Below are 72,089 nucleotides of genomic sequence, written 5' to 3'. Positions count from 1 at the left end.
CTGCTCTCACATTCCCTAGAAAGTTCGAACAATTGGTCAGCTTGTTCATTCATTTAATCTTGCATAACATATTAACTAGAGATGTGCAAACAGGAAATTTCAAACTGTGCATAAAATACAAATAGCAAAAACTGACTGGATTGAATGAATCAAATATATTCGGATACAGATATCTTTTTCATTGTTTATAGAGTTTTTAAAACAAAGTGAGAAAAAAGATAACTTACGCAGTCGTCAGGACCTGAGGCATTAGATTGTTTATGTATCAATAGGAAAATGGTACAAAAATGGCAAGTAAACGGCAACCACATGCAGCGACGGCAAAACGTAACTCAATGGGTACAGCAAACTAGTAGTGTGGATGACGGTGACAAACGAAAATGTTTATAAGCATGTTGCTAAGGGAGTCGACAGCAGAAGGCGACGGGCTGACGCCGCCGCTTGCTTTTTGCTGGACAGAAGCAGCCCACAAGTGAGCAGCAGCGACGAACGACGACAACGCAGGGCATTGGCGGCAGTTTGATCATTTTTTTCACTTGTTGCTGTCACTCGTGCTATCTGTTTGGTGTACCCATTGAGTTAGTTTTCACGTCGCTTCTCGCTGTCGCTGCGTGTGGTTGCCCCTTAAAAGATTAAGACAGTATGGCAAGGCAGCCGAATGAAATTTGGCACACCCTGCCGTGGAAAATGCGGTTTCCTCGGTTTCCTCAACATGTTGTGACCACAGAAATTATACAGTTGGCTACCATTAGTACAAAGTCCGCAACAAAAAAAAAAACAGAAGGCACAATAGCGCATTACTATTGGTTCGCAACAGTCTTATCTTCTTGGTTTTGTTTTGTTGCCTATTCGAATGTGACACAGCTTGCCGTGATAGTTCAGACTTGTGGTGAAAATCGAAGCCTGAAGCTTTCACCCCGGAAACTGTTGCACGGAGCTGTGCGCAACAAAGAAGGTCGAGGGCCTCAAAAGAGAGATGCTTACACTGGCACAAGGCTCAAGTGACCAGCTGCTTTTTCAGCTATGCGCTGCCACGGTTGTGATTGTGCCAACATTGCAGGACATGGCGGTGTTTTGACGCTTTAAAATTTCCAATTTTATCAAGATGTGAAGTTCACCTTGATGCTTTTTATTCGAAATAACTTTCAATTAATAAAAAAATTGGGTTTCAGCTTTAAATTACCAAGCAATTTCTTCTACTGAATTGAATGTAACATTGGTGGGACCAGAGCATTGCTTCCAATTACCCGAAAATTCCAATTAGGTGATGATCAAGAGTCGACTGCATTTGAATGGCTTGCTCCAGGCATTGAAAAGACGTTAGGTACGTTAGTGGTTGGTATGACCTTTACTTTAATGCAAGCATTTCCAGCAAGTAATAAACCTTGATTTCTCACTCATACCACCATATTGATGGGAAACTTCTTTCCAGTTTATAAATTTTGCCCAGGTAGCATTGCACCGCAGCCAACATTGGCTGCCAGAGTTCCACTCTTGTGCAAGGCTTTTGTGTAGGCTTTCTTGCATGGCTTCGGCGTCGTGCCAAAAAAGCTAACACTAAAGAAAATGTCATGCAGTGAAGCTTGGAAGTTCGCATGTCATGTGGCAGAGCCAACTTTTATTTCTCTATTAATGAGCTGCAAACTTTATCTGCTCCATGAGGATAAATATTTGGTGTTATAAGCAGTGAAGAGCCACTATAATCCCTGGGTACACATGGAGCATGGCTTACAAGGAGAAATAACATACAAAACGAAAGCAAGTCCTTGGTGGCTCCAGAACACTGCAGGGCTCCATAGCCTCCCAGCTGAAGCCAGTAGATTGCGTGGTATTAATCGGAGCTGTCTGGGGCCCTCATGACTAGTGTCTCGACAGTGCACCAGGCGAACCTATCAGTTTACGTGGTGTTTGTCGAAGGTATTATAGTTACTAGCACCGTGTCTCGGTATGTAATGTGGTTCAACATCGGGTGTACTGCTGGATTCTGCGCCAGCTAATACAACATATAAATAGACATCTCATTTTTTTAAATGTTTATACCCGTGGTGGACTTACATCTTTTACCCATTTTTTAACTGTAAAACTGATACTTCACTTAATTATTCTACTACTTCGAGTAAAGTGGATCAGGAAATTTGTAATGCAAGTGAAAGGTGTCGTGACCATACCACTTTTTACATTCTGTCTTGCATGCTCATGCTCCCAGCGCTGCTGCAGCAGCAAAAAAGAAATGTAAGGAAAAACAGGGAAAAACACTTCTTAAAAATTAAAAAGGGCTGGAGTTATACAGCTGTATATCATACTCTTCCTGACTGGGATAGATTGAACAAACTTCAGAAGCAACCAAATTTCAGAACTGTTCAGCTACAGAAATAATTTCTTTGCAACGCAGCTTGCTAAGGCAATCTGCTTGCCATTTCTTTTTTAGAGCGCACCTCTTAAGTGGCCAACGGCACTCAAATTTCACCTCAACCGAATTTATTTTAATGTCTAGTAAGTACCCCCACATCAGCTGGGACACGAGTGGTAGCCCCGTGAACTGCCTCGTTAATCAGTCAGAAGCGTTTAAAAAAGCTCCGCCGTAGACCACGCTGCACCTGCCGGCAGATTGCGTAAACAGCCATGACACGCCTGTGACGCTCCAGCTGACGGTGGCTTCTTCCTCTGGCCAGCCATGCAGCTAGAGAACCGGTCAAGCTCTGCTGCGAACACTTCACCCGTTTGCTGCCCCGTACACCGTCCGGCCGCTGGCTGGATGGCATCAATGTCATTTTAATGGCCGCGCTCTCCTCGATTTCGGTTTCAAAATCGCCGGTTTTTGCTGACTGCTTGCGGCGTCCACACGCGTATTTCAGCCGTTGTATTTTGCATCTTGCTTTCTTTTTCAGCAGACTATACGGAAATGGTGTTTTCAAGAGGTCGAAAGAGGTGGAAATTAAGTGCCCGCTTGACTCCTGTGGTTTCGTGTGGCCGTCGACTTTGTTGTAACCGAATGAAGAAGAGGGCACTGGAGATAAATGAGATAGAGCAAGCAGGAAGGCGGAGGAGGAAAGTAAAATGAAAGTGTGAAAGAGAGGGCAGTACGCAGAGGCCACGCAAGACATGCTCAGTGGCACCGAGGCGCTGTGAGAAAACGCCAGAGTAGCGTCTGCGTCGTGTGTTCACTGATGACACGATCACTTCCTGAGACACAGCAGCTACACGCTGTCACCGAGAAGACTGCAGTTCGCACTGCGCTCCAATTTTGCATCAGGGAGTATCGTATTCTTGAGCCGTCTTTTTTTCTTTGATGATTATTCGTAGCGCAGTGTTCAGAAAAGTTTGCAGTATCTTAGTTTTGTATCATGTTTACTTTTAGCGCACCCAATGCAGATACGGTGCTGCCAATAATCTCAAAATCCCACACCGTAAACAGCTCACTGCAATTGAAGAACAAAACACACTTGGTCTGCCGACAGTATTCAGCACATTTATTTTGCATTCCGAGTTTTCGAATGATACTTCAGCTTTATATGCACAGAGGGCAAAGGTATCATCAGGCTGGACTCCAGTGTGCCAGTGTATTTTTCCAACAATGCTCCAACCATACACAAGAAATCGCTGTTTCTGAACCAAAAGAAAAAAAACAAGCTATTCTTGGTTGCCTGCCGCTTTTCTTGTTTTTTTTGTCAGATTCATAGATTGTTCTATTTCACCCGTTTGGAGAATGCAGAAATTTGTGGAAGCTTACCTCAGGTGTCACATACACCTGATGGAACATAGCTTGCACCACATGAAAAAGACAGTGAAAACGTGTCTGTTACCAATGGCTGGTCACACAGAAAGGAACGTATAAATGCGGGGCTTTCTTGAAAGAAAACTAGCAGCAAGCCACACAGTCAGCAGCAGCGGCATGACGGAAAAAAGCGCGCTTACCCAGCGAAAGACAGCGTACCTAATTAACAATATGTTGTCACCAATACTTAACAAGAATTTAGGTCGAACACTGTATACAAATCTGCTTGTATGCATTTAAAATTTGCCGCCAATCTACCATGCTGTTGCTTCTGCTACAAGCACATTCATGCACCATGATTTGCTACAGCGGATTTCGCGTTTTTGTGGATTAATACCGTGCTATTTTGGCTTTCTCTATTACCATTTCATATTTGCTTTCTTTTGAAGCTTAACAAGTACACTCAGATCGCAATAATTGTAAGTGGCCGCTAAATTTCGCAAAATGTAGATGCTGGTCTGGTAACATTGATGTAAACAAACATTCAAGATGGCGGCGCCCATGTATGCTTACGGCAATTGAGTTATCGAACTCAAATACCACTTATTCATTAGTTACGGTCTATATTACGCTGTTTTTGAGCTTACGTGACGCACCCGAAGCCGGAAAAGCTTCGGAGCCTAGCGGTTCTGTACAGTTAACCTGTGTAAAGTACTAATATTAGCCAGTGTAGGGTCCCTAGAAATTGTGCTAGTCTGCCGTCCGCGCGCTTTCTCTATGGGAAGGCGTGTCCGCGCCGCTGATGCACGCACAGCGCTGCGCAGAGGGCGCTGCGAGCAATCGGAGCGCCCGAGCGGCCGGAGCAAGAGCGGCCGCAGGCCTGCCTGTGCCGCGCGCTATACTGCCGCTCTGCCGCGGAACGCGAGCGCGCATCGGGGTTTGTCGGCCACTTAGAGCGGTGAAATGGAATGGTACGAGGTACATCAGCTCACAATTGAAGGTACGATAGTACTATAAGACCATTCAGTTTCACGCCCCGAGTTTTTCGCGAATTGGGCTACGGAGCCTCTTTGTGGCCGTTGAATTTCGCGAGTGAGACCGAAGGATGAAACCGCAGCAACCAGCGTAGCCGTTTCACTACCACCGCTTGGACCATTATTAAAGTAAAGCTTTCTATGTCTCACTGATGGCCTATGTCGCCTCGAAAAAGCACTGCGGGAAAGCCAACTGTCTCTGACGACGGTGATGTTTGTGAGTAAAGTGAGAGGGGAAAAAAACGCTTCCCATGATCAGAATCGAAGCTGGCTCCATCGCGTTTTGAAGCCGACGTCTATCTCAATGCGCAATTCTAACATGTTTTGATGAGCGAAAAACAGCGCGGAGAACGGGACAAGGAAGGACAAACGGACGAAGCGCTGCGTGAAATCAAACGGCAAAGGGTCGATTTCAAATCCGGCGCGATCATAAGTCCAAAATGCGTGCGAGTCAAAGTGAAAGCTCAATGAGTCAAAGTCAAAACTCAGACGACAAGGAAGCGCTCACAAGAAAGCTTCGCGTTCAACCACCAAAGTTCAGACAGTGAGATCCCGTTCAAAAAGAACTCCCTGCGGCACCAGAAGCTGTGTTGTTAGTCAGCGCTTCGTCCGTTTGTCCTTCCTTGTACCAACCAAAAAATGTACCAACCAGCCCAAATTTCCACCTTGTTGAAATTCTAACATGGTCAAAGCAATTTGGATTTGAAGAGGAGTGCATGGACGTGCACATGTAATTAGTCAGAAAAATTATCCACTCCTCCCCTCCGCAACGATGGTTGAACACGAAGCTTTCTTCGCGTGAAATCAAACGGCAAAGGGTCGATTTCAAATCCGGCGCGATCATAAGTCCAAAATGCGTGCGAGTCAAAGTGAAAGCTCAATGAGTCAAAGTCAAAACTCAGACGACAAGGAAGCGCTCACAAGAAAGCTTCGCGTTCAACCACCAAAGTTCAGACAGTGAGATCCCGTTCAAAAAGAACTCCCTGCGGCACCAGAAGCTGTGTTTGTTCCACATCAAAACTACCGGGTCATTCCCGAACGTCATTGACGGTGACAAGCACGCAGCCGGCTGGTAGGCTGACAAGAAGAAAAGCGAAAGCTTGAGTAAAATGTTGTGCCAGCAAAAACTTGTTCCTATATACTTTGGGCAGAGTGCGGGGGGAGGGGGGATAAAGCAAGGTATATATGGTCATGACAGTATAAATAAACCTCAATATTTTTACTCCTTGGTTTCAAACAGCCACGATTATATGATTGGCCATAACACAAATATTCTCCCGTTTTGCTTTCCCCGCGTGCGTCTCGCAATTCTCTCCGAGTGTGTGGGTGATCAAAAAGAACCTGTGTAATGACTTGCAAGCGAAGTTACTGATTTGCAGCCGGGTTTTATTAAAAATCAGTTTCACGTACCCAATGCTGGCGGATGTTTCAAATCGTGGTATTCACGAAAATTACAGGCACGCAGAAGAGGTTTGATAGTACCCAAATTTTTGAAAATTTCGAGGTTAGCGGAGTGTTGGGTTAAGCGAAATGCAAAAAATGTATGGCCAGATCACTGGAATAAGAGCTAGTGCTGCTAACAAACGCTCCAATGCACAGGGACGCTTCCGGAACACAGGCAAAAATAATTTGCAGAAAAAACAATTTTTTTTAGGTATTGCGGAAAAAGAACTGCGTGATGCTCGCCTGTTTCGCGTTCGCATCTGGTCCCAAAAAAGTTTTCTCGAGCTTCTCAATGCCGCATCAACTGTTGGTCGCCAACGCTATATTCTATCTTTGCTGTGAAGCAGGCAAAGCATATGTTTTCCTTGTTCCTGCCGTTTTTGGGACTTTTTGAGACACGTCGTCGTCCACATGATCAGAAGCGTCTTCCCCAGCTATATCAACGATGTAGGCGCCGGACAGCACTCCGCTAACGGGACATCGGCCGCGCACAGTGCGTACCCCGTGCAAATTTGCCGTTCGCGACGGTGTTCGGCGCGTAATGGGAGCTAAGCTTTAACCGAGAGCGTATCAGCTGCCTGCAGCGGATGTTGAGTTGCGTCCTATTGTAAACATTTCGAGATATCCGTGATCCCCGAAAAGACGTTTCGAGACAAAGGGTGGAAAATGTCGCCTATGGCAGGTATGTGCACGGCAAAAAAAGGTTTCGGCTTAACCGATATTTCGAGATATCCGAGTTCGAGTCATGGAGAAATCACTGTATCTGATGACTAAAGGTGATAAAACTTCGTATGCATGTGCACACGTCTTGTTTTTTTATTCGGCATTTACATTTAACAGATTCCCAGCTGACTGGACGTAACTGAGGGGGCCGCGAAGACGTGCTCTTAAGGGCCTCCAGATCAACGATGCGAAAGGTCAGGAGGCACCGGTTCGAGCTGCTTTATTTACATACACGTACAGGGGACAACATCTTGGGAAACTTGCAAAGAAAGACGGTTCCAAAGAGCCATAGAAAAAAGCGGAGCGCCGCCACACACCACACACATTTTCACGCGCTGACTAATCCATCAGTTAACAACGGCGGGGGTATTCACAAAGAACGGTTGTTTGCTAGATGAAGTCCCGCATGATATTTCCAAGCTGGAAAACGATGCCTTGCCGGCAGTGTTCCCGAAGCCCCCGAGTATGTGTCGAAATCGGTTCGACACATACTCGGGGGCTAGCATAGCGACACGATTCCGCGGTTTTTACAAGGCTCGATCCTTCATAATACGCGAAAACGTACTCCTGTCACTTCACGCTCCGGTTAAAACACTTCGTACTGGTAAGAACCAACTTATTTGGCTAATCTGGTTTGTTGACAGAAACGGATAGGGTTCGAAAAGGGGCAGTTAAAATGGGCCGAACCCGCCCAGAAATAGGGCAGAACTACCAAGACAGCAGCGGCACGGCAGAGCGCCGTCCGCCGCTTCCCATCGCGCCGGCCGACCACCGCGCTCCGATTGACTGCAGCGCCGCCGCTGCATGCATCACGGAGGAGCCCCCTTCGCGGCCGGCGGACGGCAGACTAGCACAATTTCTAGGGACCCTAGCCAGTGGAAGAGGCCGAACTGCTTACCGGCGTTGTCGCACGTTCCGTGGCTGTAACTTGGTTGCTTCATTGGGGCTCTTCGATTCAAAGTCTCGGACTCACCGTGGGTAGTCCGCGGGTAGTCCGAGGATTCCATGAAGTCATAGGGATACAAGGGAAAATCGAATGCCGGACTGCTTCTCGGGGAGTCCGCGGCGATTCCGAGACTGGAAATTAAAGAGCCCTACTGTTTGCGGTTGCGCCGTTGTTTTTATAGTACTCCTTGGATGTTCAGGCATGATTTGCAGTCAGTGCAACTTGCCTTGTGGCATCGATTTTGTTAAAAACTACGTAGAATGACCGTTACGATGTGCCGATATTCGGATCAAGAACTTGCAGTGACGATGCGATGACGATTGGATGTCTTGCGAGTAACGATTGTGCGAATCAGTCAGTGATCGAATATTATTGTCTAAACATTTAAATTTGATTAAATCTGATTTTTATGGGGTTAAAATTTGTGAGTAAATTAGTGTTAACGTATGATCCTATTGGACCGCGGTAAGGCGAGGGCGACACTCGCAAAAATTGCTCACTGCATCGGTGGCGCAGCTGGTTGTGGTGCGCACGTTCAATGGGCGTGTGTAGCGAAAATACGAAGTTCATTAAACACTGAAAGCGTGCATAATAGCCGAACATAATAGACAGGACGAGATTGCAATAGACGTTTGCATGTTTTGGAACATGCAGTGAGCACCTTGCTTACACATTGGTTGACTTCCACGACCAAACGAATATGGTGCTTTTTGCTTAAGCTATCACGTATTACTTCACATGGAGTAACCTGGAATGCTATACTCATACACTGCAGGGTTTCGTTACGTTCCAATGTCCGTGCAATTCATCCAGTACCAGCACTCCACTGTCGCTCAGCTGAATGCTGGGGAGTGCCACATTTTATCAGAAAATGTGATGTGTACCTGACTATATCAAAATTTTCCTGTATCCACAGTACAAACGTCAGGAGTTCCTCCACCACAATTTCATCTGGCTAGCCTTACCTTCAGGTGGTGTTGTAGTTGCCAAGGCCAAAATGCATTGGCTCAAGCTATACACAAGTTTATGTATCTTGCCTATGCCACTAGTGCATATGTATACAACATATGCTGGCACACATATATACATGCACCAGCATATATGCTTACAGAATGCAATGCATGCCGGATGAGAAAAATTTGTTTACCTTATGTGAATCGATGTGGTAGCGCTCGAACATTCACTATGCACTGCTTAGTGGCTGTTACTTATCTTGTTTTGTGCAAGTAGTTGAGCCATTATTCTGGGTTCAACACTTCATGATGACCTTGGCATTGTTTACTCTGCGAAGTTCTAAAAGCGTGATAATGAGCACTAATATCAGCTGAATTACATGGCCTCTCTCCCTGAAACTATTGGAAGGTGATAAAGGCGATACGCTGCCCTACCACCAGACGATAAGGCCATGTAGGCTGGATCCTGACTATATATACCCTAGCCTCCTCCTCTTACTGCCGTCTCTGTGCAGTTACTGCACTCTCCATTGGTTCTTGCAGCAACTGCTGTACCTAGCATACCCGACGCCCCTGGGCATTGCCTAGAAAAGCTCGTTTGCTCACTTAACATTCTTTCGCTCTGTGAACTTTTGTTATGCCCTGGATGCGGTCTAACAGAAGGGAAAATGTTTGGGCGTGTTGGTTCATACTCTCACGAGAAACATAGCGCAGTAAAAACAGAATAAGTCAAGGACGGGACAAGTGCAATGTTTCAACAAATGCTTTATTGCAGGGCCAGCACATATAAAGACATCTGGCTCGGAAGAGGAGGAAATAAAAAATAAATAAACAACAAAAGATGAGACGAAACCCGCCACATGCCGCCTACACCAAGAAATCAAGCTCTGGTTTTGATAAAGCCACAGACAGTCTACGGACACACTGATCACCAGAACATGCTATCTCACTTGCTTGCACAAGTTTCTCGTCAGCGCAGAGCAGTGGTAATGAAAAACAATTGTCCGGTCGTACATGGGATAACAAAGGTTTCCCGATACACACATTTTACAATGGGCAACCAGGTGGCTGTTGGTGGGATCAATCCCTTGTTCACAGCCCCGAACACGCTTTTGGGCTTGTGCAGGTTAACCTGCCTAACGCGTGTGCAAAAACCGGTCTGCGCTAAGCTGGTACGCTGTGGGCATCATGCTGTCTACAAAATTTCACTCTCATGTGGCAGCGACTATACTGGCCAAACAAGCAGATATTTGAATGTCCATTTAAGAGTACAAGAATAAAGTAAGCAGCGTTGCCACTGACGGCCAGCTGGCTGCCCATTGTAAAAAGTGCGTATTGTAAAAGTGCGTAAAAAGTGCGTACCCGTGTTATCCCCTGCACGACGAGATGATTGCTTTGCATTACCACCAGTCTGGACTGACGAAAGAACTTCTGGAAGCAGCTGAGATGGCGAGTTCCGGTGATCAACGCATCAATAGACCATCTATGGCTTTATGAAAGCTAGAGATTTATTTCTTGGCGTAGGCGGCAAGTGGTGGTTTTTGTCTCATCTTTCGTAGTTCGTTTTGATGTTTTCCTTTCTTTCTCTCCTATTATGAGCCAGATGTTTTTATAAGCGCAGGTCCTGCAATAAAGCATTTGTCGAAAGTTAGCTCTTGCCCCAGCCTCACCTTGTCCTTTGTTTCTACTGCACTGTGTTTTCTGTGTGGTCTAACATTGTTACTCTCTTTTTTTCTGTCTTGCACGTTGTCATGTGTCAGGGCACCCCCCTGAGAGGGGGACGCATCAAAACCCCCGAAAAAACGAGGAAAAAGAACAAAGGAACGGTCATTTGAAGTGCGCGCCAGGAGCGCGCCAATCAGCAAGCGCCAGCGCCGACGCTCCGAGGAATTATGGGCAAAGGTGGCAGAGCACGGGTCGGCCAATCAGGGAAGGCCGCGGAGGGGACAGGTGGCGAGATGGCCATATAAGGGCATAGAAGAGGCAAGAAGCCAATGGGAGTGCGCCACGAGGGAGCCCAAAGGGTATAAAAGCGGGGCGCACAAAGAGAAGGGGGAGGCAAGACAAAGAGAGGCAAGAAACCGAAGAAACCAGGAGGCGGCCGGAGCACGTGCGCTTCAACGAACGAGCCTGGGGGACGTGGCCGGGCCATCGACCACGCCATCCGAGCCTGGGCGGGAGGGGGCCGACTTCGCATCGGCACCGTCATCCTAGGTGCACCACGAACCTGTGTCTTCGTGGCCCCAGCGGCATCGGTCTTGCACCAGCGGCCAGCGTCCACGCTCCGTCGACGTTCGTCTCGACGGCCCCGAAAGGCGACGTTCGTGCCAAGCCTACCTGGAACCTCCAGCGGCAGCGGCTACCAGGGGGTAGCCACCGAGGAAGCACGCCGCCGAAGGAATGATCGCGCGCGTCGAACGCCGGCATCAAGGACCTCCAGAGGGAGTGGCTACCAGGGGGTAGCCACAGAGGAAAGAAGTGAGGACGCGCGGAGCCCACGCCGTCCAACGAGTGACCGCGCGCATCGAACGCCGGCACCGACGAAGCGAGACGACGGCTACCACCGAGTCCCGGCCACGCAAGGGTGCGACACGTCAGCGCCGACGACCGGGGTAGGCCAGTCCAGTAGGGACGCAGTTGTCAAGGACACAACTAGGGAGTTGTGGTTCGAGAGAGAGTAACTAGAACTGTATGAGTGTATTTAGAGGGTACTTAGTGTAGGACTTTATTGTAGAGCCGTTTGGGTTTTGAGTTGAATTGTATATTAAGCTGCTAAGTTAGGGTTTTGTATTTGAGTTGTGTTTTGGAGTTGTTAGAGGCTTGAGTGTGTATCATTTGTGTGCAGTTTAGATATTGAGTGCTTTGCCTGAGGGTTTTTTTTGTGTGTGCATTAAATGTGTGTTATGTCAAACTCGCCAACGGCTTCCCTGTGTCCATTGCTCCAAGCTGGTTAAGACCACGCCACCATCCGTTCACGTGACACACGTCACTTTTTTGTTCCATGCCCATTGACTCCACAGTTTGACAAAATAACAGATGCGATTCGATAAGGTAGGGCACCTACCAAGCTTGGGCTAAAATTTATCCGTACTACTTGCATCACTACACACCGTCAAAGCCGCCACTGACTCGGGGGGAGGAGCCGCACCCCGCTAAGGAGAGGGTGGGGAACAATGGGCGGGATCACGACTGTGCTTACAAGAAGATGTGGACCTCACTAATGTAAGAAAGTCATGAAGTGGTGCAGCTTCTTATGTGCGACAGTTACGAATAAGTAGAATGCTGCTGTTTCTGTTCCACATCATCATTCCTTCCCTCGGGTCTTGCCATCCTTGTCATGCTGGCCATGCCATCCAGCAAGATGAAGAGAACACACCTCCCTTCCAAAGGGGCAATGTTATGTCACCCATGCCTCATCGACATGAAGCCTCCATTAAGGAGTGCATGTGTGTTTGCTAATGCATACGTGAAATCGCAGTGTGTCCTGCAATCATTTAAAAGGAGAAATTGATTTTTTTCCCTGCAATTCCTTGTCTAACTCTCACTGCACATTTTTTTTCTTTTGCCAGCAGGGATCCACAAGCCAGGTAGCAACAAACTTGGTGCAGATTGGTACCACTGGTGTTTTGTCCCTGGAGCGAGCCAAGAACTTCTGTTTGTGGTCAGCGGGGTAGAGTGTCTCATCTGTTTGAGCGGTGGACTGGAGCCATGGCACTTGCAGAGCAACAAGAAGAAAGCGATTGTTGTGGAGCAATTCAGTGACATTTTGTTGCTCATGCCCTGCCAAAGGGCACAAAGAAAAGTTTTACGAAGAGTTACTGACACTGCTAAACTTTTTTCTTTGCGTGTACATATGACAGTACTTCGTGGTGCCTTGCATCATTCAGCACTGCATTTTAGCATTTTAGCTCTGAAAGAATTTCGAGCTCTGTTATAAAGAATTTTAAGTTTACATTGCTGTCAGCACATATATTTAATGAAGCTTGCTTTCTTTTCCGTACAGTAGTTAAAATTTGTAGGTTAATGCACGGAAGCCATACTTGAGCTGTAATGCATACCGTAGTTGCAGACTATCGGCTAATTAAACCAGTTGGTGCATTAATGTTGTCTAAGACTTTGCGCACGAAGGCAGTTTTGTTTGCCTTCATAAGAAAAACGGCTGCTCTAGAAATGCAAACCTCGTGCAACTGTTTTAATGACAGCGGCGGAGTGAGGAATGAGTTTAAAAAAAATTTACAGGGGGTTTATGAAAAACAGTTTTGCTCCGACCGACTTTATATACAGTGACCTCCCATGCTCGCTGATGCCAAATGTTTTTTTCTCCTTGTTTGGCCTTTTTTAGTTCTTTCCTATGCCAGTGCACCAGCTTGTGCTGCTTGTGATCCCCATTGAAGCATTGTGAGCTATTTGTCCGGCCTGTTGTCAATGGTATTTCGCCTCCTCCTCAGTTTGTTGCACTTATTATAGGCTCATTGACACTGCGCCAAGTACACCTGTGGGCTCGACATAGTGCTTCAGTGAATCGCTTTCTAAATGCGAAAATATTACTTGCTATGTTGCGAAACGCTTGCACCCGGTCGGTGTCCACAGAATGCACATTCGGATATTGTCTGCAAAAAGCGTCCACAACAGCTGACAATTTCCTAATGCATTCCTAACATTCCACGTCACAGAATGCTGCGCACATCCATGGAATTCCATGGATGGTTGTTCCATGGCGTGGACCAGAAAGAAATAAACAAGAAGCACTTGGTGTGCACTGTTGCATATACTGCTGCAGAAAAAGAAACATTTGGCGCTTGCTCAATTCCGATTTCCTTGCAACACGCTCCGTAAAACATGCAACACAAAAATAAATGTGCATTCAAATAAATTGCTACCGCAGTCTTTGTTGGCCCTCTGCTTCAGTCGAGGCAGTGCCGCAGCAGCATGGATAGTGATTCTGTAATGAGTGGCTGCACCGAGTGCACTGTCAGGATTGTAGGCTATAGGCGGCATCGGCGGAACGCTCGACAACAAACCGAGCCATAAAAGAAGCTGTCGCGCTCTCATCCTGTTAGAATATGGTGAGATCCTGTGCAATTTTCTTGCGTTGCACTTTGAGTCAACCCGATGGTTTACTGGTGCATACAGCTGAGCAAGGCCAGCAGTGGCATGGCAAAAGCGTTTTCTTTTTCTTTGGTTCTTATCGCTTTGGTATACGGGCGTGGCTCAAAAAGATATCACAAAGATGTGTACGGTTCTCATCGCCGGCCCTGACCAGGGCCAACTCTCGTATACCCAACTTTGCCATTTGTAGGGCTGGCGAGCCACCTTGAGGACGGTGCTACACGAGTGGCACAGTTTATGTGAAAGAGCCGCAGCCCCTGAAGAAGTTTGGATCAACTAGTGCTCCTGCAGCTGGAAAATTGTTATGCTCCCGCGCAAGAATGACGGCATTTCCCTGCCTTAAATTGCCAATTTGGAAATGCTTTGCACAAACTCAAGCGTTTCCTGTCAAATTTCGCGTGTGCTCAAATGAGCGTCACGCCAAAAGAAAGCTTCTCCATGTAGAGCCAAGGTTAGTAAAGGTTATGAATGTTTGAATGAATGGGAATGCTCAAAAATTAATAATGGTAGTCGAGCCAGAAAGTGTGGTACCCGTGTGGTTTAGTTGTATACGTTGACTTTTCCATTGGTGAGAGTCAGGTCTGGACGAGCCATTGTATTCTAGGTGCTGACTGGTGATATACATACTAACTAGAACGGTCGGTTGTTATTGGTACAGCCACTGCATTTCGTGCCAACAGTCACTCTGTGAGCAAAGTGAAGCTGGTGAGGTTGGAGATTATTTAGCACCACCTGACGGAGTGCGCCGTCCCTACCCAGCAATTTTCAGCACGCTGGCCCTCATTGTCGCCGGCTGCCATGGGAAGGTCGCTATCTATGAAGCCAGCCTGGTTTTAGTCGCAGCGGAGTAAAAAAAACAGCGCAGAAGGAAAGATCCTTTCATTCATCCTCTTCACCTGACCATACACATAATCCACATGGATTATATGTGTATTGTTGTTGAAGTGCAGTTGCAGCATGCCAGGATATAATTTTGAATGGGCACGTGTTTACCTCTCATGGCCATTGCTATTCTTTCTGGTGCCTATAGTTTTGTTTTGTACACCTCATTGTAACCACACAAATGGCGTGTACAGTGCATTTGTGTAAATAAAATTTATTTACAAGAGCGATTTCTTTTCTTGTGTTGCACCTTTTCAATATAGTTTGTATCTACTTGTCCAAGTGTCAGTCCTACGAGTAACCTTCATCGCCAGGTGCTGCCTAACAGATTAAAATGAAAATATGGCAGCAAAGCAAGTCATGAAACCTACTTTATTTTTCACTAAGTGCATACAGAAAATTTTCACTGAAGAACTGTCTGTTGGTCTGTGTACACTAGCTGGCCGGAAAGGCCTCCATGGAAGTATTACAAATTGAAGGAGCTCCCATTCTTAACAGGACTGGGACAACAACTCGACCGAAATGTTTACAGAGGTGGCACAACTTTGCACTGCTACAAAGAGCGTTGCCTACCTGTCTGCTATTTTTGTCTGAAAGGCAATATCTGGTGTACACCATGGTTTGCTCACTGTTGAAAACAATACCCCAAATTCTGAAAGGCTGCAATAAAATAACACTGGCCTGTCAAAGCAGCACTAAATTTTTGAGTCGTAATATTATAAAATCTGAAAGAAAAGGTCCTATATTGGTCTATGTAATTGAGCAACCCCAACAGCTGAAACTTATACCCTTTTTGTGTGTGTGGGAGGGGGGGGGGAGAGGCTTTGTTCAACTTATGTGCCGAAGCTGCACATGCACCTCGAAGCACACCATATTGGGGGCTATGGATCAATTTTGACTACTTGGGGACCTTTAAATGTGCAGCAAAATCTCTACACACAGGTTTTCTTTTCGCCTCTACCAGAAAAATGGCTGCCATGGCTGGGATTGAACCCACATCTTCGATCCTGTCAGTGAAACATCCTAGCCGCTGGGCCGTTACAGTGGGTAGTACATAATGGTTTTAATTTAAACTGGATCTATTTCTTGTTAGCAGAAACGTAATTTAAAACAGAACAAAAAGTGCTTTTGGTAATTTTTGCTTGCATCAATAACCTTCTAAGGTTCCCTACAGAACGCACAGCTCCTTAAGTTGTATCAAGCTATAGAACACATGGCAGATCCTGAAGACGTTTTTCAGAAGATCGCAAAATAGAGACCCACGATTAAGGCAAATGTGTTATCCAAACTTATACGGACCGAGCTTTCAAAATGTAAGTAGTGAGAAAATGCGATGGAAGACATGAACGCAATAGCCTAGAAACTTCTAACAGCACCTCTAAAGTGAGTGACCTAGCGTAAATTATGCTGTTTTTTTCCTATTTTGATTATGCCTCAGGCAGGGCCACATTTAGTCAGGAAAGCCAGCTTGCAAATGTGACGTCCGGCTGGATATCACAGGTGCCACGCATGTATACCTCAGTTGACGCTATTTTGCTACTATAGAGAGCAAATGGCAGATTTATGCTGTATGCTTCTTCTATCCGAAGTGCAATTTTACCGTTCTAGGTATTCAAAATTTACGAACAGAGCTATAAAAGTTTGTTTTGCCATACAACATGCAATCCTTCAAGCTTCACCACAATGAATGCCTGTTTGGGTCGGCTTTTCTGCACGACGACTAAGCCTTGCAAGAAAGCCTAATGCAAGCAACACCTTGAGCAAAGCCAGAGTGGTAACTCTGCTGTACACCCCGCACGGGGCACCTTGAGCAATCTTGGTGACGGTACTGGCGATACCGCGGACCCCGAGCCCCCAAACATACGCTGGATCCAACCGTGGCAATGTGTTTATAGGTGGAGGGTTAGAAACCACGAACGGTGGCCGTCGGAGCCCAGGTCAAGCTCCGGCGGATGGGCTCCCTGTCTGTCTACCAGGCAGGGAGCTCCGGGACCTCTTTGGCTACCAGGGTAAGGTCAAAGAAGAAAGTACCCCAGTCTCCCTGCTTTTCAATGTATCATATGGCATTTTCGAAACCCCCCCCAGACGTGATCGGCCCCCGAAAAGGGGCCGCACCGAAGTTTTCTTTCCACCCCTACCAACTATCAACGTTCCAAAACATGACAACTATCCCCGTTTTTTGGTCCTCGAATCAATAGACAAATCCAAACCCGTCGCCTCCCAATCTGTATTCCTCGTCTCCAAGTTCCTTGAAGGAATCATTGGCAAATCTTTCGAAGCGAAAAAACTACGAACAGGCGAAGTGTTGGTTGAAGTCAAGACGCAGCAGCAAGCCACAAATCTCCTGACCCAAACCCGCATGGCAGATCTGGACATCACTGTCACACCCCACCGCAGCCTCAACAGCTCGCAGGGGGTGATATCTCAGCCAGATCTGCTAAGTGAAACAGAGGCCGACCTTCTGGAAGGCCTGAAGGATCAGGGCGTAACAGCTGTCAGGAGAATCACCATCCGTCGCGACAATGTAGAAATACCAACAAAGCACGTCGTCTTAACATTCAGCAGTTCAAAACTTCCTGAGCACATCAATGCTGGTTTCATTAGGTGTGGTGTACGTCCGTACATACCTAACCCGCGCCGCTGCTACAAGTGCCAGCGGTTCGGGCACGCTACGACTTCTTGCCGCGGCAAACAGACCTGCGCAAAATGCGCCGCACACGACCACCCCACTGAAAATTGTGACTCCACCACCTTCACCTGCGCAAACTGTCAGGGGCCGCACGCGGCATGGTCCCGCAGCTGTGAGAAGTTTCACCAGGAGAAGAAGATAATTCACGTAAAAGTAACCGAGAACATCTCCTTCCCCGAGGCGCGAAAGAGGTTCGCCTCTTTCCCCCTGGGGAGGTACGCCGACGCAGCTCGCCGGGGGGCGGAGCGGCGTCTTGTTTCGGCGGGGACCCAGTACCGCGAGTCGGACTTGGTCCCGCCCCCGCCCCCCTCTGGGTTGCCTCAGGCAGCCCAACCCGCCTCCGCACCGCTCGCTGAGCCAGCAGCGGCTGTGGTGGCAACCACGTCTCGTGGGGATGCTGCTGCACCCACTGTTTCCTCCTCTCCACCGGCCCGAAGCGCCTGCGAGGGCCCGGAGGAGATGGAGCTGGAGGAAACCGCAGCAGTTCCCACCTCCGCCGCACCGCCTGTGCCACCCGGGGCGCTCCTGACGCCCTCGGCGGTCGCGGCCAAAACGAAGGGCACCGCAAAGGGTGCCCAGTCCAAGTCTAGGGGGCCCAGTCCGCTGGGCACCCCCTTGCCCCCAGATGACGACCTAGACGTCGAGCCGTTCCGGCATGCACCACAGCGGAAGGAACGGGCTCCGGCGTCCAGGTCAGTAGACAAAATGAAAAAGCCCCTTCCAAGAGTACAAGCCCCGAAAGCCGACACGTAAACACACACATACTCCAGTAGATCTAAACTTCAATAATGGGAAGAGAAAATATCATACAATGGAACTGCAGAGGCCTTCTTAAAAATCTTGATGATGTTTATGAGTTACTGCATTCCAATCAGCCAAGTGTCATGTGTGTACAAGAAACACACTTAAATTCCAGACATACAAACTTTTTGAATAGTTACCAGGTATTTAGGAAGGACAGGGTTGGTGGTGGTACATCTTCCGGGGGTGTGGCCATCATTGCCCGAAAGTCCTTGGCGTGTCATTCTATCCTGTTACAGACCGTTCTTGAGGCTGTTGCCATTCGTACCATAATTTTCAATAGGCTAATAACTCTATGCTCAGTTTACATCCCTCCTGATTTCCAGCTCTTGAGCTCGGATTTCGAGGGCCTTATGGATCAGCTACCCACACCTTTCATTCTTTTAGGCGACCTCAACGCACATAACTCTCTTTGGGGCTCTGCTCGCACAGATGCCCGAGGTCGCCTTATCGAAAAATATCTAACATCTTCGGGAGCATGTCTATTCAATACAAACAAGCCTACATACCATAATATAGGACACAATAGTTATTCACACCTCGATTTGGCGATTGGCTCTGCAGTACTTTTTCCATCTCTAGAATGGGACGTTGGCACTAACCCATATGGCAGTGACCACTTCCCAACCACATTAACATACTTAGGTAAAGGCCCGAGCAGTCCATCTTCCCATAACAGGTTCAATGAAGATAGAGCGAACTGGAGTACATTTACAGAAACATCTAAACTACACCACACATCCATTGAACACCTACACGTTGAAGAAGCTACCCAACTCCTCACGGCGCACATCCTCGACGCCGCTGAGAAGTCCATTCCCCACGCCTCTGGTGCTCCGCGCAATCAGAGGAGGCCGTGGTGGAATGAGGACTGTAGGCGGGCGCGAGAGGCCCAGAACAAGGCGTGGGGTATCCTTCGACGGTACCCCACGTCGGGCAACCTTATTTTGTTCAAACGGGCCAAGGCGTTAGGAAAACGTGTACGCCGTGAGGCAAAACGAGAGAGTTGGCGCACCTTCCTTACATCTATTAACTCGTACACAGACACACACAAAGTCTGGACACGAATACGAAAACTAAAAGGACAACAGACACACAGCCTGCCCCTGGTTAGTACAACAGGGGACACACTGGAAGACCAGGCTAACACACTTGCACAACACTTTCAACACGTTTCCAGCTCTGCACACTACACAAACACTTTCCTGAGACATAAAACCACTTGTGAAAAGAAGTCCTTACATGATAATAACAGGTCAAAATCTGGTTACAACTCTGAATTTACTCTTTATGAGCTGAAGGCTGCCCTGAGCACATGTAAACCTTCAGCTCCAGGCGCAGATCAGATTACATACACAATGATACAACACCTACACCCAGATACTCTTGAAACACTCCTACACTTATACAACAACATATGGCTTTCGGGGCACATTCCGAAATCTTGGAGGGAGGCTATTGTAGTGGCGTTCTTGAAGGAGGGTAAGGACCCGTCTTCTCCCGCCAGTTACCGACCCATCGCCCTCACAAGCTGCCTGTGCAAGCTTCTCGAGAAGATGATTAACAGGAGACTCGTGTACTTCTTAGAATATAATGGTCTTCTCGAGAGCTGCCAGGCCGGCTTCAGGGTGGGGCGATCCACAAACGACCAACTCGTCGCCCTTGAGTCGTATATAAAGGATGCCTTTGTCCACAAACAGTTTTGTGCTACGGTCTTTTTTGATCTCGAGAAAGCCTACGATACCGCTTGGCGATACGGGATACTTTGCGACCTAAAAGCCTTCGGTGTCTCGGGAAATATGTTTAATACACTTCGTAGCTACCTGGCGGAGCGAACCTTTCGTGTGAGAGTTGGCACTGCCCTTTCAAATGTTTTCCTGCAGGAAAACGGCGTGCCTCAAGGCGGCGTTTTGAGCTGCACATTGTTCATTGTCAAGATGAACTCACTTCGAAAGGCGTTGCCACGAACCATTTCCTGTACAATATATGTAGATGATGTGCAAATTTCTTTTAAATCATGCAATATGTCAATCTGCGAACGCCAAGTCCAGCTTGGTGTCAACAAACTAGCAGGCTGGGCAGATCAGAACGGTTTTAAGCTGAACCCAGTCAAGAGCACTTGTGTTGTGTTTTCCAAAAGGCGTGGGATCAGGCCAGATCCAGACATCAAACTGAATGGTGTCTCGATTCCGGTCAAAAAAGAACACAAGTTCCTCGGTATAATTCTTGATGAAAAACTTTCCTTTATTTCTCATCTGAAACAACTAAAACAAAAATGTCTTAAAACAATGAATATCCTTAAGGTTCTCTCACACCAATCCTATGGTTCCGATAAAGAACTCCTGCTGCGCTTGTATACTGCTTTGGTTGGGTCTCGTTTGGACTATGGCAGTGTGGTATATGGGTCGGCGAGTAAAACAGCATTGCGAATGCTTGACCCAGTACTACACTTGGGGCTACGGCTTGCGTCGGGTGCTTTTCGCACTAGCCCTGTCGAGAGTCTATATGTTGAATGTAATAAGTGGAGCCTTGAGAACCAGCGAACGTACATGGACTTGCTTTATGCTTTTAAAATTTCATCTCAGAATAACCACCCTTTTTATCCTGTCCTTAATGATACATCCACATCTGTGCTGTTTGTAAATCGCCCGTCCATTACTCCGCCTTTTTCACTTCGAGCGAGAGAGCGAGCCTCGGATCTGAGTGCTTCGTTTTTAGACGTGTACAGGTCATCCTCTTTAAACATTTTACCGCCTTGGCAAGTTCGCCCTGTGTCCTGTGACCTTTCTTTTATAAAGCTTGACAAAAATCGGGTACCGCGAGCGGCAATACTTCAGCACTTTCTATCTTTGCAGTTCAAATACCCACGTGCTGAATTCTACAGTGACGCTTCTAAAACCTCCACTATGGTGTCGTGCGCTGCTCATGGTCCAAATTTCAATGCAGCCCGAACCATGAGCGTGCACACAACAATTTTTTCAGCAGAGGCGTACGGAATTTTACTGATTGTACGACATATCCTTGAAAATCAAATTCCCAATTCTATCATCTACACAGATTCTTTGAGTGTTGTTCGCGCATTATCATCGCATAAACCCCCCAAAAACCACATAATTAATCTTGTATTCAACACTATCATGTCGGTGTATGCGGAGAAGCATCGGCTGCTCCTCTGCTGGGTCCCAGGACACGCTGGGATCGCTGGGAACGAGTTGGCGGACGAGAGGGCCGGTGCTGCTGCACTCAGGAACACTGTCGACATAACAAGCGTACCATATACAGATCTCAAGCCTCACATAAAACAGCACCTGCGCAGAACATGGCAAACACACTTGGACGAACAGACAGACAACAAACTACACGTAATAAAGCCACACTTGGGACGGTACACAACTGACTCACACAACAGACACACAGAAGTCGCCTTGGCAAGGCTACGGATAGGGCACACCCATGCGACGCACTCGTATCTGCTGACGGGATCTCCTAGACCCCAGTGCGGCAGGTGCGGAGAGGCCCTATCCGTAGTGCACATACTAATCACATGCAAGGCACTTCACACAACACGACACAAACACTTCAGAGAACTCTACAGACAACATCTCCCCCTACATCCATCGTTTTTCCTAGGTGATGACGCCATTGTTTCCGTGAAACGTGTGTTTGAGTATTTGTCCGACGTCAAGTTTTTAAACCTCATTTCCTATCACGCATCATGAAATCTGGCCCTTTACACCAGCCATCCTCACTGTCTTTTATTGATTTTACTTTTGTTCTTGCGTATTGATTTCAGTGTCTAAGTTCTCACCTCTCATATTTAACCACTGTTTTGGCGCTCTTTGCCCTAGTTGGCCTTGCGCCATTAACATCCAACCATCATCATGTTTTCTGTTCAACGCACCTTTCAGTTCCTATCAGAAGTTCACTTTTTACAACTCATCTCATACCACCCATAGTTTTACCCCTGGTCCTATACACCAGCCACCTTATTTATTTTTTAACCACTCTTGTTCTTCACCCTGGCCCTTTATACCAGCCGTGCTCATAGCTTTTAACCGATTTTATTTCTTGTTCTCACCTCATCAAATCACTTTGTGTTTGGCGCTCTTTGCCCATGTCGGCCTTGCGCCAATAAAATCAAACCATCATCATCATCAACTCTGCTGTACAGTAACTGAAGTGGAATGTTACCTGTGCAAAGTTAATAAGCCGAGAAGTGTCCGGCCAATGGGATGGCATGAACGAGAAATTGAGTTATTACTTGTTGGCTATGCCTCGGCAGCATACTGGTCCTAGTAGGCATGCATAGCAAGGGCCTTATTTCAATGACTGGAGGGGCTGCAGCCCGTCGAATATACTTCAATTTAGAGCACGTTAAAGAACCCACATGTCTCCAAGAAAATGTGTGCCAAACTTTTTTCACTGCTCCAGTCTCTTATTCACCTTTTTTTTGTACCATTTCTAAATCAGTGCACAAACTCTACATGTCAGGTTGTGATTAACCAATTTATCTTTTCTCTCTCTTTGAGCTCTGCTTTCAAAGCTGTAAACACGCTAAATCAATGATATTCAGTCGAACATATTTTATTCCATCTGCAGTCACTTTTTCTATTTGTGTGTGATTCGCGGTACAAAATTTGATATTTGTACACCCCTGCCAAAAGGTGTATCGCAGGAGTAGTAAATCTAATTTTTTTGGAGGAAGTGGAAGTTTTTTTTCCCCAATCTGATGCAACGCGCACAGCATGCTTTTTCTGTAAATTACATACCCTCCATTATAGAAAAAAAGAATTTGGCAGTCGTTTGATTTCAGTGTGTGAGTAGTAGCGCTTGAGCGGGGGAAGCACAGTTTGATTATCGTTCCGATTTTTTTTCTTCAGACTGGCGAGTGTGACACTGAGCATTGATATCAGTTGAAATACTTTGCCTGTCCACCCGTGAGACCATTTAGCTTGCAGAGCCAATGCACTGCACGAATACGAGGCAATAAAGCCGCAAAGGCCGGAACCCGGATATATATATATTGTAGGAAAACTAAGCTTGAGCTCCCCCGCTTCTCACAGTCGGCGGCTGTCCTCTTTGCTGTTTTAGTAAATTAACCACTGGTTGTGCTCAGTTCTCTTTTCCCAAACCTTCACGCCTCTACTCCAGTTAAGACGAACTCCATGAATAGGATGAACAACTTTTGCTTGCTTGTAACATCCACAACGCAAAAACCTCAGCTTAAAAGAAATTTCTGGTAATACATATTTTTACGGTTTCCTCGAGTTTGTCTTAATGAGCGTCTACTGTATATATGCTCTACCCTGCTCTCCATACTGTCGTTCTGTGTATCCTGTGCAGCTACAGCCCTTACTAAGTGGGCCCAGATGGAACCCGCTTGTCGTTAGCGTGTGTGAATGAGACGCAGCATAAGTTGCTCTTCCTTTGGTTTTTTTTTCTTTAAATGGCTAATTTGGAAATGCTTTGCACAAACTCAAGCGTTTCCGTCGGAGGGGTTCGGCTTTTGAGGCACCAGACGCGTGCATGAATATCTCGTGGTCAGCCTCCCTAGTGCGTGTGCACTAATTATACCCTGCCCTTGCCAATCCTCGAGTGGGCATGCGCCATTCTTCAGCACACTTGCACACAGTTTGTCGTAAGAAGCATGCTAAGCTTCTTGTTAAGTGTGTGATAAGACACCCTTGACTTGACAAGTTTACATCAGCCAAATGACCTAAATTATTTGGGACCATTTGAAAACACGCACTTTCGGTAGAAAATTACCCAGGCTGTTTTATTGCAAAGGTTGTAATTGTTTACCCAAATTGATAAACAAAAATAGCGGAAGGAAGCTGGGGTGTAATGGCACATTAAGTTTGTATCGAATGAAGGAGAACAATATGTGAGTGACCCCGCACGGGGCACCTTGAGCAATCTTGGTGACGGTACTGGCGATACCGCGGACCCCGAGCCCCCAAACATAAGCTGGATCCAACCGTGGCGATGTGTTTATAGGTGGAGGGTTAGAAACCACGAACGGTGGCCGTCGGAGCCCAGGTCAAGCTCCGGCGGATGGGCTCCCTGTCTGTTCACCAGGCAGGGAGCTCCGGGACCTCTTTGGCTAACAGGGTAAGGTCAAAGAAGAAAGTACCCCCGTCTCCCTGCTTTTATACTATGCTATATGGCATTATCAAACCCCCCCCCCCAAACGTGATCGGTCCCTGAAAAGGGGCCGCACCGAAGTATCTTTTCCTTCATTGCCATCTTTGACATTTCCTGAACCAGATCATTACTCTCGATTTCTTGTCATGGAGTCCCTCAATCCAACCCACCCTCTTGCATCTCAGTCAGTCTTCTTGATCGCAAAATATCTTGAAGCCATAATAGGAAAATCATATAAGTGCAAAAAACAAAGGTCTGGTGAACTACTAATCGAGGTAAATGACAAGCAGCAGTCCACGAAGCTTCTAGCTCAGACTAGACTGGCTGATCTAGACATCAGGGTCACACCCCATCGAAGCCTCAACAGCTCGCAAGGTGTGATATCCGAGACGGATCTCTTGAACGAAACGGATGCGGATCTCCTTGCCGGCTTGAAGGATCAGGGCGTCACTGCCGTGAGACGCATCACTATCCGCAGAGACGACAAGGAGATTCCCACCAAACACATTATCTTGACTTTCGACCGCGCAGTTCTTCCACAATACATAAATGCAGGTTTTATCCGTTGCCCCATCCGTCCCTACATCCCGAACCCGCGGCGCTGTTTTAAGTGCCAGCGGTTCGGGCACGGTACAAACTCTTGCCGTGGCCGAACGACGTGTGCACCATGCGCGTCGCATGACCATCCGAGCGACAACTGTCCATCTGACACCCTCTCTTGTGTAAACTGCGGGGGGGGGGGGGGCGCATGCAGCCTACTCCCGCAAGTGCGAAAAATTTCAAACTGAAAAAAAGATAATCAACATCAAGGTAACTGAGAACATCACCTTCCCAGAGGCGCGAAAGAGGTTCGCCTCTTTCCCCCTGGGGAGGGACGCCGACGCAGCTCGCCGGGGGGCGGAGCGGCGTCTGGTTTCCACAGGGACCCAGTTTAGCGAGTCTGACCTGGTGCCTCCCCCCCCCCCCCCCCCCCTGGGTTGCCTCAGGCAGCCCAACCCGCCACCACGCCGCTTGCTGAGGCAGCAGCGGTTGTGGTGCCAACCTCTTCCGTCGGGACCGGTGCCGCTCCCGCCTCTGTCTCCCCGTCCTCCAGTGCGTTGGAGGGTAGCGAGGTGATGGACACCACGGGCCCCGCACTGGCTCCCACCGCCACCGCACCGCCCGTACCACTTTTGGCGTTCCCGACGCCCGCGGCGGTGGCGGCTCAAGCGAAGGGCTCCCGAAGTGGGGCCAAGTCCGGGGGGCCCGGTCCGTCGGGCACCCCTCGGACATCCGACGACGAGATGGACGTCGGGCCGTTCCTGCCTGCAACGCAGCGCAAGGAGCGGCCTCCGACGGCCAAGCCAGTAGAAAGGCCTAAAAAGCCTAATCCAAGAGTAACGGCCCCGAAAGACGACACATAAACACACACACGAACACACACACTCCAGTCATTCTTAAATTTAAATAATGGGAACAAAAAACATCATCCAATGAACTACAGAGGCCTCCTTAAAAATCTTGACGATGTGTATGAGATTCTGCATGCCAGTCAGCCAAGTATCATGTGTCTCCAGGAAACCCGCCTCAATTCTAAACAGACAAATTTCTTAAATAGTTACATGGTATTCACAAAGGACAAGGTTGGCTGCACACACTCTTCAGGAGGTGTGGCAATTGTCGCCCGGAAATCCTTAGCCTGCCACCCTGTCACTCTGAACACTGTCCTCGAGGTTGTAGCAATCCGTACGATAATATTTAATAGGTTGATAACGGTATGCTCCATTTACATCTCTCCTGATTTAGCACTTCTGAGCTCTGATTTCGAGGCGCTGGTTGACCAGCTGCCCTAACCATACATACTAACAGGCGACCTTAACGAGCACAACTCCCTTTGTGGCTCCTCCAGAACGGATGCCCGAGGTCGCCTGTTAGAGAAGTTTCTTACATCCTCCGGAGCATGCCTTTTCAACAAAAAACAGCCTACATACCATAACTTAGGACACAATACATACTCTCATCTTGACTTGGCTATTGGTTCCGCAGTTCTCTTTCCATGTCTTGAGTGGGGGGTGGGCACGGACCCATATGGTAGTGACCATTTCCCCACTTCATTAACGTATATAGGTATAGGCCCGTGCAGTCCATCGTCCCATAAAAGGTTTAATGAATCAAAAGCAAACTGGAGCACATTCCCACAAACATCTCAACTACACCACACATCCATAAAACACCTACACGTGGAGGAAACCGCCCAACTCGTCACGGCGCACATCCTGGACGCCGCCGAAAAGTCCATTCCCCAGGCCTCCAGTGGGTACCGCACCCCAAGGACGCCCTGGTGGAACGAGGACTGCAGGCGGGCGCGAGAGGCCCAGAACAAGGCGTGGGGTGTCCTTCGCCGGTACCCCACGTCAGATAACCTCATTTCTTTTAAACGGGCAAAGGCTTTTGGAAAGCGAGTGCGTCGTGAGGCGAAAAGGGAGAGTTGGCGCACCTTCCTCACTTCCATCAACTCATACACTGACACACACAAAGTCTGGACACGAATACGAAAACTAAAAGGACAACAGACACGCAGCCTGCCCCTGGTTAGTACAACAGGGGACACACTGGAAGACCAGGCTAACACACTTGCACAACACTTCGAACACGTGTCCAGTTCAGCACACTACACAAACACATTCATGAAACACAAAACATCTGTAGAAAAGAAGTCCCTGCGTGATAACAACAAGTCGCACACTTCTTACAATTCTCCTTTTTCAATTCATGAGCTGAAGGTTGCTCTGAGCACATATGAGCCTTCAGCTCCAGGTGCAGACAAAATCACATACACCATGATACAACACCTACACCCAGACACTCTAGAAACACTCCTACATCTATACAACAACATATGGCTTTCGGGGCACATTCCTCGCTCTTGGAGGGAGGCCATAGTAGTGGCTTTCCTGAAGGAAGGAAAGTACCCTTCCCCTCCCGCTAGCTACCGCCCCATCGCCCTCACAAGCTACCTGTGCAAGCTCCTCGAGAAGATGATAAACAGGAGACTCGTGTACTTCTTAGAGTACAACGGTCTTCTCGAGAGCTGCCAGGCGGGCTTTATTGCGGGGCGATCTACGAACGATCAACTCGTTGCGTTAGAGTCATATATTAAAGATGCTTTCCTGCATAAGCAGTACTGTATGACACTATTCTTTGATCTTGAAAAGGCGTACGACACTGCTTGGCGGTACGGCATCCTCAGCGATTTGAAGTCCTTTGGCATGTCGGGTAACATGATGAATACGCTTGTTAGTTACCTGTCTGAAAGAACGTTTCGCGTGCGAGTTGGAGCTGCACTCTCTAGGGTTCATGTGCAGGAAAACGGCGTGCCGCAGGGTGGTGTTTTGAGTTGCACTTTGTTTATTGTAAAAATGAATTCTCTTCGGAAGGCACTGCCACCATCGATCTCCTGTTCAATCTATGTAGACGATATTCAACTGTCCTTCAAATCGTGTAACTTGTCTATCTGCGAGCGCCAAGTGCAGCTTGGTGTGAACAAGCTAGCCGTCTGTGCAGATCGCAACGGTTTTAAATTTAATCCAGGAAAGTGCACTTGTGTTCTGTTTTCTAAGAGGCGTGGCATTAGGCCGGATCCAGACATTCGACTCCACGGTGCCTCTATTCCTGTCAAAAAGGAACACAAGTTTTTAGGTATAATCTTTGACGAAAAGCTCACATTCATCCCACACATAAAACAACTAAAACATAAATACTTAAAAACAATGAATATCCTGAAGGTTCTGTCGCACATCTCTTTTAGTGCTGACAAACAACTTCTTTTACGTGTTTTTACCAGCCTAATAGGTTCACGACTGGACTATGGTAGCGTTGTCTATGGGTCAGCCACTAAAACATCCCTCAGATTGCTGGACCCTGTGCTTCATCTAGGGCTCCGCTTGTCGTGTGGTGCCTTCCGAAGTAGTCCAGTAGAAAGCTTGTATGTAGAGTGCAACAAATGGAACCTACAACGTCAGCGAGCATACACAGACCTCCTTTATGCTTTTAAAATCTCATCCATGCCACACCATCCTTTTAAATCAGTTTTTCATGATACATCCATGACTGTACTCCTTTTAAATCGACCATCGTTCTCTGCGCCCTTCTCTTACAGAGTTAGAGAGGAAGCGTCAGAGCTTGCTGTCTCCTTTTTAGACACCATCCAAATTTCCGTAACAGATTTCATAGCACCATGGCATCTCCGCCCTGTGTCATGCGACACATCTTTCACACATGTTGATAAAAACCGAGCTCCCACATGTGCAATTCAGCAGCACTTCTTGTATCTGCAGGAGAAGTATCATTATTCTGAATTTTATACGGATGCCTCTAAGACTTCCACCTCTGTGTCTTGCGCGGCACATGGGCCCGGCCTTAGTGTCACTAGAACTCTGAATAGTCATACTAGTATCTTTACGGCAGAGGCTTACGGTGTACTTCTTGTTGTCAATCATATAGTTCAAAGCCACATCCCACAATCCATTATCTATACAGATTCTCTCAGTGTTGTGCGGGCACTGTCGTCAACAATGCCTTCGAAAAACCACGTTGTCAATCTGATCATCAAGGATATTATGTCGGTGTATGTACGCAAATTTGAACTGGTTCTTTGCTGGGTCCCCGGCCACAGTGGTATAGCCGGGAACGAAGCAGCGGACCGAATGGCTGCTGCTGCTACACTTTTGAATGCAGTAGACATAACCACATTACACTACACCGACGTGAAACCACACATCAGACAACAACTTCGCAAAACATGGCAAACACACTGGAGTGAACAAACAGACAACAAGTTACACGTAATAAAACCTCACTTGGGACCATACACCACCGACACACGCAATAGATACTCTGAAGTCGCCTTGGCCAGATTACGGATAGGGGACACACATGCAACGCACTCGCACCTGCTCACTGGATCTCCAAGACCTCTGTGCAGCAGGTGCGGAGAGGCCCTATCCGTGGTGCACATACTAATCACATGCAAGGCACTTCACACAACACGACACAAACACTTCCGAGAACTCTACAGACAACATATCCCACTACATCCATCGCTGTTTCTAGGTGACGATGCCATTGTTTCTGTGAAACGTGTGTTTGAATATTTGTCAGACGTTAAGTTTTTAAACCTCATTTCATATCACGCATAATCAAATATGGCCCTATACACCAGCCATTACTATTATCTTTAACTGATTTTACTCTGTTCGGTTGACATTTTTTTTACCTACCTTTTTGTGATAACCACTTCACTTCATTAAATAAACTTTTCTCTGGCGCTCTTTGCCCTTAGTCGGCCTTGCGCCATAAAAACGCCACCATCATCATCATCAATATGTGAGTGAGACCCCTCTTTATCAATCTACTCTAAGGAATGTGCCTTCTTAGATAAGTTCTTATCAATCTACTCTAAGAAATGTGCCTTCTTAGATAAGTTCTTTTTGTGTGTGCTCTGGTCGAATGCTTGTGGCCTTTTGTTATTGCTTTTTTCATACATGATGGACATACCCTAAATAAATCAGTTGCAAGTAGCGTCCGTCCTGTTAGTTCAATCCTGGGTGATTTGGTATAAAACAGCGCCTCATCCTAACGCCAAATACAAGCATAAAACAGCGCGGCACTTTTCTGCTGTGTATGTCTTTGTACCTACCTTGCTGAAATTAATAAGCGATGCAGGCATCATAGTGGGTAGCACAAGCCACATGCAGTAACTAGAGCTTCTATGTGCAGTTAAAATGCATTGTCCGTTTCCTTGTTCACCCTTCGCACTAACTTAAGATTACATGCTTTTTTAGATTCTTCTAAACTGAACACAAATGCTGGCACACGTCAAATTATGCAACGACTAAAGATCCAACAGGCTAGAATACACTACAAATTCAAACAGACTTGACAAGCTGATACACTACATACATACCGAAGCGGAGCTTGCAGGCTCTAGTAGAGTGAGGTTATTCATAGAAGTCCTGGGTAACTAGTCACTATTGCTAGGCATATTTCATCACAACTACGAGATAAAAGTGACGGCCGGAAGCACGCCGGCTAATACACGAAGAAGCACAGGCACCAATGTCGAAAGATTGCATGGAGCGTAAAGCTAGCCTTCCACTCTCCGATTCCTTGGCACAAACGGGTGGCGGCGCTGCACCAAATGCACCAAGGTGAGCCAACTTCACACAAGGATCGCACGGAGAACACTCAGCAGCAGTTTGATGAAAGCAACCAGCAAGATGGGCACATTTCCGGCGCTGCACAGTGGAGATCGGCTTCTTCTGTAGATCGTTTGATGCGCGATACCCGCTTCTAGGTTCTGTAGTGCTGGGCCGTGCTGGGCAGCATCACAGCAGACCGCAGCGACTAAAACCCACGACCGGAGCCGGTCGTGCTAAAACCCGCCCGCAACACGGTCGTTGTTCCGGGCGCGTTGCAAGTGTTGCCAGCATAGCCATGAGGGGCAGCGTCCAGCGTCGGTCGCGATCGGAACAAATCAGTGTTGCCAGCACGCGTTTCTCGAGTATGCTGGCAACAACGTCCGGTCGGCGGGCCGGTTTTAGTCGCTCCGGGCCGTGCCCGTAGTAGCCGTGTCATATATCCTTAATCTAAAAGAGAAGACGGACCGGTAAAAAGCGCAAAGGTTAGCGCTGGCCATTTGTTGGGACTTCCTGCAACCCCGCGCCTCCCGCAGGGAGCCCCTGTTACTTATAATAAAACTGTACCGATGGTCATCGTTCATACCTGCTGAGGTAGCACTTCTTATGAAGAAGAATACCCCTCACCCAGTCGGCCTCCATCGTGTGATCCCAGCGCAATCTCCTGCCGAATTCAAGTTGTGTTTAGAACCTGGCGCTCTTCCTCATATCATATTAAGAGTGCAAGCAAAACAACCTCCCCCTTCTTCCATCCACTCTTCCCACCATACAGCTGTGGGAGAACCTGGTGACTAACAGCGATCTGGATATTCAGACAATTCTTCCTCCAGAGCGAAGGCTGCCCGCTCATGGCATGGATTTTTGAAATTGGGACCACTCCCACTTCACAGGCTCAATAAAACGTTTTTCACTCGCTGACTCACTCGCTCAAGCGCACCATCTTGGTTCAATTTTTTTAGCGAGAGTTGCAGTAAAATACGAGCGGCAGTCGTTTCACATTACCACGACGCGCCTGCGGTTGGAGCCCATGTATTGACAGCAGGCAGGAGCTTCTGAGTGTGTACCGCTTCACGATGAACTAGCCAAATATGACAACTAACAAATAAATGAACAGGTGTTACAGCCATAAGTGTCATTAAAATAATGGCCCACCCAGGCACCGGCGGGTACTACAGCTAGTTGAAAGAATAAAATTAAGATCGAATTAGGCCAAACCTCCGCCTGAATCCGTACCACAAGCGAATAGTTTCATTTGTCTCTGTTATTTTGATTCTGCTGTAACCATGTTAACATACATTAATCTCTCACAAACATTGCGCAAGTGAGAAGGAGCAAACTACCATCAGTAGGGTGGTAGTATTATCATAACTAAATTGTAGTGGCCTCAGAGGTTGAAATTATGTTGTGCCATTGATTTTATATGCGATGAGGCGCGCCGTAGAGGAGGGCTCCGGATTAATTTTGACTACCTGGGGATCTTTAACGTGCGCCGAAATCTCGTACACATTGGCATTTTTGCTTTTCGCCTCCATCAGAAAAGCAGCCACCGCGGCCGGGAATGGAACCCGCGTCCTCGTGCTCAGCAGCACGAGCACGGAGCACGAGCCACTGAGCCACTGCGGGTGGTTATGTTGCGCCATGAATCAGTTGAGGCGGACCAAATCAGCCATAAACAGTATGACCCGTACCAGGCTTGCCAGTACTGTCGGTAGCTTTTCCTTACGTATTCTTCGTGTTCGCACCTTGTTTCAGTTGCGGCACAAATGGTTTTTCCACCGAATATAATGTGCCAGGTGTCAAAGACAGCTTTGAAAAAAATGTCACGCCGACAATTAAACTCCCAAACTACCTTCGGGGTAGGGCAAAATAGCCTTCGGATGTTTATATCCGACAGCTTTATAACCACAAGTTCAGACTGCTTAAAGCGACGCGCTGAATAATCAGTGAAATATTCTCTGGCTTTTCTATTCGTTGCACCAGGGGAGTCAATTCAATACAGGAATGTGTAGTTCTCGTCCCCTTGACGTGCAGTTTTAGTCCTGTAGAGGATACTGTGCAAACTGCATGAAAACCCCATTTCCCCTAACCCTGAATGTCGTGCAGGGCAGCTGCCCAGAGCCGGGAGGGGCACTGCCTGCCAAGTGACCAACAACGAGCCGGACAAAGGCGCCGCGGGACCAACCATTTCCGGCATGGCGCACCGAAATGCTCCACAAGAGGGCTTCGCACAACTGGATTCCTCCATCTCGGCCAACCGCCTCCTCCTATGCGGGTCTCCGCAACACGCCCCAGGGTGTTGCCGGTCGGCTGTCACCAGGCTCACCGCAGTGACCTCGGTCAGTACGGAAAGACGCTGTACGAGGGGATAATCGAAACACAAGCAGGTAATACGAACCAATTTTAGTACGCTCTGCAGGCTTTGAAGTAAACAATTCCACTGGTTGCTAGAAGGGGGAAACAACAACATTAAGCATGAAGTAATTATGCGGGGCAACAGAAGGCAAAGCCAATGGGCAAACACGGCAACTTGCATTTGAGAACACCATTCGGTAGACAGATGTCACTAGCATAGGACAAGCAAGCACTTATCCAAGAAAACACGTATTTTTGGTTAAATGTTTCAAAGAGGCGCACGCGCTGTCCACGGTTAAACAACGCATAATGGCAGAAAACAGTCTCGGGGAAGAAGTCGGCAAGAACAGCACGTGAAGCTCTGAATGTGCTTCAGGAGGTTCAGAGCCTCATTATTGCCTATGTTTTCGGTTTTTTACGTCCACGAAGTATTGATTCCTTATTGACACTAAGCAGCTCCGACTGACGGCGCAGAGAAATGCAATAACTTGCCTCCTTTCAAGTCATTGCTGCTTTCATGGATGCAATCATCAGTACAGTTTCCGGTTTGTCCAACATAAACCCGACCGCCCAGTATTGTTATCAAACACACAGCACAAAAAAAGCAAGGTGGAAAGTCAGGCAGCCACCTCTTTGTTCTTTATCGCGTTTCCTATCGGCAGCTGTTTGCACGACAGGAGGCAGCTGTTTGATCGACTCTGCCGGCCCCTTGGCCGAGCCCATCACGCAGAACTAGACGGCAGCCGGCAGCAGGCCGACCCGCCTGCAAACCAGCCCTGCAGAGAGCCCAACAGAGCGGCCCTACTGCGCAGCCGGGGCCACGTTTGGATCGCGAACCGCGCGGCAAGCTTCGGTATGGCCCACCGCAATCGAAGGAATGCCACAATGGGAACGCTCTTCAGTGAGTCTCTTCAAACCTGCGGCCAGTATGCGCGGTATTTTTGCCTCGCAGGCCCACAACCTGGCCACCTCGTTCTGGCTCGCCAACCGGCCACACATGACCGCGGACGTGGACTCGGCCGGCCCCCTGGCCGAGCCCATCACGCAGAACAGGACGGCAGCCGGTAGCAGGCCGACCCGCCTGCAAACCAGCCCTGCAGCGAGCCCAACGGAGCGGCCCTACTGCGCACCCGGGGCCACGTTTGGATCGCGAACCGCACGGCAACCTTCGGTATGGCCCACCGCAATCGAAGGAGTGCCACAATGGGAACGCTCTTCAGTGGGCTTTTTGAACGCAACGGCCAGTATATCCGCTTACCTGCACGGTATTTTTGCCTTGCAGGTTCACAACTTGGCCACGTCATCCCAGCTCCACAAACGGCCACACATGACCCCGGACGCGGAGGACTCTGCCATCAACAGTATGGCCGAGCCCCTCACGCAGAGAAACTGGACTGCATCCGGCAGCAGCCTGACCCGCCTGCACACCATCCCTGCAGCGATCCCCACGAAGCAGCCCGTCTGCGCACCCGATGCCACGTTTGGATCGGGAACGGCCTATCAAAATTCGGTATGGCCCACCGCAATAGAAGGAGTTCCCCAATGGGAACACTATTCAGTGAGCTTGTAACCGCAACGGCCAATGTATTCGCTCACCTACACTGTCTTATTGACACCACCGTTATTAAAGGGACACTGAAGGCATATAGGAAGTTTGATTTGATTGATTGATTGATTGATTGTGGGGTTTAACGCGCCGACGCAACGCAGGCGATGAGGCGCGCCGTAGTGGAGGGCTCCGGATTAATTTTGACCACCTGGGGATCTTTATCGTGCGCCGAAATCTCGTACACACGGGCGTTTTTGCTTTTCGCCTCCATCAGAAAAGCGGCCGCCGCGGCCGGGAATCGAACCCGCGACCTCGTGCTCAGCAGCGCAACGCCTTAGCCACTGAGCCACCGCGGCGGGTTTATATAGGAAGTTGGGCCCAAGCGAAAGCTCATGTGCTCCAAAGCTCCTTCGCCTTTATTCGGCGGCGAAAGATGCTTTAATTTCCGAGGAATTACCAACTGAAAAAAGCATTTCCTTTCTCCCGCCATTTTATCACGTTTCGCGAGGGCCTCCGGAGGGCGGAAGCGAGGGAGTTAGCGGTGTGGTCTAGCAGGAAAACTTAAACCTACCAAGCCAAACATTGTGGCCGCAGGAGCCAGTGGTCGCGCACTCGGCGCACACGACAAAAGAACTTGCCCGCCCCAAGCTTCCATTACCTGCATGCTAGTTTCTGTGAGTCAATCTTGGTGTCGCAAGAGACGTGATATTTTGGCTAAACAATGCGAATGTGCAGCGCACCCTTTTACTTTACCCACAAAACCTCTAGCCGACAGCGCAACCGCAGCGAGGACGACGGCAGGGGCGCTCTTTTTATTTGCATTCTCGTTATGGATAGTCGGGTTTTAGTGGCTTCGATGCACTCAGCTTAACAACGTGGCGCCGTCTGTTAGTTTAACTTGTAACAGTGTGCAGCCCTAAATTTTTTCCGCTGTTGATTGTTGATTGTTGACTATTTGGCGAAGCGAGTTGCCTATTATCCCATCTGCAGAAGCGTGCCTAGAGCTTTCCCGAGCGCCCAAACCACTACTAACAAACGCCGTGGCGCCAGTATGGAATGAAAAACGTGCATAACGTGATACAAATATCATTTTACCCAAGTACGCACCGTAGTGGAAACTACGCAACACACAACACCCTTAATCAGAGACCCTGTGTCACGCACACATTTTATTCAACTTCAAGACAATCAACAAATGCTTTCGAACAAACACATCGTCACGGCATGCGCTTTGAGGCTGAAGCACGAAATTAATAGGCGATGATGCATCGCCTCCTGTTCGTCGTGCCGGGTAGCACTCGCTTCTTGCGATTTGGGGGGGGGGCGGACAAGTCACTTCACTCCTGCGGAAGCCGAGAAGTTTTTTAAAAAAAATCGCGCACACTCTACATAGCCGGTTTGGGGTTGTGAAAATTCCAAAATAGTGAAAATTCCCACATTGGGATAGTGAAAATTCCAAAGTAGTAAGCGCAGTTCCACCCGTAGGAGCACGCCGGCGAATTTCAACGCAAAGCGAGCGCGACTACAACACACGCACAGCTTCGGGTGCCGGCCTGGGTGCAAAACACTGCTCGCGCAGACAGCGCTACGTGTAGGAGCAAAAAACTTGTTCTATCAGAAGCAAATTACGGCCCACAGAAGAGCGGAACGGGGAAGGCCGATGCGCTACTTACCGCCATGATGTAAAGAAGGAGATAGCCGACATGCGTCTACGCCAAACGTACTGTAACCATCGCAACCGTCACAGGCGCCGCGGCTTCACAGCTTGCGAAAGTCGGCACGGCTTCAGTTGTACCTGTACAATTATAAATGTTTACGAGTAATGAAAGTTAACGTGCAAAGAAATATTTTGTGTGTTTATCTGAGAGATTGTGTGCGCGGTTGTCGTTCTGTTGTTCGTCACGTGGCTCTTGGCACATCCGCTCAGTCGCCGTTGACGTCATCTCTGCTGGGTGACTGATAGCTTAACTTCATTATTTACGCGGTTGTTTTCAAGGTACTGCCCAAGAGACGGGTATATTCGTTTTCTGCGGATGCCAATCTATCTATTTAGACCAACTTCGGTTTTTTTCTTCAGTGTCCCTTTAACTCGGGCTTATTGTAAGCGCCATGTAATTGCTACGAATTTTCGGTTGCATTGCCAAACGCACGTTTAGCAGTGAAATACATTATGTTTGTTTTAATAAGTTACTATCCATTTTCGCGTTTGTCATACGATATTGAAGAAACTTTGGGCATCGATCGCAAATTTACCGGTGACGTAACTTTGGCTCTAAACAGACCTGGGTGGCTCCGTGCCTCAAACGTTGCGCTACAGACCCAAGGACGCGAATACGAAGCACGGCGCGGCGGCTGTTTTTTCGAGGGAAGAAAAACTAAGAGGCACGTGTGCGAGACTTTGGTGCATAAGATATACCCTCAGGTTGTCTAAACTAATCCGTAGGATTCCACTACGGTGCTTCTCGTTTCCCATGTGTAGCTCCGGTGTGAGAAGCATCTTCTTTTTAGATGCGCGCATCTCTTGCTCTGGGGTATGTCCCTCCTGCGTCGTCGTCGGCGTCCGCACACCACCTGCGCATGCGCAACTCTCCTCCTTACACCCACAACTGCGCGATACTACACTATAAAAAAAAGAAATAGTTAGGGGGGCCCGGTTTCGATCCCACGACTCCCTGGCTGCAACGGGAGGTACGCGGTGCTCTTCCCACTACGCTACAAATCGGGTACAGGAGCAAGTGCTACGAACGCGCCTTATGTCGTTGACTCATTCAAACTACGTCAAGAAGCTACTGATACAACGAAGGCACGCGAAGCTGAACGTCAACGGAAACAACGAACTGAAAACTTTAGAGGAGGATGTTGAATTTCCCGTGGGAAAGCTGTGGCGGTAAGCGCCACGCGCCTTGCAGCTCAACCAGCCCCGTCCGCAGCGCCTCTGATGCTGATTGTGGCGGTTCAGTCAGCGCTCGCTCTCGTTCCCGCGTATGAGAACACCCGCATGTGATGGAATGCATCATACGCGTTCACAACACGTTTCACCCGATTTAGAGAATCAACCCAATGGAAACGCCAACTGAACCCCCCGATGCGCCGCATCACATCAGGGTTCCCTCGCGGGAAGATGGGCGTAATTTTAAGTGCGTAGCACTTCAGGGCCTAGGCTTGGCGTCATAGGTCGACTGGGCTCACGGTATCTAGCTACTGTAGTCACGCGGCGTCATGCACCCAAACAGAGGCTTCGAAAAGATCACCGCTTCTCCTGGTAGGGATCGAACCTCCATTGCGCCACATACACACACGTTCCTTATATGTAGAATGTTGAAGGTGATATTTGCGCTGCGCCGTTGCCGCGGAGGCAGCTGTTGCTAGGCCGCAAAATAGTTACACAATAATATAAAAGAAGGAATAAATCGCGAATTATAGTATTAATCAGAGTTACTGGATATAGACAGTTGCGAAACTCCCCATAGGCCCCATGTATCGAAAGCCGGTCTTCGGTTGCCCCCCTGCGCCGGGGCAAGCACGGGGCAAGTTGACTAGCCTGTCGTCTGTCGGCAGGACGTTGAAGCAGTACTCAAGTGCTTGAGGCTGCTGCCGCAAGTCATAAAAAGAAAAGCCGCAAAAACACAAATAAATTTTACGTAATTATTGTGTTTTAATTTAAAAAGCAGTCTTTATTTTACAAAAGAATTTTGAATAATAATAGTTTAGCGAAGTTCCGTTTTCATCTCCTAGGTGCCGCGCGCGTCGACTTGCACCTCAGCTTCCACGGAGTGGGGGGGCTAGCGCCGCCCGGATTCTGAAGCGGAGTTTCGCAACTGTCTATATTAAGTAACTCTGGTATTAATTACCTCAAACGATTGAAAACACAATGTATTGTTTTATAGGGCTGTCGAGGTGCTGCGTCGCCCTCTCTTGACTACTTTCAGTATCAACGCCAGGCTCATACAGAAAATAGTCAAGAGAGGGCGTCACAGCCTCGCTGGTGAATCATTCCTCCGCACTTGACAGCTTGCATGTGAAGCGGAATTGCTTTAATTTTCTTTTATTCGGCTCCCAATTATGACACTCGCGATAATTGTTTTTAAGTAGTTAACATGCATACCATCACTTACAAAAACCTTGAAAAAATCGCTTACTTAAAGCCTTGTGTAGCGGTTTCCAAAGGCAGGTGCGGCGGATCAAACCTCTCGTTCGGTGGCCGTGATTACAATCAAACAAAATGGGGAGTAGCCAGAAATATTAGTGTTCGCAATATACAACACACGCTTTGTCATAACGTCCGTACCTGAAACGCGCGAGCAGACTCGGGGGCTTTGAGGCCTACAAAAAACGTATCGTATCGGTGAAGTCTTGGCGTTGTAACACAAAGGAGCATGATGTGTCAGTCGCCAAAAAACTAAAAGTACTGACCACCATGTTCAATAGGTCTGCGCCGAAACAATCCGCCTTCCTCGCAAACGGCTCGTAGAGTTCAGAAGATCAGAGCACACTAAATTTACACTTCACCGTGAAAAACTAACCATTAGTCTCGCAATAATGTCAGAATTTCCATGTTTAAAAAAATTGCGCCCACCTCCCCGCGAGGGGAACCCTGTGTAGATGCGACGCATCGTGGGGTTCACTTGGTGGTTCCGTTGGATTGATTCTGAAATCACGTGAAACGTGTCGCGAACGCGTATGATTATTATGTTTTATGATTATTATTATGTTTTATTGGCCAATATTGGTAAATCTCTCTAAGTGGTATGCCTGAGGCTTCGCTGTCGCAACGACCTTTACTCCATCATTGTTGCTGTAAGTGGGAGCTTCTTTTCTTTTATTGCAAGTGTTAATCATTGCCCCATCATGCGTTGTATCAGTAGCTTCTTGACGTAGTTTGAATGAGTCAAGGATATAAGGCGCGTTCGTAGCATTCGATTCTGTCTCGGTTTTGTGGCGCAGTGGGAAGAGCACCGTGTACCTCGCGTTCCGCCCACAGGGTCGTGGGATCGAAACCGGGCGCCGCTAACTGTTATTTTTTTATAGTGTAGGGGGAGGGGTGTGGACGGACAACGCCGTATGGAGGGACAAGGCAAGTGAATGAGATGCAGTCGCATCTATAATGGTCGGCCGACTACTTACACAACTGTCTGCTTTCCTTTCTAGAAGCTTGCACCACACCTCTTTGCCATTATAACATGCCAATAAAACAAAACTGTTAAAGAAAAGATTCCCTTTGAAGCCCCTTATAAATGATGGATTGACACTTGGTCATGGTGACCAGAACCCGGCTTAACCAATTGACTTCAAATCCTCAGCTGTTGCCCATCTTGCAGCTCCACTGCGTTTCGGCGCAACCACCGCAAGAAACGTTCCGCAAGATTATATAATACTTGCATGCCGCATTCTACAGTACAGCCCCACTTGTACATCTTACTCTTTACAAACAGTCGCACTCCTCTCAACATAATCGAAGTCTTCCCAGCAACCTGTTATCTGCGGCGTTTGTACTGTCTGCCTGAGGCAGATATTATTCCCTCCACGACTTGCATGAGCCCCGAAACATTTAGGGGAAAAATGGCATCAAATGGCCGTTCCCTTCCAATCCGAAATCGAACCTTTACATGCTCTTACCTGCCATTCAAATTGAAAAAACAGAAACAGAATCAGAAAAAGTTTCAGATGACATCCACGTTTGTGTCTTTAAGATGTATGACGCGATAGCATTACTTCGACTGCCATGGGGCGTGTTGGAACGGAACTGCTGTAGTTGCGCTTTATGCTTCACTAGCACTGAAAGTCCGCGAAGAGAAAGACTAGCAGCAAGGATGTCTAATCACCGTGTCCCATGAGAGATGTGAGCGTAAAAGGTTGCGGCTGGGGGGTGTTGGTCAGTTTGAGCAAGAAGGTGGCAGTGTCAGTGTTTCAAAGTGTTTATTTGCCGGAGTAAACGATTTTTCTTTTTTGCGAAGAAAGACAGAGAGGGGGGGGGGGGGGGGGGGGGCGGGAGATCTTTTTTTTTCCTCCGAATTTTCTTATTTCGTCCCTCCATAGAGTTAAAGGCCGTCCCCTTTTTCTAGACCCCTTTCTGGGTGTCCATTCTGTTGCCCTGGTGGCCCACCGGTGGTCGGTTTGTTTGACTGCAAAAATTGCGAGTTGAAGGGCTGCCTTATACACTGTATTGATAGTGTTGTTTATTTCATCGTCCTGTCTGCGGGGGAGTTAGTTGTTGGGCAGGCTCACTCAAATCCGGCTTATGATCAGCGGCTGCATTAGCCTTATCGTCCTGCTCCCATTCCTGCTCTTAATGTGGGCACGTGGTTAAAGGAGCCAGGCAGACAAAATACAAGGTTGTTTTCTTCGATAGATTTTATGTTTTATACTGCCCTAAGCACTTGTCTGGCAGCAAATGATGCTTATTCAGTGAGAAATTAAACATTTTAAGCCAAAATTTCTACTTTCCCCCTGAATTGTGTTTTCGTGACGCCAGCCATACCCAGCTTTCTCGCTCAAAATTCCGACCTCTCAGGAACCTAAGGAAACCACTTCAGGAAAGTGATATTTGGCACAAAGCAAGAAGTTAACGTGGAGATGAAAACACTAGAAGAATATTCCGGGATTCTGAATATTTTATGTGCAATCCGCTGTCAAATCTTACTCCCAATGCATTTCTATGGAATAGTTTCCATGGCTCAGGAACCTAGCGCTCAAACGTGCAAGACTTGAAACTGCGCAAAGCAAGTTTTCACCCCCAATATTAGCAGCGCAAAATAACTTTCAATTACGCTAAATAAGTGCAAAGTAATCGCTGTTGAAAGGACTGCCATGAGCGGGAAAGCTGCACATGAATAGGCATCTAGAGCAGGTCCTTAACCTGCTGATTAGGGCTGCTACCGTCTCATAGGCGGACGATTGGTTATCTTGTTTATCTCCCACTTTAGGAGATGGCGCTGCAATACCGCTGAAGTGCTCGTGTTCGCTATTTGCTTCTGGCCGGACTTCTATACCTGCCGTATTTTTATACCTGCTCGTACTACCCGTGCACTAAAACATATGCTATGACTCGACAAACATGTTTGTCGAAAACTCGAGAAACATGGTCATGTAAGTGACTGTGCAACTTATGTCAGTTGGTGAGTGTTGTGTCAGACAAGTCCAACGCGTGCGACGGCTGTGTTAGGCAGTGTCAGACGACAAAGGGCCGCACAAACTGCTTCGGTACTTACGTGTTCGTTCGTAACTTTTATTGTTCTACCCACAGTTCTTAATGCCATAAAAAGGATGTGCCCTAATTTTAAGCGCAAAAGCTCGTTTGGCAAGCTTTTAAGCCCTGGCTAATTTGCGCTTGCTTTTTCGGGCCTCAGCCAATCGCACAGCTGGACATATGACATCACAGGTTCTGTTGCGTGAAATCACCTAGTGGGTCGCATGGCCATTCACTTTTTTTCCTAATTATATAGCTTATCTGAGTGAAGTTGGCGTTAAACGTGGTGTCAGTGTGGTTCCAGAGACGGAATCTTTCGAATGAACCCAACTTGCGTTTTGTCTGCATGGCCCCTTAAATTTTTTTTTTTTGGCGATTGTGAGATCGGCGCTGCCGCTTGACTCAAGGGCCACGCCGAGCATTCTTACATGACTGCTCTCTCGGAGGGTATCCGCCGCGGTGGCTCAGTGGCTAAGACGTTGCACTGCTGAGCACGAGGTCGCCGGTTCGATTCCCGGCCGCGGCGGCCGCTTTTCTGAGGGAGGCGAAAAGCAAAAACGCCCGTCGGTGAGAGATTTCGCCGCACGTTAAAGATCCCCAGGTGGTGAAAATTAACCCGGAGCCCTGCACTACGATGCGCCTCATCGCCTGCGTTGCGTCGGGACGTTAAACCCTGAAATCAATCTATCTCTGGGAGGATATCTGTACCTATTTTTGAGGGTGACATTTACCTTTGATTGATTGATTGTAGGGTTTAACGCGCCGACACAACGCAGGCGATTAGGCGCACCATAGTCGAGGGCTCCGGATTTATTTTTACCACCTGTGGATCTTTAAAGAAGCATTGCCACAAAAGTTTTGCATTTGTTTTTTTTGTTGCGATAAGTAGCTAATGATCTGCATATCACGTATACAAACCTCATTTACTTGAGCATGCGGCGGTTGTTTAATTAGAGGCGTTTTCAATGCGGCCAGTCGCAGTTTCGGTTTCAGCGGGTGGCGTGAAACGCGAGATTTTGTGCAAAGCTTACCACGTGACCGTCGGACGGATATCAGTCGGACGGATTAGTCAGATAGATCAGTAGGTAGGGGCGAATGCCCCTACCTACTGATCTCGTCAGCCGCTTACCCAAAAAGCGACCGTGGACGTGACGCAGGCGCTGCGAGTGCAAATTGCTGCCGCGGCTACAGACCGACACGCGACGCTTGTCGAAGCCTAGGTAGTGTTGCGACCGGGCGGGGGCACCCGATCCGAGCTCCGTGGCCTCCGACATACGAGTGGTAGCGTGTATGATGCGAGCGGCCAGCCGGTGTTGCAGCCGTGAAGAAGTCCAGAAGCCGTAGGCTAACGTAACTGTTTACTTCATAGCGAGAGGTGAGCCGAAGCCAAAGAACAATGCCCCGACGGGCGAGGTTACAATACAGGACTCGAGCAGAGCGACAACATCGATTCGCTGCTCTAACAGGAATGGTTTACAACGCTTGGGCAGATCTATTTATACCCAAAAGCGATAACGGTCAAACTCAACAACCGGGAACACGCACAACACTCTTTCCAGAGTTCGTAAACCGTTCATAGCCTCGGGCACGTTGAGTCCGAGAGAGGGGAGAGAGGAGGACTCCGTTGCGATCGACGGGGCCTCTGTGTCCTTGAAGAGCGTGGAGACGAGCCTCGCAGGCAGCCGCCGAAGTTTTGAAATGCGCGAGAGCAAAGCGTCTGACGCGGCTTGTCGCAACTTGTTGCCGACATGGTTGCGCCTGTTTTCGAAGGAGCACGCAGGGGCTTCGCCGCACAGCCGAGGAGTGATGCGGGACAGTACGGCGGCGCTGGCCGATTCCTAACAGCCTCTCCGCCGGGGGTCCGAGATCCCGATGGATAAGGGTCTGCAACCGTTGTCCGGAGGGATGCTGTCGAAGGGAAGTGTTCGGCAGACGCTCGACTCCAGGCCTTGGCTGTACGACACCGTGCTGGAGCTTCACCGGGCGGGTCACTGGACGAGTAGTGGCTCCCCAAGAACGTCTCTGGCTTGGTCAGGCAAGCAACAGAACAACACAGGAAGACACAACCGCATCGCCGGCAAGTGCGAAGACAAATCCACACTGAAGCTCTACCAGGCTTTTAGTTGCGAAAAAGTACGCGAATCACTAACTACTCTAGATATATTTTGGCCCAGCAGTACTTTAGACAAGTGACAAACTTGAAAGGTGACATTTCGCATGATTGGAAATGTCCCACACACACAAAAAAAATGCAATCGTAAAGGGCGAAACCTGTGTCAGGAAAAACAATGCAATAGAGAAAGTCAGGCGTCTACATGCCACTTCTCGCGCCGAGAGCTGCGATTTGAGCTCCCGTCATTGCTCCGAGCTTTCCCCAATTTGTATCGCACTTTAGGTGAGCCCGTTCTCTGAAAGAGACTGCTGCGACCGCGTGAAATCACACCTGTCGTCTCGTTCGACAAAGGTCGAGCGCGCGGAGGAGCGAACGAGATTTTCCAACTTTCAAAGGAGAGGCGCGCACTCCTTTTTGGAGGCGGCGTTCCCTTGGCGCGATGCGAGCTCACGGCTTTGCCCCTTGGCGTGCCCGCACTGAAACCCGCGCCACAAGTACGCGCGGAGGTTTTTCCTCTCTCCTCGTTGCTCGCCTTTTTACGAACGCGTTCGGCAAGCAAACGCCGGAATGCGTTTACGTTCTTTCCCTTAGGCTGGTCGGTTCCCGACTTCGGCTCAGCCGTAGACGACACCGGATTCTCAACAAGCTCAGCCGATGTTGGCCTATTATCGGGAGCATCAGCTGGGAGTGACAAGGCCACGAGCCGCTCTTTAGACACCTCGTAACTTCCAACAGACCCTATCTCGTCATCCCTCGCGTTTTCGGCGACAGCCTCAGCACGCGAAGGCCGAAGTGTGTTCCCGTTCTCCTTCCTAACTGCTAGAACTACACTACAACCAGGCTGCTCTGTCTCAAAAGACGGCTCAGCCGCCCTAGACACCTGAATCTCTACGAGCTCAGCTGGCCGTTGCTCGAGGTCAGTTACCTGAGCTGGTGGCAGGACGGAATCGGCTTGCTCAGTGGCGAGATCGTCAGGACTCCCAACTGAACCGTGCAAACCGTTCGCTGCCTCGGCTGCAGGCTTTGCCACAACGTCGGTCTCTTCTGAACTGCCGCCGCCCGAAGAAACAACCTCCGTTTCAGCGGACTCGTGTTGTCTTTCGGTAGCCCCATGGTTTACGCACTCCAGCGAAACCTCGCTATCTCGCGAAATGTTCATGTTCAGACCGGTAGCCATTTCCATGGCCTCCCGCGAATTTGAACCGTCCGAACCACGGAGCACGATAAACAGGAGCGCCGACTTCGCTCTCTCCTGCGGGCTCTTCAAGTCCATCACTCGCGGAGCGCAATGTAGAGGGCGCAGAGAATGGACCGGCGGCTAAGGGGCCGGCGTTCACCGTGCCCCCGCGGGCATGGAGGCAAGAAAAGTTTAGGAGGGAGCGTCACGTGACAATTGTGAAGCCTAGTCATAAAAAATAAAAAGGAAAGACTGAAGGGAGGTGTTCTATTCACGTGACAGGCAAGCGGTAGTTCTTTTCGGCTCATGTGGCCCTTTGCCGACGCTGCGTGCGTGCGTCTATTCGTTTGGTTGCCGGGCCGTCCGCGTATTCGAGTTTCGGCGACGAGTCGTTGCGCGCGCCAGCTCTGCCTGCAACCCGAAACGCGCAGCGGCCTGATCGCGCGGGCAAAGTGGTCGGACGGGAGAGGCAGAAAACATCTTTCGGACCCGTCGAAGTTCACGCCGCAGTCGGAGAGTTGTGTGCCGCCGCCGCGTGCAGAAGTGGAGATGATCTTTTCAACTTTGCCGCTCAGGCAAAGTTGAAAATAAGATAAACCATTTCAACCCTTTCTTTAACCATTTATTGCCAAGGCGCAGTCAGTCCACAACTCAGCAAGGTCCCTCCCAGGCGTAATCTAGCATTCGTTTTTTTTTTTTTTTTTTCATATTCGTATCGCACCGATCGAGCGGTCCTCAGCGGACAAACAGCCGGCGTACTGCTTGCGACGCGAGGTGTTCACACCCAACATAAGGGTTCTGAACCCTTTGTTTTCCAGTGCACTGAAGTAACGTACCACCACGCCGGAGCACCGAAAAGGCGAACGTATGCAAAAGCGCGCGCGAGCGAAACCAAAGCTTGTCTCACCACCTCCCCGCCGACACGACACTCGTTACGCGCGATAACACAGCAGAATGCCAAACGCAAACGTCACAGCACACCTGGCAAACACCGCGCAGCTGTTGGCCGCTCCATGCTTGTGAATGTTTACGGCGGCGCGTTCGAGCGATCCAACGTCAGAAGTGAAATTCGGCTTGCAGCTCGTGTGGGTGCTTCTTAAGAATGCGATCGAAGTCTCGCCTTGCTTTGAACAGCGACAGCGGCAGTGCTTCCACGATACGAAGCTTGGAGCGCAACGCTGGCGAACAATCTTGTACGGCGCCTTCGGCGACGGCGCTCGCCTCCATCTTCACCGGCAGCTTGCCGGAGCCACTAAATGCTACCGCGGGCCTGAGCGTGGTGGATTTTCCATAATGCATTGCGCGGGAAGAGCTCGAGGAGAGGAGAAAGCGGCTTCAGAGGAGGTTGGCTTGCCGAAGCTGGGCCGCCTGACGTCATGCTCCCTCCTAACATTTTTCTTCCTCCATGCCCGCGGGCGCGTTGGCGGAACGCATTCCGTCGGCTTTTGTCGTCTGCTTCGGCCACGGTAGTTTTGGGCACGGAGTGCTTTGGGCCTGCGTTGGCGCCGCTTCGCGTTCATTGCGCTCCTCCTTCGCACGGCTTGAGTAACTTGTTCGACACCACCTTCTGGGTAACCCGAACCCAAAGGAATTGAGTGGTCGTACGGCACGGCAAAGATGCGTTAAAGGGACACTGAAGTGAATTTGTCAAGCTCCCGTTTTTGCTTGCACTGTGTAGACTGGCTCAAATTAACACACTATTCATCGTTTATCCGGTTGACAAATCGGTAATTATTTTACAAAGCGCGAAATAAGAAAAACTACCATGCGCGGTTTGCGGCAGCCGCACCAACTAAAGGCTGTGACGTCAGGAGGGGGGGGCACCGTGATTGGACGATGCCCAAGGTTAGCAATCAAACAAGTTTCGGTTTCGGTTCTGTAAAACAACATGCTTGACATCCGATGGCGTTGTTGGATGACCATTCTCGATATCTCAGTAATCGCCGTACCGCGCTTCTGCCATGTTGTCGGCTGTCAAATGTCTAAGATAAACCTCCCAGGGCGGCTTGGAATCGTAGAAATCACTAGACGAGGCCTACGCAGTGGATGAACGCCCTCCGCGTCACCGCAGACTCTCAAATGCCATGCGCTTTTCCCGCATATTCGGAGCTTGCCTCACTCATGTCTGTTCGTAAAAAGCTAGTTCGCACCAGGCCAAGGGTGTGCTGATTGAGGCCTGGGCCCACTGCCCGCAAGCAGTCGGTGCTTGTGGCAACAGCACGCCAACGAGAACTCGCTAGCGCGTCATTGCTAGTATGCGCGCGTTCTGCGATCTCACTCGTGGAGCAGTGAACGTTACGGCCCAAAAAGGGTGAACTCAGTCCAGAAAACATCGGCGGCATACAAAAAAATCAACTTAAAAAAAAAAAAAAAGCACTTTCGGGGATTTGAACCTGCGCTGCGACTTTCAAAACAGCAATCCCAACGCCTCAAACCACTAGGCCACGAGCCGGCTTTTTTTTTTTTTTTTTTTTTTTCTGAAACAATAACTTTATTTACACATAAATATACACGTCATGCCGAGTGTTACACATGGTTCAGGAGCAGGTCTGACAGTGGATGTGTCGGTTACATGTTTGGCGGGCAAGGTGACAACGAACGTGAAACCAGGAGAAGCAAAAAAAAAGGGGCAAAGAGACACGAAACAAAAATAGGAGGACAATGAGAAACAGCAGCACAGGCTCTACAAAAACAAAGGCTAAAGGAATTGTGTGTGTCCTATGGCTGGCGCTATCTCTCCTGTTTCTCAAAGGAGGACTTGGTCAACGTAGATACGCTGGCCCGTTGAACGCTCCAGCCCCCCCCCCCCCCCCCCCCTTTTTTTTTTTTTTGGGGGTTAGGCGTTTCCCTGCCTGCGCCTTTCCTCATTTGTTTTGTAGCGCTTCAGCGCATGGCTGCCTCGGGCGAGCTTCCTTCGCAGTTCCAGGTCGCAGTCAGATGTGCCCAATGCGCTGACCGTCCATTGGACCTCCCGCAGAAAGTGTCGCCATGCGGGTTGTGGGTGGAGGGCGCACTCCGCTGCATCTACCCTCGCTTTCCAGAGGGAGTGAAGTCCGATGGCTAGGACACAATCACGGAAAGCGGGGTGCTCTGTGTCCACACACAGGAACTTGAGGCCCGGCCAAGTGACGTTCCACGATGTTCTGAAGCACGCTTGTATTTCGTGCCAGAAATACATCGCCGTGTTGCAGTCAAGGAATGCATGTTCTGCGGTTTCCGGTTTGCCACACAGGAGGCATCCGGCGCCCCAGGGGAGGAAGAAGCCCCGCTCCTGCTGACGCGCCATGACTGGCAACACTGCCGCGTGGAAACGGAAGAAAAAATCTTTTGTGCCGACTGGGATGGGGGATTGCCTGACTCGCTTGAGAACATCGCCTCCACCATGAGGGACCGGTGGCTGACGGTACAGGGGTGGTGGCAGTGTCTGAGCAACTAGGTCCCAGTATAACTTTCGCGGCTTCACAGCGAGCAGGTATTCCCAAGAAAAACGCGTCTGAAGTGAAGCCACCGCGCTCGCTATCTCCCTGTAGAACCCGGTGGTGCCGGCACTGGTCGAAGTGGATATATAAAGTCTATAATATATAATCAGTTTACACTTTTATTTATTTTAAGCATTTCAAGTACTTTGTGTGACTATTTGTTGTAAAGCGCTCCTGCAGTAAGCGTCCCCCAAACTCCCACAATATCTCACGTCTAGCAATTGCATTTCTTTGACGGAAAAGCGTTCGCAGATGTGCGGTCGTGCTGCTGACCGCGGTGCTTGTTTACCCAGCGCAAAAAATGCTTCCTGCTCCCTAGTTTTGCGCTGTACGGTAAAAGTTTCAGTTGATTTTATTTTCATAGCACCTATATTGACTTCGCTGACTCTTCTCCCGCCTTCAATTGGCCTTATATTTTCCTACTAGCGTAAAGTCAGCGAGGCGTCGCATGTGCACTTGTGCAGCGCTTGTGTGGAGCGACCCGGACACTGAGTTTGACACAGTGTACAAACTAACAAAGTAAACAAAGGCACATTCTTTCATTCACAAAGGTGTTGTGGCTTAGTTTAAATTGAGCGAGCGAATAGCGACGGCCCGTCGGCGGCCGGCGGACGAAACGCTGGGCCGACTGACTCGATCGGTAGGTCGGCTGGTCGGCGAACCGTGCAGTAGCGCAGCCATTTTCCAGCTCATCTCCTGCTGACGTCACATGAAAACGCCACAGAAAATGGGCGAGCGTAAAGAGAGGAGGACAGCATTTTCGAATTGATTTTTCTACTAAATAAATTCGCGTAAACGCGGCCAGAGTGGTCGAAACAAGGCCTACGGACTCCGAACTACAATTTGCGCTAGTAATCCCGCAATGTTTACAAATCACTTCAGTGTCCCTTTAAGGATTGGTTTGCATGGCGGGAAAACAAAATGTAGGGCGCACATATAGACATATGGCTGCTATACAAACACTACCGTTTGCGCAGTGCTTGCCGAAAATGTGACTCCGTGTGTAAATTTGTGAACACCAATTCGGCTGTGTTTCAACAGGTTTTACAAAAGGCGAAAGGAGCAACTGGTTCTGATCACTAGCGATTATAAAAGTTGCCTCAACTTTCTCGCCTTGTAAACATTGTTCGTGCGCAGAAGCGGCATAAATAATTAAGCAGGCGGCCGGAGAGCGGGCCAACAACAGAGGGTAATTTTTGCGCTGCATCGGTTTGTCGTAAGCAGAATCACGCTAGACTGCATGTTGTGGCGTTTCTTATTACTCTTGCTCATTCTTTGGTGATTCTAAAGTCGTCGTCGTTCAGTTGCGTCTTACATCTGCTGGGTTAGTACAATATTTTTAGCCGGTTTTCATAATGTCAGAATAAACGCCCCCCGATAGGGAATAAGCGATCACCATGTATGCGGTGGCGTGCGATTATCTGCGCCGTCTAGTCCGGCTGCGCACGGGTGTTTAAATTCCGCGCGTGCAGGCATCCCTCCTGCATAGTAGGACTGGCATACGACAGGCGTCGTTGCGAAAGAAACGACGCCTCTGGGGAGAGCGAAGAAGGGAAGAGCCATGTACAGAGGCACAGCGACGAGAGGGCAAACGAAGGAGGAAGAGAGCAAAGGGAAAGCTGGGCGGCCGGCGGCGCGTGGACATTATCGGCTCGAGCAAAAGAATTTTTCTGGGCCACAGTCGGCGCTCCTCTTTATATCTTGCTCCGTGGTCCGAACACTCCGCCGAGATTTCCAAAACAAACGCCGACACATTATCGCACTCAGTGGACACGCACTGCCCTCTGCCGCCTTTGCCGACAGTCCGAGCTAATGCACCGTCGTTATCTCTCTCAGCAACCTTGACGCGCTGCTGGGCTGCAACCGTCGCCTCCGACTCGCGCTCCCGAGCGTCTGCTACTGGCAGCGCTGGCACGGTGCTTTCCTCGACAACGACGTCTTTTTCTAGCAACAATTCTAACTCAGGCTTCGATTCTTCCTGCTCGAGTTGAATTTTGTGCTCTAGGTTCTTGTTCTCCCGTTGGAGTCTCTCTCCCTCGAGCTCCCTTCTTTCCTGTTCAAGGTGCTCGAGTTCGAGGTCATACCATCGCATCTTTGCCTCGTGCTTGAGCTTGCGTTCCTGCTCTTTTTTCTGCCACTCGAGCTCCTCTACTCGCTTTCTTTCCTCGCGTTCCTGCTCTCGTTTCTGCCTCTCGAACTCCTCACGCTGGCGCTCAGCCTCTGCGGCCTGACGTTTCGCGGTCTCCCTGCCATTGATCCGCTCAATGCATTCCGACAGCTCCTCATCGTCAGCACCAACAGCGAGTATAGCCCGTATCAGCTCTGGCTTTCTCAGCGCGTCCGTAACATCCAAGCGCAACTCTTTTGCACGCTCCAACAACTGCGGTTTTTTCAACGCCTTCAAATTCATGGCCGGTCTAGAGTACTGCTTTCCCACTGCTCCAAAAATGTTTTGCGCGAATAACCCACGCGACAAAAACACACGCCATACCAGCTATCCTCAGAAGCCTGGTAAAACTCGGTGAAGAAAAGTCCCGCACTCACCCTTGACCGCCGTGAATTCTGCGAAGTCCGAAGCCGCCTTGACGTCCGTGGTGTTGGGTCTCGCACCGCTGGCTTCAGGTGTTACGAAGTTGCCATCCCACCGCTGCCAACCAGTTGTTGGGACCGGGCGGGGGCACCCGATTCGAGCTCCGTGGCCTCCGACATACGAGTGGTAGCGTGTATGATGCGAGCGGCCAGCCGCTGTTGCAGCCGTGAAGAAGTCCAGAAGCCGTAGGCTAACGTAACTGTTTACTTCATAGCGAGAGGTGAGCCGAAGCCAAAGAACAATGCCCCGAACGGGCGAGGTTACAATAAAGGACTCGAGCTGAGCGACAACATCGATTCGCTGCTCTAACAGGAATGGTTTACAACGCTTGGGCAGCTCTATTTATACCCAAAAGCGATAACGGTCAAACGCAACAAGCGGGAACACGCACAACACTCTTTCCAGAGTTCGTAAGCCGTTCATAGCCTCGGGCACGTTGAGTCCGAGAGAGGGGAGAGAGGAGGACTCCGTTGCGATCGACGGGGCATCTGTGTCCTTGAAGAGCGTGGAGACGAGCCTCGCAGGCAGCCGCCGAAGTTTTGAAATGCGTGAGAGCAAAGCGTCTGACGCGGCTTGTCGCAACTTCTTGCCGACATGGTTGCGCCTGTTTCGTAACAGTAGAGAAGCCCAAGTAACGGCTGCCAAAGGGCTTCCCCTAAAACGACCGAAACCCGCCGTAGCTGTTTCCACTCAAATTCACTTCGCCAAGTAGCTGCGAATCCCTCCCAGTAGAAGAGAAACTTTCCAGTTGAAACGCTGGCTTGAGCAATATTTCTTTTTCTGCTTGAAAGGCCTCCGGAGCGACATTTTCGCCGGTGCCTTTGACGCCTCAGTATGCGCCATCACCGGTTGCCGGTTTATGCGTGCACGGTTCGCGGGTAGAAAAAGATGGGCGCGTACGCACAGCTAGGCTTCATGCCGCTAGCCATAAAATGGCGGTTGTGCTGGCATTTAGATGTCGACGTTACATCGCTCAATGCGGTTAGTCGGCTGTGCTTCTGAATCGAGTGGTTCGGGTGTCGGTTGATGTGTTCCACAGACATCTCACACACACAGTAAGATGCATACGAGGGGGAAGGAAAACGGACAGCCACATGTTTGTAAGCAAGAATAGAGCTCAAGGGCTTCCAGGTTTTAAATCGTTATGGGACGGATGCATGCCGTTCATTTGGAGGCAGAGGAGCAAGAATCGAAGCGTTTGCCCGAACACATGCGCGAATGGGTGCAAAAACAACGGAAAGCTGCTGGCACCACCGTTACCGCCTCAAGTTCAGCTCGTGGAATAGCGGCGAATCCCTCCCGGATGAACAGCAAATTGCCCGCTTGGAACGCCGGCGTGAGCCAATATCACTTCTTCAGCGGGCTTTCAGGGGATATTTTCGATGTCGTCTGTCACTTTTAGGTACAGGCACATGACCGGTTGCCGGTTTATGAGTTCGCAGGATTTTAGCGGAGAATAGTGAGAGGGAGGGGGGAGGCGTGCAGGCGCAGCTACAGGTTTCATGCCCGTACTGATGGACTGCATATCCGTTGTGCTGGTGCGAGGTTTAAACGCGGACGTTAAACTGCCTAATGGCACCTGTCCGGAGTCCTTATAGTGGTAGAGCGGATTGGGTTTGTGTGTTAGGTTATATTGAGAGTACCGACGCAAAATCCGTATCGTGATCTATAATGTAACAAAATGCCACGTCATGCAGTTCGGTTGGCTGAGGCGTGAAATGACATCATTCTTTAAAGGCATTACGACAGTTGCAGCAACAGTCTGAACCCGGCCTTACACAAACAGTAAGATGCTTACTACGCGCAAGGGACACAGGCAGTTCCATGTTTATCTGCAAGAACAAAGCTTGGATCCTTCAGAGGTTCATTGAGCTAATAGGCTAGGAAGTATGCTTCATCGCAAATTAGGATAAACTTGTTTTGTTTCGTGCACTCAGTGGGCTGCGTCCAGCTTTGCAAATCATCCTTCTTCACAGAGTGGAACAGCACTAATGTTTTGTTTAATAAACCCTTTGATAGATAACGCGTCTCTTGTATTCCCTCTGTTAGGATTCCGGGTGTGCCCGTTGAGTGCACTGTTAGATTTTGTTGATTGTGTGCGCACATGTAGTTTCTTTTTTGTGTATAAGTTTTCCTATTGTATAATAAGAGAAAATAACTTCTCTACTCAGTAGACGTGTATATTATGCTAATGATTACAATGCACAATGTACCTGTGACCTATATTTGCCTTTTTGTCATTGCACCATCCACTAACTAGCCTTTGGCTATGGGTCCAACCAGCGTTTGTAGGCTTTATGTGACATAAATGGATAACGACGTTGAAACAAATGTACCCTCTTATCATGTATCTAACTCAACTTACCCGGGATCGAACTTGACGGACTGGTTAACACCATAGCGTTATTAGGCTCATTTCTCGGTTTTTCCGTGCCTGCTGGCTATCCGCTATCAGCCGAGCTCACCAAGCGTCCACGGAAGTACGTCACCGCCGCAAACCGGAAACTAAAACTGAGGCATCAAGATACGAGGGATCGCCCGAAACGGCATACTGTGCAGCGGCAACCAGATTTTGGAAAGGAGGACAGTGATACTGCGGGCATGCACAACGGACACGCCATCCATCAGTACGGGTATAAAACCTATAGCTGTGCGTGCACGCCTCCATGCCCTCCCCCCAACTATTCTCCGCTAAAAACCTGCGAAAGCATAAACCGGCAACCGGTCATGTGATTGTACTTAGAAGTGATAGACGCCATCAAAAATATCCCCTGAAAGCCCTCTGAAGAAGTGATATTGGCTCACGCCGGCGTTGGTAATTTACTGTCCATCCGGGAGGGATTCGCCACTACTCCACGAGCTGAACTCGAGGCGGTAACGGTGGTGCCAGCAGCTTTCCGTTGTTTCTGCACCCATTCGCGCTTGTGTTCGGGCCAACGCTTCGATTCTTGCTCTTCTTCTTCTAAATCAATGGCATGCATCTGTCCCGTAACGATTTAAAACCTGGAAGCGCTTCAGCTCTATTCTCGCGCACAAACATGTGGCTGTCTGTTTTCCTTCCCTTCTTATTTATCTTACCCTGTGTGTAAGATGTCTGTGGAACCCCGAACCACTCGACTGAGGAGGACAGCCGACTAACCGCTATGAGCCATGTAATTTTGGCATCTAAGCGCCATCACAACTAGCATTTCATGGGTAGCGGCATGAAGTCCAGCTGTGCGTGCACTCCCCCCTTTTTCTACGCACAAACCGTGCACGCATAAACCGGCAACCGCTGATGGCGCATACTTAGGCGTGAAATACACCGGCGAAAATGTCGCTGGGAAGGCCTTTTAAGCTGAAAAAGAAATATTGGCTGAAGCCGGCGTTCCAACTGGTGAAGTTTCTCTTCTACCGGGAGGGATTCGCAGCTACTTGGCGAAGGGAATTTGAGTGGAAACGGCGACGACGGGTTTCGGTCGTTTTAGGGGGAAGCTATTTGGCAGCCGTTACCTGGGCTTCGCAGAGGGGCGTCTGTTTATGGCCGTGTAACCGAGTAAGCAAACGCAGCAGCGACGAAAGAAAGAAAACGGAGAGGAGCGTCTAGCGAAGGGTGAAGTGGAGTACGACACGTGCGGCTGCGGCGTCATCTCTCTCACTAACTTTCCATCACACGTTTCATGTGTCGCCACTAACGAGCGCCTTTCTCCTGGCACTTTCCCCAGACGCTTTCCATTCTCCGCTAATCCAAACAACGTGACGTTTTCGCCGGAGGTTCAAACACGATATGCAACAACACTCTCGCTGCTTCCTTGTGCGGTTATAATCCGAACCACGTGACATTCGCGCGTTAGGTTCAAACACGATTTGCAACATGCTGACCGGCTGCGGCGGCGCACTGCGAAGTAGCAGTAGAGTAACGCACGCTGCCATCCGCTAACTGATCACGCGAACACTTCCTGAGATGCAGCAGAAATGCGCCGTGACTGAGAAGACTGCAGCTCGCACTGCGCACAAATTTCATATTAGGGAGTGCAGTATTCGTCAGTGCATTTTTTATGCCCATCCGTTCTTCTGTTTATTTTTCGCTATCATCTGATAACCGCATACCGCTTTAAAGCTGCTGACGGCGCAACTTGTCAAAGGGGCATCAGTGGAGGCGAGCGGGAAAATATTTGTGAAAGAGGTGTCAGCGGTGGTGAGGAGAGTTCTTTAGCGGCGCCGAGTAAATCGATGACGCCGAAATGAAAACTGGGGTCGGGTAGACATAAACTGCTTTGCAGTAAAACCCCAGTGTGTCGAGATCTGAGTGCACGTTAAAGATCCCCACGTTGTAGAAATTAATCTAGAGGCCTCCATTACTGTGCGCATCGTAACTGAGGTGCGGCTTTGGAATGTGAATTGTAGAAAATTTCATTTTTTTATCTTGCATTGGGGAGGTGCTTTGGTGTGATGGCACCACTTGTGGGCACGACTGCTCACCGTGTCTCCCGCGAATTCTACCGCCGACAGGGCTTAGAACGAACTTCACTGCGCAGGCGCGGCACCTGCTAGAAACGTGTTTCCTTTCTTTCGTCCTCGCCGTAGTATCGTTGTTCTCGTTTCCACACTTCAGTTGCCATAGTTTCATATTTTAAATTTAGGTAAACAGCCACATCTCGCTGTCTCAATCGTATATAGTTTCCGGGTGGCATCGATGACGTATTTCCGCGGCCGTCTGATGAGAACGGCTGATATCATAAGGCTAGCAGGCACGGGGAAACCGAAAAATGAGCCTAATAATGCTGTCGCATCAATAACTCGTCCTCGGTGTTTATCCCATCATCGCTAGTAGGTTCATCAACAAGACCAACAGCCGCCTCTTCTAACGCAGTAATCCTCGTGGCCGCAGTTATCATGCCATCATGGTCCCTTCATGTTAGACACAACTTGCTCAAGCGATCAGAACGAAGAAAAGGATGAATTCTTTATGAGGAGGCGCGAGCTAGTACGACTCTCTAAAACAAATAAAAAATGCCACCTAAGTATTCCAAACAGAATCGCCATCCTGTTCAGTCAAAAAAATGAGAAGAAAGTTCACACTAAGCATAAGACTCGAAAATAGCGAAGCTGTACGCAACCTTAACGACCATCACGAAGGTTTATGTCCACGATTGCAGCCGATTTGTTTCTTCGCTACTGAAACGACTGAAGCGACCTTTACTCCATCATTGTTGCTATAAATGTGAGCTTCCCGCATGTGAGAGTGTCAGCAGAGCAAGTGTTGTCACGATTACCGCGAACGCTGGAGTTTTTCTGGCCAGTCGTGGCCAATCTCCCGAAGTTGCTACGCTTGGCTTGCAAAAGTGCGCCGGTGATACTGGGTGGTCGCCGCAAGGCACGCACACACGAGTGCTCGGTGTTTTCTTGGTTTTGTTATTTGCCGTGCGGTCACCGCGGGGCCTGCGCTCACTTGTGCGCGCTCAGCAGTTTCTTCGTATTTTAAGTGCAATGCACTTCTTATACCCCTGTCACACGGGCACTTTCAATCGCGATTGAAGTGAATCGCGATCGAGTTTTCGAGCGCGCTCGACGTACTGCAGCTGCTACACGGCCCGTTTCAATCGCGATCGAGAAGTTGCACCGGTTGCACTAGTGTACGCCAGATGGCGCTAACAATGTACTTGCGGCCGGCGTCTGGTAACTTCGCGCGGTCGTAGGTATACGTAACTATGTAAATATTGCCTCGCGCTTATTAGGGTCAAGTTATTTGACACAATTTGTGGCGTTAGTTGAAGTTGTCACATTCTGTGCCATTACTCAGCGGGGACGAGAGTATCGCCGCGTTCGTTCGATCGCGCTTGGAAGCCTCGATCGCGCTTGAGAAACCAGGATTGAGTTCGAGCGGGATCGAGCTCGATCGCGATTGAAACTGCCGTGTAGCATGCGTCCGATCCGGATTGAGCTCGATCCGGATCGACTCAATCGCGATTGGAATTGCCCGTGTGACAGGGGTATTAATTAAGCGACCCTGAACCTGCGTCCACCGGCGATGTCCGCGCACGTGGAGATGGGCGCGCGCAGCCTGGCCGCTGACATAGCACATACCCGCGTGGGAAATTGGCCAGGAATCTCCTCGTTTTCCTTGGCAACGGGTGGAGATGGGCGCGCGCTGCCTGGCCGCTGACATGGCACATACCCACGTGGGGGATTGGCCAAGAATCGGGCGTGAGAAGGGCTAATGCACCTGCTTAAAGGAGTACTGACACGAAATTTCAAAGCTGAGATCCGCTCTAGCAATCAAGTACAACGACAACACAAATAGGTGTCTGTGAATAAATGCATATTTCTTTCTTTGTAGTTGTGTGTGTGTGTGTGTGTGATCTCTCTTTCGCGAACATTACCGAACCGCGCAAATTCAACTCGTGCATTCGCACTTTCACATTCTTCCCCTCGGGGAAATGCGGGGAATTTTTTTAACTGTGGACACGAAAAATGAGGATGTGCTAAACAGTTTTGCTTTTAAAAGTTATACCTAGACACATTATTGGGCAAGTTGGTGCGTACTGTTTTAGAAGTGGGAGCACCATTAACACGACAAAATTTTCCTGTACACTTATACTGCCTTATCGTTGTGGTCTTCGCTTTATTTTTAGCAAGTTTTCTTTTCTTTATCCAGGCATTCAGCAACTAATAAAAGAAGCAACAAATCCCCTCCATCTAACGACGACGATTGTGGAAGCGCGAAGCTTCCTTGCGTGACAAACTCAAATGGAGAATTGCCAAAGCCGCTGCAATGAACGTCAAAGTGCAAACTGCCTGTTGCACTTTGCAAGTCCAAACTAAGACACCACTAACTTCACGAAAAAGCTGAGCCCCCTCCCCCCCCCCCCCCCCGCTCTATCGTAGTGGTTAGACCATCGTCGTCATTATACGGAGGAAGTTTGAACTGTGAAGAGAGAATGCGCTAGTGGTGCCTGAGTCAGCTAAAGCCAACACCTGCGCAACAAATCCCTAAAGGAATTGCTGAGCGTCCCGAATTGCATAATAGTGAAATAGGCGTTCATAAGCTTCACCGTGTTTTTTGCGCTATTTATTTGAAGTTCGTCCTGGGAGCGGACGAGTCGTACAAACCTCTTCCGACGCGTTCGTGATGGGGGTTAGAGTTAACACATTTCTTTTTACGACACTTGGTCAACCGCTTTTTTTTATTTTGCGCACTGTTTGTCAAGTTCGATTAGGCAGAGTTTTGCCTGAGTTAATAGTTACGATGTTCTGTTTGCCGGGAGGTAGTTTTGGCTATCTAAAAGAAGCTGTGAACTCATTTAGTTTTCTAGGTGTGAGTTTTTCGTTAGATTACTGGAACGCAGGGCCTAGAAAACGACTTTACAGGGATGTCTCCGATAGTGTTCTTCCGGTTCTTATGTACAGAACAGTGTAGTCTGCAGGCCGAGTTCGATATGTTTTAACACGGCTAAAAATGCCACATGCGCCGGATAGTGAAACATGTTTCTTTAAACTACATACGGGTACACTCCATGTGAAGACATGGATGCAAGAAAGAAACCGGAAACCCTTGAACACGTCTCCATTGACTGTTGGGCCGGAGTTTTCTTCTGGTATGTGCTGCAGCGTACGTCCAAAGATCTGACTATGGATGCCCATGGTATTCGGTATTTCTCCGTCGAAAACGATGACGGTGTTCCTTTAGATTAGATGGAGGTGTCGGATGGCAGTCCATCACTCGGACATTGATGCCCGTCCAGTCAGCGAGTATTTCCGGAAGGCTGTATTCTTTTTCTTTAAATGGAAAGGGCCCAACAATATGTTCGAGACTGGCTCTCAAACTGGAAAGGGTAACAAGCATTAAAAAAACGTTTAACCACAAGCGCTATGGAAGCCATTATTCAAGATTGGGTACAGTGGTGATTTTATGTTTTAGTACGGTCCCTTTTTCTTACATGATACTTATGCTTGTAACAGCGGCGCTTGTTCGGAAATAAGAAAGCTGACACCGCAATCTGAAAGACCTATTACATAACGCGAGGCACCCAGGTAAGGTTCCGACAAAGGGAAGCGTTATTTTTGTTGTTGCATCATCATCACAATAATAATGTACCCTCCCATTCTGTAAACTTTGTAAACTTGGCTTTCTGCAGTGTGTATTACGACACCACCATCAGTGAGATCAAGAAAGCTACCATACCAATAACTCAGGGACTTTCCTTTTAAACGGTAAGCCAGATCGCGCAGACGCTTAAAAAACACCAACTTTTGTGGTAATGGTTGCTAGAATCACCCCACCGTTTATTTGTCCAAATACAGCACACCAGAAATAATTTCTCGGGGCACTTAAGCCTGCTTACGTGCTTTGAAAGCGAAAACTTGGCGTAGGTAGATGATGCGCATTCACACCTCCTTTACTGCTACATCGTACTTGCGTCTCTTTATCCGTGTCGTTTTTCTTCCCTTTCTCTTTATTTTTGCACTCACGTGGCGTCATGTTGAGGTGTTGTGCGGACCTCACTACTCTACAAATTTTCTTTCCATTTCATAGTTTCCCAAAGTTGTGTAAGCAAGCACATTAGCCTCTCAAACCTTCCTCTAACCTGCCCAATCAGCTGCATGTGTCTTCGGAACAGCGACAGTTCACACACCTTCATTGTTACACTCACATCTAATGGTGCAAAGAACGCATCAAGCCTCCGTGCTGGCGCTCTGCATTGTGGGCGGCGGCAGGAGCTAAATCCGCACCACGAGTGCACGAAAGAGCGGGACCAGACACTCCTTAAGGCTATGAAATAATCAATCGAAGCACAATCCGAAGTGGTGCGCTGCGGTCGTACTGGCAGCAATGGTTGTGTCATCAACTCTGAATGCAACCTAATCTAAACCTATTCACTGGGTCCGATGAAATGGGCCTCCCAAAGCGACACATTACCCAAGGGGGTCCTCCAGAAGAAAACGGCCTCGTGCAGCTGCCGATTGTCGTCCATGGGCAATGAAGGGACAGCAATGACAAGCAACGGCGCCTTCAATATTTCGCGTCTTCTCGCTGGTGACTTCGGGGGTCATAAGCACTCGGTTGTGACGTCACACAGTCCCGATTTCTCAAAAACACAAGTAAATAGGACAGAAATGAACAAAATACACTGAAGTAAATTGGGGAAGTAAAAAACGCCCAGAAAAATTGGGAGGTTCCCGTTTGAACCCATTCCCATTGCACCCTTCCCGCTTGTTCCCTCCAGTTTGAACCCGGCGCAAAACGACCTCCCGTTTCGCCCTTTCCCACTTGGCCCGTTCCCGTTTGAACCCGTTCCCATTTCAACTTTCCCGTTTGTTCCTTCCCATTTCAAACCGGGGCGAAAGAACCTTGCCGTTTCGTATTTTCCTATTTATTTAGCCCGGTCCCGGAATAACGTACCCAGTTTATGAAATGTTATAAAAAACATTTTCATATTATTTTTCATTTATTTCCGTTTGTCGCTGCGATAGCATGCTCAGCACATCCAGAGTCCTTGACTGCTTTTCAAACCTGGGCTTCACTTTTTGAATCTACAGACGACGAAATTTGGTTACAATTCAAGTCATACCAATTAACAATTTTTTTAATTAACAAAGCCTAACAAACAAATTAACAATTAACAAATTAATAAGCAAATATTTTAAATTAACAAACAAGTCTTAAATTAACAAACCAAAAAATGATAAAACCAAAAATCCCAGAAAAGCGCCGCGGAAGCACAAATAAAAAATCGCAAAAACACCCTCACTTTGAAAGAAATCGTATTTGGCGGGCTAACACATTTAATCGTTATATTAGCGCAAGTGTAGATCAATGTCGAAAAGAAACAGATGAAAACTATAAAAGATAAAAAGGTGTATAAAAATAAAGTAACCCTATGTATCTGGATACATATGCCACATCTGGCTATAAAAAAATCAGTCATGAGAAGCGGCGAAAATTATTAACTTAGCTTTGCGTTTTATTGATTCTGTTTATTCCCGTCACTCTAGCGTACTCAATTTGCATAATAGGGCAAACCTTCAAAAACCTAAGCAGTGCAGGGTCGTCTCTAGCCTACATTTTCTTTACTACAGAAACTTAAAATTGTCGCGGGAATACTACCTCCAAGGGCCTTTCAGACGTTCAGCCAGAAGACATCATAGTAAGACTTAGGCAGCCAATCAGCTGAATTAGTATTCGAAAGTTCTCTTCGTTTCCTCGTGCAATTTCTTACTGGAATACGTTAACTGAACGAACAATGAACTCGGTATCGTTAGAAGAATTTTCCCCACGTATTGTAAATATGTGTTCTGGTTGAATCGTCGTATTTTAAAATTGGAATACATTACGAATGCATATCCTTGTTCATGCTGAATTTTTGCGCAGCGTAAGACTAGGACAGATAGAACAAGGAACACGAAGACCAGCGCAGACTAACAACTGAAATTTATTTCTTAAACAACACATATATATACATACACTACCTAACAACCCTTGAATTCTGAGTACCAACTAGCCCGCCTAACGGTGTTATTGCATATCCTTGTTCGGACCCCTTTGCGTCTTTTACATATTTATGTCTTTTACTTATTTGTGTGGGGCGTTTTTAAACTACGCCAACCAATACTGATGTGCTTTTATGTTCACTCCTGCATGAGCCCGACCAGGCCGTAAAGTATCAGTAAATAAAAATATCTGCCCATTACTCACGTAGGAAAGGCATTTGTAGCCAATTATCAGATTTGTGCACATCTTTTTGCCTTTTTTTTTAAAGTCTCTCCTACGGACATCTTTGATCTATAGATCTCTCGAACCTGAAGACAAAGTACGCTCCAAACAATGAGCATAAGAGCGGCTGATAAATAAATTTCAGCCGCACGTACGAACACCAACTGCAGAAAAATCCAATGCGTGCATTCCTCAAGATATTGGGTATCTTTATAGTACACTTTCGCCACTACAAATTTTGTGTCAAGAGGGCAGTATCGATCTAAGGCATTCGGAAACTTTTATCGGCCGGAAATACCGGTCGATTCCGGAAAATTTGGTGCATACAAGTTTTTAGTGCATGACCCGTTGCTTGTAAGCACATTTTGGGGAACAGTTTCGAAGACGGTAACGCATATTTTCAGAAATTCAAATGGTTTGCAACAATGCGGGTTCAAATGAGAAGGGCGCTTTGGGAGCGGGTTGTAACGGGAAGGGCGTTTTGGGAACGGGCTGAAACAGGAAGCGCCCAAACGGGAAGGTCGTTTCGGGAACGAGCGCACACGGGACGGGTCAAGCGGGAAGGGCGTTTCGGGAATGGGTTCAAACGGGAAGGGGTCAAACGGGAATGGGTTCTTTCGGGCTACACCCGAAAAATTCACTAACGACAAACAATCACAAAGGTCTACTCATAATAGTATCCTCATGTAAATAACCAAAAATAAACGCAAAAAATTGCACGTTATTGGCGGTGAGATATTTGAGTGGCGCCCCTGGCTCTGACGTCGGCTCAGGGACTCGCGCCACTGTCGTGTGCTAAACTCTGCTAGTCAGAGGCAGCAGTGCCTGCGCTGAAATCCCCCGATTTCTAGCGCAGTAATTCAGTAATTGTTGCCGGATTCTGACACGTCCGAATAATTTCAAGCTGTTTCCCCCACAAGTTTGCAACACACGAAGAGAGAGACAACTTTCTTCAGAGCATCGCTCAGAAGATCGTGAATGAATGAATGAATGAATGAATTTTTTGTAAACAAGGAAAGGAAAGACCACCAGCAGGCGTAGTTTGTCTCACCTAAGGGTGGACACCGAACGCCTGCTGGTGTGGGGGGGTGTGGGGAATGGGGAAAACAGTTGTACAGGAAAGGGAGGATAGAGAGAAGGACAGGATACATATATACAAATATACAGGTCTAACAGGACATATATGTACAATATATACAAGGTAAACACTAAAACACGAAGACAAAAAAAACTAAAAAAACAAGAAAACAAAGCACCCACACACACACCGTGTAGTTTATATTGGGAGAAAGCGGAGAGCCGGGAGGAGTCCTGAGGCATCTAGGTAGGACTCCAGGGCCTCATGGACTCCGTCCCGCTCTCTGGCACTGCCTGGCGGCCACAGAAATTCTTCATGGGCCGAGCCCCTCCCCCGAAGGCGGCCAACAGTTCGGTCCTCCCTGCCACAAACTGGGGGCACTCCACGACCAGATGTGGCAGGGTCTGGACAGCAGCCCGGCAGTGCTGACACGACGGGTCATCGATGAGCGCTAGGCGGTGTTTTCGCTCGGCTGTCAACACGCACCCCACGCGTAGGCGCAGGACAGCCGAGCGTTGATGTCTGGGCATCCGTGTGGCCCGGACGGGTGGTGGGGCCTCTCCAGCGGCCAACCTCGGGTCCGGGTGCTGGGCCCGTACAGGTAGCTGTATCAGCAGAAGGGCGTCATCCGCAGCTGCGAAGGGGGCAGCTCGTGGGCGTCGGCGGCCAGTTCGCCTGCCCTCTCGTTGCCCTCCAGCCCTGGCAGCCACTGCCGCCGCATGCGAGTCCCCCGCTGGGCCAGCCGTGCCACCTTGTCCCGCACATCCCGCACCAGGATGGAGCGCGGGTCGCCCTCCTGGATCCGAAGTACGGCCACTCGAGAATCTCACAGCAGGGCGCAGCGCTCGGGGGGTGGCTTCAGCTCCAGTGGAAGGTCAACGATTTCGGCCGTGGCGGATGATGCGGCGTAGTGCAGTCGGGCCTGCCTGGTGGCCTCCCACAGCACTGCCGCCGCCGTGCCCGAACCCTGCTGCTGCCGCACGGAGCCATCCGTGTATACCAGGGTATGGTCCTCCAGGTCGCCCCACACGACGCCCCGAGCCTGCTGCAGCTGCCCGCAGTGCGACGTCCGCCGCTTGCTACGCAGGCCCGGGATGTACGTGTGCACTTCGGCCTCGAGGAGAGGGGGGCGGCTGGAGGGAGGGCCTGCTTCCATGGGGGCCACCACCTCCTCGTACAGGGCTAACATGCGCCCCATGCGGGAGTGGCGGTGTGTGCGCAGCTGCTGCAGCAGGGGGCTGCCTCCCTCAGCCCGCCGCAGCCGGTCAATGTGGCCCAGGGCGCGCTGGTCCGCCGTCATTTGGAGCGTCCATGCCCCCGCCTCAGCCAGCGTCTTCGCACACTGGGAGTCTCGACGCAAGGCCAAGGCAGGTGCGGATGCCCCTGCGGTGGTCGCCCTCCAGCTGCTGCCAGCTGGGCTTGCGCAGGGTGACCAATGGTAGCCCGTACATGAGCAGACCCACAGCCGCAGCATTGTAGAGCCGCAGGGCCTTTCGCTGGGAACAGCCGCGATCCACGGCAGCCATCTTTCGCACGGCCCGGGTGGCCATCTGTGCCCTGGCTCGGAGCTCCCTGGTGGCCTGCCGGAAGTTTACGCAGTGGTCCAGTGTGGCCCCAGGTAGCGCACACTGGACTTCCAGCCGAGCTCCTCGCCATCGATGTACCGGCACCTGGCCCTGCGACGGGACTGGGTATCCGGGTGGACCAGCATCGCCTCTGTCTTGCTTGCTGACAGCTGTAGGCCGACATTGACCAGCTCAGCTGCAGCACGATGCTTCGGCAGCTCCCCTTGGGGCCCAGCACCCACAGGGCCACGTCGTCGGCATACACAGACATGTACACCATGTGTACCCGTCCTCTCGGCAGGCAGTCGGGTAGTGCCGCCTTGACCAGGTTGAAGAGGAAGGGCTGACGACTGAGCCCTGCGGGTGCCCACGTCCACTGGCCGGGGCGCCGACAGGGCGCTGCCCACCTGCACCCGCGCCGTGCGGCCCGTTAAGAACGTCTCGACGAAACCCCGCAGCTTGACCGCGATACCTGCCTCCTCCATGGCCAGGGAGATGGCAGGGCGCTGCAGGTTGTCGAAGGCACCCTTGACGTCTAGCAGCACCGGGGCTGCCACCTGCCTGGTGGCCCGGGCATGCTCCAGTGCTGCCACCACGTCGGCACTGGAGTCCGTCGCAGCCCTATGCCTCCAGAAGCCTGTGAGCTGCCCCGGGATGAACTCCTCCTGCGACGTGATGGCCTCCATCCTGCACAGGGCCACCCGCTCCAGCAGCTTGCAGCCACAGGAGGTGAGGGCAACGGGGCGGTAGGCCGTAACTGCCCCAAAACCACAGGCTGGCTTGGGGAGGGGCCGCAGGATGGCCAGCAGCCAATCGGGAGGCAGCCGCCCTGTCGCCGAGATGCGGTTGTAGGCTTCCAGAAGCCTCGCGAACCCCACCTCGTCCAGGTTGAGCAGCATCTGGTAGGTGAGGCCGTCGGCCCCCGGTGCTGACTTCCGCCTGCAGGAGCGCAGCGTCCTACGGAGTTCGGCCTCCGTGATGGAGGTGTCATTGAGGGCATGTCGTCCCTCTGACTCCTCCGGCGCTGCAACCACCTGCCCAGCCGCTACCTGGTGTGGCGGCAGGAAGTGCTCCACGAAGAGCTCGGCCAGCTCCTCGTAGCTGGCGTTCCTGCTGATGGCCAGGGCTGCCAGGGGGTTGCGGCTACCAAGGGGCTTGAGGACCGACTGGAAAATGCCCCAGAGGCGGCGGCAGTGTGGGTCGGCCTCCGAGCTAACGCATAGCTCGGCCCAACGCTGCCTCTAAGGCGGTTGGAGTGCCGTCGACAGGCCGCGTCCACACGGCAGTATGCCGTCCAGTCAGTCCTGGCTCCGGTGCGCTGCGCCTTCCTCTCAGCCCGGTTCCGCTCCGCTCGCAGCTGCAGCAGCTTTAGGTCTCGCGTGGTGGCATCCTTGGCAATGGAGCTGCTCTGCGTGGCTCGCTTGGCACAGCGAACCAGGCCCGCGAACAGCTCCTCTCCCTCCCCCAGGTCCTCCTCAGCAAGGCAGCGCTGGAAGTGGTCCCAGTGGGTGGCGTGGTGCCATGTGGGTCGCCTGTCCGACTTGCCGGTTGGTGCGATGTGCAGCGGGTAGTGGTCTGAGCTCCAGGTGCTGGGCTCCCCCCTCCAGGTGGCCTCGACCCCGGCTGACACCAGGCTGAGGTCAATGACCATGGCAGTGGTATTGCCTCGCCTAAAGGTGCACTCACCGGTGTTCAGCATAGTCAGGTTGAGGCGCAGCATGGTGTCCCACAGGTGTTCTCCATGTGTGTCAGTCCGGCCATCTTCCCACATAGTGCGATGTGCGTTGAAGTCGCCACAGAGGATATGCCGGGCTGCGCAGAGGGACACCAGCCGATCCAGGAGGCTCGAGTCACAGGTTTGGTAGGGCGCACGTACACACTGCACACAGTCACGTCACCAGCCGGCACGAGCCGTAGCGTCACTGCCACACACTCCTGCACAGTCGTTGTCACCGCACGGGTATTCAGAACCGCATGCTGCACGTCGCGCGTACAAACAGTGAAGCCCGCGAGGATCCTGGGGGGTTGGAGGGGTCGCCGCACACCACAGCCGAGCACTGCCTGCTGTCACACGCCGTGGGAGTATGGTAGCCCATGTATCCCGGCAGCTTGAACCCCGAGCCATCACCCGCACGCACATAGCTCTCCTGCAGAGCCACCGCATCGGGCGCGTGCTGCAGCAGTTACGCGCCCAGCTCCGCACGACGCGGGCAGAGCGCGTTTACATTCCACTTCAGCACAGTGGGCACCGGAGGCTGTTTTCGGCAGCTCCTAGCCATGATGGGGCTCGGGGAGTGGACGTCCCTGCACAGCCTGGACGCACAGGGGTCGGCAGGCAGAAGCTCTCCCACGCTTCGAAGGACAAGGTCTAGGTGTTGCCGCTGCTGCCGTAAACTCCACCGCCCTCGTCTCGGCCATGCAGGGGGTGCCTCGCTGCTCTGCTGCTGCTCGGCTGGGGCGACTTGGCTTACATTACCCAGCTGCTGCCGTCCGGCGTTCTGGCTGCCGCTGCTGCTCCTCGGGTGCTGGTGCATCGATGTCGCCGGCGCGACAGTGGGTGGCTTGAGTTGCGCGGCCGCCCGCACGGCCGCTCGAACGTCCACGCGAGAGGTTGGCGCCTGCGCTAGGGCTAGGGCAGCACACACTGCCCTCTTCCTGCCAGCGCGGACAGGAGCGGTCGAGCACGGTGTGGGGGCCCCCGCAGTTAGTGCAGAAAGGCTTCGCTGCCTTGCACATTGCCATGGGGTGGGAGCCCCCGCATCGCCAGCACCTTCTGTAGCGGTTGCAGCTCGCTGTTGCGTGGTCAAGCCCGCCGCACCTGTCAGATTGCAGCGGTCGCGGTCGACACGACCTCACCGGCCGCCCGAGCCTGTGAAGCGCTACCTCCGCAGGGGGATGGGTGCCGAGAAACGCAGATACACTGCAGGCCCCCTGCCAACGGCCGACTGCACCGGCACGGGTGCCTCAAGGTCGGATACGACTGCCTCGGGCGTGATCGCCGTGTCGTCGACCATGATGACGCTCGTGCTGCTCGACGACGGCTCACGGGGGCTCACCTCGATGCCACAGATGGTAGCACTGGCCAAGAGAGTCCTCATGGCTTCCTGGGCGGCCGCGTCCGCTGCAACGACGTTCTGCCAGCCATTCACCCGAACATCCAGCACACCAGGCTGCACAGTGAGCTGCCCAGCGATAACGTCGCGCGCCAGCTTCGCGAACGTAGCCCCGGACGCCTTCGGCCGAAAAAGGACAGTCCCGAGGGCTGTGGGGCGCTGGGGAAGCTTCGGCCCCTCGTTCCGAAGCCTTCGTGCCGCTTTCTTGCGTTTTGAAAGCGGCACCACCTCCTCCCAGGGCGCTTCTCGACTCTCCTCGGCCGGACTCGATTCTCCTCCGCGCGAAAGGAGCGTCGAGTCCGGCCGTGGTTTTCCGCGATCGGCTGCCGGCGGCGCGCCGTTGCTCCGGCCGTCCCATTCGGCGCGTCCCCCAGCAAAAAAATGTAATCACGGCCGGGCTGGAGGAGCGGCGGGCGCGCAAAGTGCGCGCTCGCCGCTCCTCCAGTCCGGCCGTGATGTAATGCGGCTCACTCCGCAACGTGCCGCGAGGTGGCGGTGTTAGCCGATGGTTCGGCCGCTCGCAGCGGATCCTCTGAATGGCTTGGCGGAGATAGCGCGGCTGGGTGTCTTCGCTGTTGTAATTCCTCTTGCCTCCTCCGCGGGCGTTTTGTTTTGATGAAATAAGAGACTTAATGATTTTATGAAATCGGCTTGTCTCAGCAGCTTACAGAAACTTATTTACCTGAAGCAAAGGTGTGAAAGCGATCAACGAAATGTTGACCATGTTTCAAGCGTGGAGCTAGCATACGGAGTGGTACGCAGTACTTTCTCGGAGGTTATTTATAGAGTTATTATAAATAGTTATTTGGGGTGATGAGAACTAGTTTGCAGTTGGCGTGCCATGTTGTTGCAACGGTAACCTACCAGGCCCCATCGCGCAAGAAACTAACATCCAGGGCACTGCAACGCGATTTGAAATTATAAGCATACATATGAAATTTTTACCGCACTGAAATATTTTCTGCTTGTGTCAGGCACTTTGAGATCCTACATTTGTGAAAAAAAATCACTGCGTATATTAAAAAAAAGCAGTTTACTGCCGTTCTTCTGTGTGAAAGCTGACCAGCGGCAGGACCAGCAGGGTGCAATCGAAGAAGTGCATGAAACAAATGTTGTTTGTAATTTGTGATTGAACGTATACGGTATAATCCTTAGTTAATCTGTTTAATGAAACTGGACAACCATATGAAGCTGTTCGTTTACCTCACGTAAATGTATTGACAGCAGACGGGAATTCCAACTTCAGCTGTGAACTACTTAATGGTGAAAAGCAGATAAAACCTGGCGTAATGTTCGAGTCGTTTCCGCTAATAATTGTCATATTTGTTTCGCGATAGTTTTGATAAAACAAAAGTTACAGCCGTTTTTTTGTATCCATACACTCTCCACAGGGCCATGTAGAGCAGACGGGACTTTTGTAACATTTATAACGTCACTGTAAACTAATTATGACAATTAAATGAAACACAGCGTAATGATGCAACCGCCCTGGCGACCAATTTCTGTGTGATTTTTTTAGGACCGAGGTGAGATCGACATACAGAGCAAACGCCAGAAAGTTGCCTTTGCCGCAAGATACATGCTGTCAACGCGACTTTTTCTACGCACCCTGTCGACGTTCGCAGCTACTGATCGGGACCTAGCCTGTAACAATTCCCCTTAAAAACGTTCACAGAGACACTTTGCTTACTTGCAGGAATGCGAAGGTATTTATTTTAAGCTGTGCGATCCTCAGTGTAGGTCCGTCGCGGTTGTGTCACCTTCTATTTCGACAATGTCTTAGTCATCAGAGGGATACGTCTGGCGCGTATAATCTACGTGTCGTAACGGTTGAGGAGGCGTCGATTAGGAATCGTTCTAGCGGCATTGGCGTCTTTTCAGGCTTGCGTCATTTTTTGTTCGTTTGCATCTTCTTAAACTCCCCCCCCCCCCCCCCCCCCCTGGTCACCCACGTTTCACAGCTCCCGCTGAGAACTGTGGACCTGAGTACCGATCTATAAGGCCACAGCGCATTCACTGGCCATTTTGCAGGCGTATAGCGTGTTTGACAGCTGGCAATGCGTCGGCTCCGAATTTCATTTCCTGATCCAAATACACCGTGTTTTCTTCCATTTTATTTTCTTCGCGCGGCCTGCAATTTTTTTAACTATATCTCGCTCGCACTGACCCGCAACTCCATATTTTTGCGTAATAGAGTATTTAATGCTTCCGCAGTGATTATGTAAAAAAGCCATGCGGCCCCTGGACTCACTTGTGCGCTGTGGTAGGTAACTGTTTAGAAATTGCTAACATTCAAACCAAACATATAAAAGCTAAGTTACTTCTCAGATGGGACCTGAAATCAGTAACTGAAGTTCGTGTATTTTAGGTATTCATACCACTCACAGTGCTTATTGCACTTCCCAGTAAGCACCAAAATGCCGTCAAGAACGAAATAAAAACGGAGTACATCTAAGTTAAACTTATTTTTTGTTTGCTGCCGCTGAAAACAAAAACGTGATAGCATAACGCAGATGCGCCACAGAGATTATGATGTCGCTCAGGAATCCCTCAACATAATTCACTTCCAGCGTTTTTCAGTCTCAACCGGTATTACGACCGATAAAGATTGATTCGAATGCCATAAAAAACAACGGCCACCCGTTGTCTCAAGTTGGCTGTACAGAACTGAATTAAGACCGTACGCCAGCATAAGAAATAACAATACCTGTTTATGATTTCAACATCATTTAAATGCGGCAAGTTTCGCTACCGCGGTATTATCGGAAAGGCACAGTCGGTTTCGTGGAGCGTAGTGCGGGACAGCGCATGTGAAATAAACCCGTCTTGTCGCCACCGTAGCTTACATGAAGGCATCACCAGGTGCTGCAATATTACTTTCCATTCCTAAAAGCAGCTATGGCCGTTTATTTTTGCCATACGGAGTGCAAAAGCTGTCAAAAGCCATTTGGCGGACCGGCGCAGCACGGACGGCTGTTGCTTTCAACCATCGGCTCCGCGCGCCGCGGTGCGGCGGAAAACGGCGAAACGGCCTCTTCGAAATTACGCTCTATCCGGCCGAATGGGACGGCCGGAGCAACGGCGTGCCGCGGGCAGCCGACCGCGGAGGCCACGGTTTACCCACGGCCGGGCTGGAGGAGCGGCGGGCGCGCACTTTCATACGGCCTGCGCTTCGGCTATAGTTCCCACCTTTCACCGCCGCTAGTTCGTGGCGCTGCGGACCAACCCTCGCTAACCCTCGCTGGTTGACCTACAGCATGGGCGGGGTAGAGCGGCGGCACGCGCGCATTTGCCACTGCCCTAGCCCTGCCGTGCTACACGTGATACCTGTCCGTGTAAATTTACATGTGTGTCATTAAAATAGGCGACTCCTTCCTCCCTTCTGAATTTTCGGTCTAATAGGGTCAAACAGCCTAACACGCCTAATCAAAACATTGAAAGAAACATTTGAACTCGGGGCACATAAAGAAAAATATGTGAGGCCTTCATATCTTATCAGCGACTGTATTATATGAAAATGATGAGGCAGGCAATAAACGCGGCCTTTTCCGTGACTGAAATATCCATTCTTATTTTTCCTTTCGGATAATGCCTTGGTTTGCACACGCACAGGGCACGACCAGTGACGCGAATGATTTCCCGCCGAGGGAGATACGGTTATCGCTTATCTAAACGTGTTTCTGCTGCTCACTGTCAAAAACATACAGCTAAAACTCTTAATCATGCAACTCAAGTGCACAACGAGTCTTCTTTTTGGTGAGATATAGCAGCGAAGGCATTCATTGGTACCGGTGATATTCCGCGGCAGATCCAAAACACATGCGGCGAGCGTTGTAGGCTCGCTCGGCCAGAGGCGATGCGTCGACTAAGAAAAAAAATTCCGGCGCCTTCCCGCGAGGGGAACACGAGTAAATGCAGAGCATTGGGGCCTCAGTACTGATTGAAGGCAGTGTTGCTTCCATCGCTTTTAAGTGCGAATGCACTTTATAAGCGACCCTAAACCATCCACCGCCGGCGGCGGCGGCGGCGGCGTCCGCAGTGCTCCTCTATATTTAAATAAGAAACAGCATCCGGCGCCAGGTTTCGATCCGAGGACTTTGCGGCCGCAGCGCGACGCTCTACCGACTAAGCCACGGACGCCACGCTGATATCAGTGTGAGTAACGCGCCTTATATCTTTAACGCATTCAAACTACGTCGTCAGCGGCGTGCGTTGGCGACTCAGCGGCGTTATAGCGGCTTGATAACTGCGTGGTGTACACGTGATACTACAAACCCGATGGAAGAGATGGAAGAGAAGGCGGCGAGGCGGTGGGCTGCGGGGGCCGAGCGCAAGCGCCGCAAGCGGGCCGACAACCGTGCATTCGCACTTTCACATTCTCCCCCTCGGGGAAATGCGGGGGAATTTTTTCCGTGATGCTGGAGTAGCAGACACGAGTAAATGTGGGCACGAGCGTCAACCAAGGAAGGAAGGAGCAACGCAGTGACTGAAACACGAGCGACCGCTAGCCGCTATATTTGCAGCGCGCGCAGTAGAGGGAGAGCAGTACGGGGGGGGGGGGGGGGGAGCGCGCATGCGC

General features: G+C 49.8%; 1 protein-coding gene and 1 long non-coding RNA gene across 2 annotated transcripts in view; both read left to right on the top strand.

Moving 5' to 3' along the window:
- The window catches only part of LOC144175159 (uncharacterized), an 18,686-nt gene extending 3,657 nt beyond the window's left edge, over window positions 1-15,029 (top strand). The window contains exon 3 of the long non-coding RNA XR_013323625.1: window positions 14,114-15,029. This is a non-coding gene — a long non-coding RNA (uncharacterized LOC144175159). The remainder of the gene's footprint in view (window positions 1-14,113) is intronic.
- An 18,866-nt stretch (window positions 15,030-33,895) lies between these two features.
- On the top strand, window positions 33,896-63,287 carry LOC144155261 (uncharacterized). The gene is made up of 3 exons (XM_077686628.1): window positions 33,896-34,138; window positions 34,250-34,477; window positions 63,225-63,287. The coding sequence occupies exons 1-3, from the start codon at window positions 33,896-33,898 to the stop codon at window positions 63,285-63,287; spliced, it is 534 nt and encodes a 177-aa protein (XP_077542754.1).
- Window positions 63,288-72,089: the final 8,802 nt, after the last annotated feature.

This window comes from Haemaphysalis longicornis, unplaced genomic scaffold (genome assembly GCF_048455015.1).
Source record: "Haemaphysalis longicornis isolate Haplotype H1 unplaced genomic scaffold, Haemaphysalis longicornis Haplotype H1 scaffold_1, whole genome shotgun sequence".
NCBI classification, from domain to species: Eukaryota; Metazoa; Arthropoda; class Arachnida; order Ixodida; family Ixodidae; genus Haemaphysalis; species Haemaphysalis longicornis.
Note: the sequence above shows the minus strand (reverse complement) of the source record. Positions and strands in the feature narration are given on the sequence as shown.

Excerpts from the sequence above, each read along its gene's own strand:
- LOC144155261 (XM_077686628.1), top strand. The coding sequence starts at position 33,896 with ATGCGCGGTATTTTTGCCTCGCAGGCCCACAACCTGGCCACCTCGTTC. Across the intron at positions 34,139-34,249 it reads GAACCGCACGGCAACCTTCG|GTTCACAACTTGGCCACGTC; the intron begins GTATGGCCCACC and ends TTTGCCTTGCAG. Across the intron at positions 34,478-63,224 it reads GAACGGCCTATCAAAATTCG|ATGTGGCAGGGTCTGGACAG; the intron begins GTATGGCCCACC and ends CTCCACGACCAG.